Source organism: Lithobates pipiens, unplaced genomic scaffold (genome assembly GCF_037356315.1).
Source record: "Lithobates pipiens isolate NorthernLeopardFrog02 unplaced genomic scaffold, aLitPip1_a1.2 Scaffold_8, whole genome shotgun sequence".
Taxonomy (NCBI): Eukaryota; Metazoa; Chordata; class Amphibia; order Anura; family Ranidae; genus Lithobates; species Lithobates pipiens.
This window is the reverse complement of record NW_027507903.1, coordinates 602,920,372-602,992,460: the sequence shown is the minus strand read 5'-3', so window position 1 is coordinate 602,992,460 and position 72,089 is coordinate 602,920,372. Positions and strand designations below refer to the sequence as shown.

The 72,089-nt window shown below is 44.3% G+C and overlaps 2 protein-coding genes across 3 annotated transcripts; both read right to left on the bottom strand.

The window, feature by feature from the left end:
- Positions 1–7,376: 7,376 nt before the first annotated feature.
- Positions 7,377–21,004, bottom strand: LOC143961306 (transmembrane 4 L6 family member 4-like). Its single transcript, XM_077470563.1, has 5 exons — positions 20,757–21,004; positions 19,690–19,755; positions 12,568–12,737; positions 10,598–10,808; positions 7,377–7,713 (listed from the first exon to the last, which is right to left on the bottom strand). Exons 1-4 carry the CDS (start codon positions 20,937–20,939, stop codon positions 10,610–10,612), a joined length of 618 nt encoding a protein of 205 aa, XP_077326689.1. The 5' UTR covers positions 20,940–21,004; the 3' UTR covers positions 7,377–7,713; positions 10,598–10,609.
- Positions 21,005–45,907: 24,903 nt separating this feature from the next.
- LOC143961305 (transmembrane 4 L6 family member 4-like) lies at positions 45,908–57,535 on the bottom strand. 2 transcript variants are annotated; one of them, XM_077470561.1, is made up of 5 exons: positions 57,275–57,535; positions 53,829–53,897; positions 52,907–53,085; positions 50,478–50,691; positions 45,908–46,238 (listed from the first exon to the last, which is right to left on the bottom strand). In XM_077470561.1, exons 1-4 carry the CDS (start codon positions 57,455–57,457, stop codon positions 50,502–50,504), a joined length of 621 nt encoding a protein of 206 aa, XP_077326687.1. In that variant the 5' UTR covers positions 57,458–57,535; the 3' UTR covers positions 45,908–46,238; positions 50,478–50,501. The 2 variants fall into 2 exon arrangements, with proteins under 2 accessions (XP_077326687.1, XP_077326688.1); XM_077470562.1 differs by having other exon boundaries at positions 45,908–46,235.
- Between the last annotated feature and the right edge of the window lie 14,554 nt (positions 57,536–72,089).

Here is a 72,089-nt window from a genome sequence, read left to right as displayed (position 1 = left end):
CCACACTGATGTGTCATGGTGTGGACAGCAGCCAGAGCAGCAGATCAGTTGGGCTTTAAGTGTCAGAAGTAAAAAACAAAATTGTCCAGGCCCCCCAAATTCCAGGGTGCCCAGCTAAGCAAATTTCAATCAATTTTCAGTTGGAGAGCCTGTCTCTGCCCCTCACATCATCTGCATTTTGATATTGACCATTGGTAATGGGTCAGTATTGACGTGCAAGATGTAGAAGGTTCAAATGTGCATACTCAGGGCTCAAGTCCTGCGGGAACGCATGGGAACGGAGTTCCTGTACTTTTTCCACAACAGGAACTCAGTTCCTGTTAGCAGCCGTGTCCTGCAAGACTGCAAGACTTTGAAGTATGCGAGCTGTGTGGCAGGTACTATACCAGCTGCTGTCGACACAGCTCGCAATAGTAAGTGCCGCACACCTGACCATTCAGGCATTTCCAGCAGGGGGACCATGACAGCTTCTGCTTCGATCTACCTGTCAATCACAGCTAGCTGATGGGTAGATCAGGTCCCCGCTGCTAAGAGATGCACTCCTCCCCGCCGGCCCTTCCTGATTTTCTGTCTCCTCATCTCCCCCCCCCCCCCCAGTCTCCTGCATACTTGCTCTGTATGCCCCGCTGAATCCCCTCCTCCTCTATCTTCAGTGCCATATGATGAGAACCCAGAGGAGGAGCACAGCTATTCTGCTCACAGTACATGCAGGGAGAGAGGTAAGCTGAGGAACATCAGTTTGGGGTGGTAAGCTGAGCACAATACCTGGCAAAGTTTAATGCCAGGAGGGAAGTTTATGTGGAAATATGTGACGGGTTGGAATAGCAGCGAGTGTGTGTTGGAGCCCTGCAGAGTTTGCAGCCCCACAAGCTAACATACATCTCCTGAGCAGGAAAACATCCCTATCTCCCCAAGCATTCTGTCCAGATAATGTGCAGTTAATTTATGACCTTTCCATTTAACCCTGTGTTATCCAAACTCTGTTCAATGAAAAGTGTAAACTCACCACATACACACTCTATATACAAAATAAAATTCCCCAATAAAGATCAGAACATTATGTTCACATTTGCATGGAAGCACAATTGAATGATTTGAATGAATGCTGATTATTCAGAGAATTACATAATTTATGTTTATTGAGGATTGTTATTTTTTATGTACTAACCGTTGTGCTTCATACACACAATACGAAAATTGGATGAAAAATACCACTTTTTTTTTGGTGGGGGAGTGGATCTTGGGTGGGAGTTCCCACACTTTTTTCCCCAGGACTTGACCCCTGTGCATACTAAAGCATGATTTAAAGAACCTAGGGTGCTTTTTGTTAAATATTTTAAAAGTATCTTGACACAATGTTTTTGGGTTTTTTTTGTAGCTGTTGTCAACACATTTACATTGCAAGAACAACTTAAACATATGTCAAAGTACTGACAGGCACCTATGGCATTAGATTTGTCCTCTGATAGCAATCATGTTGACACCTTGAAGTCAATATGCTTGTTGCTGTTAGTTTATTTTTCTATAAATAAGAGGTAAAAGTCCTATGGTTACGTATAACTTTAAAGAGGAGGTCCGTTTAAAAAAAAAAAAAAAAGTCAGCAGCTGCAAACACTGCAGCTGCTGACTTAATAAACACACTCACCTGTCCAGGGTGCCCGCGATGTCGGCCGCCCGAGGCCGACCCGTCCCTCGGCTCTCGGGTCCCGGCGCCGCCATTCCCTCTAAGGGAAACAGGCAGTGGAGCCTTATGGCTTCACTGCCCGTTTCCTACTGCGCATGCGCGAGTCCCGCAGCTACTGCGCATGCGCGAGTCCCGCAGCGCTTTCTGAATGGGACGCGCTGTGTTCTGGAACACACAGTTCCCAGAACACAGCGCGACCCATTACCCAGAAGATGCCGCGACGAAGAGAGAAGACAGAAGATCTCCGCGGAGGAGGAAGAGGAAGATTAGGAGAAAGTGCCTAGCAACAGGCATTTCTGGTAAGTAAAAAAAAATTTTTTTTTCATTTTTTTTTAATATTTTTTTTGTAATTTTTAATATTTTTTTTTTTCAGGGTGGCCCTCCACTTTAAGCTGCATATAGCTCTAGACAGGTAAAAAATTAGTTTAGACATGTGTGGTGACTGTGGAAACGTTATCTTTGTTATCTCCATTCAGAATTTATAAAAGATCAGTGGCCACGCTTGAGCTAGCCATAGCATAGCATAGACATATATCTCACCAAAACAATAGTCAGTGAGATATATGTCCATCCACCATTCCATTGTTGGGACTAGGGATGAGCCCAATGATCGAGTCGAATGTAAGTTCGACTCGAACATTGGGTGTTCAATGAACAGCGAATATTATGCGGTGTTCGAGGCAAATTGGAAAGCCTAACATGAAAAATCAAAAGTGCGAATATTAACCACTTGCTTACTGGGCACTTAAACCCCCCTCAGTCCCAGACCAATTTTCAGCTTTCAGCGCTGATGCACTTTGAGTGACAATTGCGCGGGCATACAACACTGTACCCAAATGAAATTTTTATCATTTTTTTCCCACAAATAGAGCTTTCTTTTGGTGGTATTTAGTTACAGCTCGGAGTTTTATTTTTTGCTAAACAAACAAAAAAAGATGCAAAAAAAAAAAAAAAATAAATCATGTTTTAATAGTTTGTTATAAAATTTTGCAAACGGGTCATTTTTCTCCTTCATTGAAGTGCGCTGATTAGGCGGCACTGATAGGCTGCATTGGTGGGCACTGATGGGCTGCATTGGTGGGCACTGATGGGCTGCATTGGTGGGCACTGATGGGCTGCACTGGTGGGCACTGATAGGCATAGTTAAGGCGGCACTAATAGGCACAGATAAGGCGGCACCGATGGGCACAGATAAGGCGGCACTGATGGGCAAAGATGGGCACAGATAAGATGGCACGGATGGGTGGCACGGATAAGTGGCACGGATGGGTGGCACGGATGGGCACTGATAGGTACCACAGATAGATGGGACTGATGGGCACTGATAGGTGGCACTGATAGGTGGCTCTGATAGGTGGCACTGCTGGGCACTGATGGGCGGCACTGCTGGGCACTGATGGGCGGCACTGCTGGGCACTGATGGGCGGCACTGGGGTGCAGCACCTTTGAGGCAGATTGGGTGGCACTGTGGGTGGCACTGTGGGGTGGCACTGTGGGTGGCACTGTGGGTGGCACTGTGGGTGGCACTGTGGGTGGCACTGTGGGCACTATGGGCACTGACAGGGGGCACTGACGGGGGGCACTTACTTTTTCTTTTATTTTACTTCAGGATGGCACTGCGGGAGGCAGGTGGGCACAGGCAGGTGGCAGGTGGGCACATGTATTGATGGCCGTGATCGGGACTGATGTCCCGATCACGGCCGCCGGTGATCGGCTTTTTTTTTCTCTCCTCGCGCTGTCAGCGCGAGGAGGAATAATAGCCGATTACCGGCTCCGTTCTATCACATGATCAGCTGTCATTGGCTGACAGCTGATCACGTGATAAGGGGTCGGGATCGACCCCTTACACGGATCGGTGATCAGGCGAGTCTCACGGACTCGCCGATCACAGAGCGCGCCACGCGCGCCCCTCAGGGGGCGCGCAGGCCGCTCGTAACCAGGACGACGTCAATAGACGTAGTCCTGAAAATGTAGGTCCGCGCTAATGCCGTCATTTGGCAATAGCGCGGATCTGAAGTGGTTAAAGGCTCATATGTAAGGTATTGTCACAAAAAGTGTTTGGGGACCCGGGTCCTGCCCCAGGGGACATGTATCTATGCAAAAAAAAGTTTTAAAAACTGAAGTTTTTTCAGGAGCAGTGATTTTATTAATGTTTAAAGTGAAACAAAAAAATTAAATATTCATTATATCGTGCCTGGGGGGTGTCAATAGTATGCCTGTAAAGTGGAACAGTTGTCCCGTGTTTAGAATGACATTTCTAAAGGAAAAAAAGTAATTTAAAACTAATCATGGCTGTAATGAATTGTCGGGTCTCGGCAATATAGATAAAACTCATTGAAAAAAATGGAATCCCCCCCCCCAGTCCATTACCAAGCCCTTTGGGTCTGGTATGGATATTTAGGGGAACCCTGAACCAAAATTGAAAAAAAAATCCACCTACAGAAAGCGCACACATAAATAACGCCCCTCCATGTTCCCAGAGTATCCCCTTAGTGTGCGATCTCTGGGAACACAGAGGGGCATTATTTCTATCGGTGGCACTGTGTTGGACAACTGTGTTGTCACTTGCCACAAGTTGCAGATTGTCACTTGTCATGTCATCTGCCACAAGTTGCAGATTGTCACTTGCCACATCACCTGCCACACTATTCAGACTGTCTCTTGCCAAGTCACCAGCCACAAGTTTTTGCTTACTCACCCACAACTAATTTCTCGGGGGGGGGGAGCTGTCCCGTTCCCCCCCCCCCCCCGATCTGCCCCTGCACACACGTAGGACACTAAACATTGGAGGAAATTTATTCTTTCAAAGCAAATACACTTTGTACACTGGTACTGACTGGTATTACAGCTTTTTTTCTTCCTCATTTTCTCTCCCCCATGCAGCTAACGTGAGCTCAGTATTGACAAGGTGGGGCAGGGGGGTCTAACAAGGATGCTTTGGTGCCTGATGTCCTTGGCCATGTCAGTGTTTAGGACGCTGGGGGCTGGCCTGCACAGTGCCCAAGGTTTTAATGTTGCACAACAAAAGCCTGAAGCTTTGTGTAACAAAACAGAAGGTTTGATCCACCTGCTGACTTGAACACAATTTTTGGGCAATTTTGAGCAATTTTTAAGCATTTTGCCAAGGCACTCTGAGAAACCATGAAGATGCCCCAGTGTGCCTAGGCAGGCACCCTGGTTGAAAAAGGCTGGTATAGATAACCATTGTTTTAGTGAATTTATTATTTACGTGTTTCCATTCTTCCTAATTTATCATTCTTTCCTTTAACCCTTCTTTTGGGACTATTCCTATTTCTCTTTTCATTTTAAATACTGACTATATCACAGCTGAATAAAAAGAATACTCATTAGTCATTATATAACCAATGAATTCAACAGATCTATGTAATCATTAAATGGCAGACTACGCATTCATGTCTATATCTTACTGTATTTTGGATATAATTCTCAGTATCTGTATGTATGTTCTTTATTATTGTTTGGATTCTTATTTTTTATGTAGGGACTCTGCACAGTACCACTTCTCTTGTCTTGTATGTTGGGTGTAATTCTCAGTATCAGTTCTTATTCTGTATGTATGGACTCTGCATAGTACCACTTCTCTTATCATGTATGTTGGGTGTAATTCTCAGTATCTGGTCTTATTCTGCATGTATAGGCTCTGCACAGTACCACTTCTCTTGTCCTGTATGTCGGGTGTAATTCTCAGTATCTGTTCTTTTTCTGTATGTATGGACTCTGCACATTGCTACTTCTCTTGTCCTGTATGTTGGGTGTAATCCTCAGTATCTGTTCTTATTCTGTATGTATGGACTCTGCACAGCACTACTTCTGTTGTTCAGCTCTTTCAGTTGCCTTCATTTCTTCCACGCTCAGTGGTACGGGTTCATGTGTGAGGTGTGTAAAATCTCATATACTCTTTAACATGATAATTGTATTTCTCAATTAACCTTCAATCATTTTAAATCTGCAACAGTCAATAAAATAGTACTTGCTGATTGTACCATAAAGGTCCTTTGTAGACATTTCCTGTTGCAGGGTGACTAATGTGTCCCTTTCTACCAACTGTGCTCCTGCGGTTTCACCCTATGGAGACAAGAGGCAATGCAGACACACATTACCCAGATTTTGTCTACCGTTGTCACTATCAGAAAATCTGAACTGTGAAAGCAGTGCCGCTATAATACTACAAAAGAGCATATTGACCTCTTGTAGTTAGTAAGGTCTGTCTAAGCAGGTGAGAGGACCCCCAAAGGTGGGGTGAAGGGCACTGTGGTGGTAAAAGTCAAGATTCCTATGGTGTATGGCAGTGGTCATCAACCTTGTCATCAGGGACCACCAATAGGCCAGGTTTGCAAGATAACTGAAATCCATCACTGGTGATATCATTTGCTGCTCAGTGATTGCAGTATTCTAGTCTGCATCTCCCCAAGGTAATGCATAAAACCTGGCCTGTTAGTGGGTCCTGAGGACAGGAGTTGGCATGGGCGTCCGCAGAACCTTTTTCGGGGGGGAGGGGGGGCATTATCACATTATCATGGTCAGAGGCTGCAGTACAATCCCTAGGATAAGTAATGGATAATGGCCAACAGACCCTCTTACCCGACCCAGCGAAACAGCAGTGATCCCTCCGGCTTTACGATCGCTCACTATGGGTTCCCCAGGGGCAACTCTGGTCAGTAGTGTAGCATGTCTGTACCCTGGCAGTGGCTCAGTTTTTCTCTCTCTGGTGGTACTGGGCAGTGTTGCTGTCTCTCTGGTGGTACGGGGCAGTGTAGCTCTCTCTCTGGTGGGGCTGGGCAGCATGGTTCTCTCTCTGGCTTCTGCCCAGCACACTCCTCGTTCTTTTTCCTGTAGCACTCTCTCCCTCAGCTTTTTTCCAGGCAGCAGTCAATCTCTCTCTTGATCGAGCTATAGCTTCCTCCCTGTGGAAAATGGGGCCACCAATCTTTGGGACTACATGTCCCATGATGCTCTCCTCTCCTAGTCTCCTTTGATTGGCCCTCAGTTATAACCAATAGGGAAGGAACGGAGCGAGCAGGAAGCTGGTGCGGGGAACCTGGTGAGGGCCGTCGTCTCTTCTCCCTGACAGGAGAAAGGGGGGGTGACCGGGGGAAACCTGTGATAGCCAGCAGCTCGCCTTTCTCCTGTCACAGTGCCACCGAGTTCTCTGCTAGACTGAGCAGGTAAAAGAGCCCAAAGTCACACTACACTGATAGGGGGGCTTGACAGAACCTTGATGGTGTCACCCCACTGGTGGGTTGCACAGGGGTGTGGGCTGCCCGCACCTCTAAAGCGATGGAACTGTGTTGAATTTAAGATCTGATCCCTGATTCCAGGGGGAATACTTGACCCCCCTTGCCCCTACCTGCAGACGTCCATGGAAGTAGATGACCACTGTTGTATGAGACTGCACTATTCACAGAAATTGGACATTCCTTATTTTATGGATTATTTTTTTTAGGAAAGATAGACTTATTTTGATTGATTACCTATATGATTTATGCATTTTATGTATTGAAGGATAGCGCCACACCCTTGTGAGATATTATGAAGAATGTAGCAGGATGAGAAAATCTCAAGCTAGCTGGAGAGCTATAGAGCCAGGAACTCCGGTGGAGGACACTTGCCTTAGTTCAGTCTGGAGTGGATTAACTCTTTAAAATGGCATTAGGAATAATTTTAAACCATATTTTCATACATTTCAACATCTCAGTTTATTCACAACATAACATCAATATAAATTATAAAAACAAGAAAAGAAAACCTATATACACATGTGGAAAATGTCCCAGAATCTTCTCTGCAAGAGAATCCAGTCCAGTGGACAGTGTCCCTTCATGGTCAATAGATCACCTTCTCATTCCCTCTTCATTGCACACAAGAGATTAAGAGGTGCTCCGTAAGAATGACAGCAGGTGACCCGGTCCAAAGGATCAAAGGAGCCAGCCTTGGTGGTGGGCGGAGTTATGAAAGATGGGAGGAGGGGCTTCTGATGGGTCAGTCAGCAAATGAAAATAATTATCAATCTGCACGAGAAAAGAAGAAATTACACATTTTCACGTTAGTTTATGGTTCAACTAGGGGGAGATTTACTAAAACTGGAGCACTCAGAATCTGGTGCAGCTGTGCATGGTAGCCAATCAGCTTCTAACTTTAGCTTGTTCTGTTTTACTTTGATGATAAAACCTGGAAGCTAATTGGTTTCTATTAAGAGATGCACCAGATTTTGAAAGCTCCAGTTTCGTTGGACAAATGGACTGTGCACTTTTCAAAGTGCAGTTGCACCCTGCAAGTCTTAGTAAATGAGGTAAAGCTTCAATATGCAATAAATAACCAATCACGTGCAAAGAAAAAAAAAACAGCATTTTTGCTTGCACATGATTGGATGATAGAAGTCAGCAGAACCTATGCTCATTTACTTAGCTCTGGAGCAACTGCACTTCCAGAGTGCAACAGCACTTTGCAAAGTGCACCATAAATTTGCCTTTATTAAATCAACCCCATTGCTTCATGTTACTTTATGTTGTGCTCTATTACTTCCTATTCTATATTTTATTGTATTCAGTTGAGTTATGTTATGTTTTATGTTCAGTTACATTACTTTATGACGTGTTAAGTTCAGCTAGGTTACTTTATGTTTTGTAAGCTTATGTTTACGTTGCGTTTAATTCTGTTCTGTTCAGTTGTGTTGTGTTACATTATGTTATATTCAGTTACATTACAGTATTTTTTTATTTCCTGTTCTGTTGCATTCAGTTACAATACGCTATGTTTAGTTATGTTAAGGTTAGTTTAATTACTACATGTTTTGTTATTCTCAGTTACATTATGTTATATTAATTTATGTTATTTTATGTTCTTTTGTGTTATGTTATGTTACTTTACTTTATGTCCACTCATGTTGTATTTTGTCATGTTATGTTATAGTGTGCCATAATATGTTATGCTACCTTCTGTTGTATGTTACTCAATGTTTTATGCTATGTTATATTCAGTTATATTGTGCTAAGTTATGTTTTTTTAAGTTATGTTATGTTTTATTATAGTTTACTATGTTAGATTAGGGCTCATTCACACTAGCAGTTAAGGGTAGGTAAAAACCTGCGGTTGAGCCAAGATCTGCACCCCTCCCAACCTCTTCCCTAGTACCCCTGCAGAGGCCGGGGGTGTACACAGACAGGAATTATACTTCCTGTCACTTTCAGAGGGCACAGTGCCTGCCATGTGTAACCCATCCCAGTGAATGGGACTGTTCAGCAAGTGCCCTGCAACCACATGCAATGCACAGGGCTAGAGGCGATTCAGTTCGCATTGTGCGCTATACAAGTATTTCATTCATTCATTCAGGGCTGCAGCACACTAATGCCGGGTTTCAAGGGGTTAAAGCAAGAAGCTAGGGGGTGATACAATGCCTCCTCAATGCTATAAAATGCTCTCTAGATAGCAATTTGAATGCAGATTGCTCTTAAAAGAGCGAAGCATGTGTGAATGAGCCCTTATTATTTGCATTTCTTTTTCAGTTGTTTTACATTACGTTATGTTGAGTTTACATTATGCTATATATTTATATTCTATTATGTTTGTGTTCGACTATGTTTGCGTGGCGGATGATATTTTGGACAAAATGTCATACGCATGTAAATTTTTGCCTCAGAACAGTAGGGGTTCTGAGGGTTAATTACATAGGTTGGCCTTAACATCAGTCTGGTCAGGTTGTGTTTGGAAGTTCTGCCTAGTCATGTGTACGGTGAGGTGCACATGACAGGCTAGAATCAGGCCTGGTTGGATGTTTGAGTGTCAGCCTTCTCGGAGCCAATCAGTGGGAGTGCCGGGCCCGCTGAGAAGTCTGGGAAGGGGTACTTAAGGGGTGTGGGTCACGTGTTCAGGGAGAGGAGTTTGTGAGACCCGTGTGGTCTGTTCTGGTTCCAGGTCCTGGGAAGCTCCGTGAGGGGTCCTGGTCACAGGGTGTTCGACACCCCGCAACATGTTCCTGTTGAAGGCCCCAATAGACCCGTCTGGTCTGGGGTAGGGATCCGTCTGTTCCCGAGTCTCGAACCCGGCTGGTCCGAGGCGCAGTAACTGAGGGAGGATTCAAGGTGTCCGGGGGTGCTCTTGGCTTGGAGAGGCACCACAACTCGTGGAAGTGACCGGGGGAGGACTCTTCAGAGGAGGGCCGGCAAATGGCATCCTGGGAAGTGCCTGATTACTGAGTTGGGAAGGACATCGACTAAATCAGGCTTTTCCAGTACCATTGAGGAGACGAGAAACGTTCCAGATACTGAGGAAAAGATTCCTGTTCACCTTTAGTTACAAGTTAACGTGCTGACTGCCATGATCCCTGGCTAGTGATCTGTTCAGCCTTGAAGTACCCAGCTGCGAGTGGCTACTCTCTGGGTGGAATTAGAGACTTTGCTAGACCTGCAGTTCAAGATGCCTGAGTTATTCACCCGTGCCCTCTGTTCCCACAGTGTCAGTGTTCAAGTCGTCAGTGTTCAAGTCGTTGGGTATCAACCCTGGAAACCCCAAGAGCAGGCCGAGAGAAGGTAACTGGTAAGCCCAACAAGTCAAGGCTGCCTAGCAAGGGTTGTGGCCGCTACATTTGGTTTTGCCAAGTACCATTGTTACGTAGCAGGTTAAGTAGGCTTCATCAGATGGCAGATCAATCAGCCACAGCTCAATGAACCCCTAGCAACTTCTGAAGGAACCCTAGGGTTTCATATAACCCTGGTTGAGAATAGATGGCTTAGTGGATCTCTGAACCGGAGTATGTATAGTTACATTTTTATGACACTTTTGTACAGCAGGCTTGTTCCTGAAAGTACTGAAGCCAGTAGTTTAGATGGATGACTTGTCAGCTTGCATTTTTTGACTATTTGTCAGAGTTCCTTAACTTGCGAGTAGGAGCCATACCTGTGCTAGAGGTTATTCCAAGTCACTTTTATCCCGGCAGGTTCCGCAGAGGCAGCCAAAGAGCCCATTCAACACCTGGATGGTACAGAGGATGAGGGAGATGCCAGAGGCAAACAGCACCAGGGAGAACAGGGAGACATTGAAAACCACCACTCCTTCGGGGTAGACGCAGGTGCTCCAGAAGTTTGTGTTGAACAGGTAATTGTCCTCGCTGCAGGAGAGAAGGAAAACAACAAATGTTACCCCCAAGAAGAGGCTTGGCTAAGTTTGGTCAGCACTGAAAGAGCTCCTTTACTCCCTTAGTGTAATTCCTAAAAACTTTCAGCGTCCAGGGGACACATTTGGCTGGAGCTGATATGGTGTATGTCTGCCTCCTATTTATAAGTAACCATGGTTAAAGGTTCATGGTTAAAGTGAAATCCAAGCCTTGAAATGCAAGGAGGTTATCTACCTGCCTAGCAGAGGTATTATTGGACATGGACAACCAGGACACATGCTTTGCAATAACTGTTTGTTGGCAACAAAGATCACAGCTTTGGATGGCAGGATATTATACAACCACCCAACACACCATATTTCTGATTGCCAGTAACACAATGTTTTGTCCCTGCCTGCCACCAAGAATTACATTTCTAATGCAACTAATGCCTACTCTTCAACTCAACAAAAGATCAAGTTGACCTGGCCTAATATAAAAGGTTGCATGACAGCCTTCAAATAAAGCCACAAGCCTAGATTCTGCTCCTCATGAGACTAATGCCACGTACACACGATCGGACTATCCGGCGGACTTAGTTCGGCCGACAAACCGCCGGACTTTGCAGCGGAGGTCTGCCGGACTTTCCGAACGAGCGGACCTGCCCACACATGACCAGACTTTTCCGGCCGACAAATCGCCGGACTATGGCGGGAGTCCTCCGGACTTTTGAAATGAATGGACTTGCCCACACACAGAGAAAAGTCCGTTAATTTTGAAAGCGGCTCCAGGTAGATGGGACTAGCGAAGGAGGTCAATGTCGTCGCTTCCATGGGCGAGATTGACACCTCACTGGTCCTGTCACCTGGTATGGACTTAAAGGGGAAGCCCTACGCCGAAAAAACGGCATGGGGGTCCTCCTCCAAAGTCCATATCAGACCCTTATCCGAGCACGCAGACCAGCCGGTCAGAGAAGGGGGTGGGGACGAGCGAGCGCCCCCCCCCCCCCTCCTGAGCCGTACCAGGCCGCGTGCCCTCAATATGGGGGGTGCTTTGGGGAAGGGGGGCCCTGGTTGGAGGCATCGACATTGACCTCCTTCACTAGTCCCGTCTACCTGGAGCCGCGTTCAAAATTAACGTACTTTTCTCCGTGTGTGGGCAAGTCTGTTCATTTCAAAAGTCTGGCGGATTAGCGCACAGACGGGCGGATTGTCCGCTGGACTACCAAGTCCGGCAGACAATTTTGAGTCAAAACTTCTTTCTAGGTTCGCCGGAGCCCACACACCGGCGGATTGTCTGGCGGACTCTGGTCCGCCGGATAGTCTGATCATGTGCATGCGGCATAAGGGTCACCACAAAGAGCTGCATTGTTGTTACTGCTGTTACCTTAAAAGTGTTTCAGACAAGTCACCTGGTCTTAAGTAAAAGGTAATAAGAGTGCTGAAAGGTTTCATATTTTTCTGCCAGCAAGAACCCATGAAAGTCTTCAGATCAATCCCGGTGCTTATGTGGAGACTTAACTTCTGCTTACAAGAGACAAAGCCTTCACTCGCAACAATCTTTGCCCCCCGGCCAAATGTTCAAATGTTAATTGCCAGAACTACAGTGGGCACTAGAGGCCATGGAATATTGGCCACCACAAAGAGCTGCATTTATGTTACTGCTGCTACCCTAAAAGTATTTCAGACAAGTAAGGTATTTAGAGGGAAGGAAGGCCTTTCCATGAAAGGTGCTTGTTGTTTTAGGCTTAAATGAGATGATTAGCGGGTCCTACCTGAAATCTTCTAAATCAGAGTCAAAGGGTCGGCCCCATTTGAGCTGCGTAAGGTTTAGAATAGGCCGGTATTGGCATACTGGTCCTTTCACCATGCCCACAATGGATATGACAAAACCGTACAGCGATCCAGCCACGCCAATAGCAGCAAAGATGATTGACAGGAACATCTACAAGAGAAAAAAGGGGTATATATGTCATGCAACAATCAAAATCTTTATTGTTACAACTTTAAACTTTAATGCCAGACAAAACATTTCATGGAAACTTTGGAGAGAGAAAAGGAAGAGTGTGGTCCTGCGTGGTCTCTGCAACAGGAAGTGGGACAAAATCTCCCCAACTCAGACACAAATGGCAATATAAACCTTTACTTTTCTCTTTTTATCAATATTGTTACAAAAATCCCATATATTGTAAAATAATATAATAAAATATCAAATAATTTAATGTCAACTGCATAGTAGTATAGCATAAAAACGATATTATCGAAAGGTGCTGCATAGTGTAGTAGAGTGATTTAGTAATATACAATAATACAGTAAAGCATTACACTTCTGTATAAAATATCAATATGAAATGACACTATTGAATATTAAAGTGTAACATAATATATTTACACAGTCTGGCATTTGCGTTATACAACAGTATACCATAAACCCAGATAAGGCACAATATGATATAGTATAGCATATTAATACACAATTATTTAATACTTATTTGTATTATTTTTTTTACTTTTTTTTGTGTGTTGAACAGCACCTCCTTTCTCTTCTAGGCAAGAATATTGTGCGCTCAATTTCACATATGCGCAGCTGTGCCAAAGAGCTCTTGCCAGCCTTTGAGACCTGGCAGAAACTTTCAGTACATCTGCAGATGTGTGGGTTTTCCCCTCGTTCATGCACATAGGTGGCACAAGTAAGGAGGTCCCGGATCTTTGTTTTTACATGCAAGGCTAGAAGAACCATACAACTGCATTGTACAGCTAATGGCTTGAGATAATCTCACTGGAGTTCCCAGATCTACTGAACCTCTCAGACAAAGTAGTCACCCCCCCCCCCTTGCTGTACACACTTTTATCCAGTAGGGGGAGCCCATGCAGATGTGATGAGAGCCTTTTTGACCCATGCAGGTGAGATGACTTCATCGGCTCTATCCATTATTGCACACAAGATAAGATAATTATATTGGTCAAGTGACTTTTTTATATCACTAGAATAATGTATTATCTGTTGTCAGGCAAGCAGAACTTTGGTCAGGTGCTTCAAATTTCCGTTTTTTTTTTTTTTTAACCGAAAGCAACATCTGTCTTGGGAGAAAGAGAGGCCATTTTTGACCTGTTGCTGAAAATGCAACTTTTCTGAATGCCGTGTGACTCTCAGGACTGGGGAAACAGAAATACAAATCCTTTGGCAGGTAAAACTGCTCCCTTATATGTACTTTATCTGTATGTTTATCTGTTTGCCTGCACCTCAGCAGGGCTGCTGTTAGAAATCTTGGGGCCCAGTACAGCCTACCAGGCAGGGCCCCCCATAGATCCAAAAATATATTCACTAAAAATACACTAAAATCGTTATTAGTGGACACAAACATAACAGAGGCCGTGTGTAAATGAGCCCTTTTATAATAGAACAGGGAAGGGGGATCAGTGCAGGGGAAGCAATTACAGGAGCAATGCCTTGTGTCTATGTCTCTCCCTGTAGGAGCTGAAAGCTGATAGGAGGGAGAGAAACAGGCTTTCAGCTGCTGCAGAGAGCCACACAGGGCATCTTTCTGTAATTGCCCCTCGATCCGACCACACTAATTCTGCCTGCTGTTCGGGCCCCTCTGTGTGCTGGGCCCCCTACAGGAGGATCGCTTAAAGGGTAACTCCACTTTCGTGGGGAAAAGAAATAGAAAATAAAGAAAAAATATTATCGCACATATAATTGTGACACTTTTTGAGACACCTAACCGTTTGAACTGGCTGGTGCAAACCACCGCTCTGTTTATTATGTGCATTGATTTTTGCTGATGTTTGGTTGCCTTGATTTCAAGGTGTTGGAGCCTGATGGGGGTCATTGTCCAGTGTTTGATACTGTTGCTATCTGGAATTTGGTTCGTTTTTACAGCCCAGTCTTTTGGAGCATAGTGGAATTATTATCCAATGCTTGAAACTATCATTATCTGGTAAGAAGTGAATCTATGTAGAGGGATCTTTACTGTAAGAGCGGCAAGGATGTGGCATTCCCTTCCACAGGCCGTGGTCTCAGCAACTTTGTAACTATGTAAATATGTGGTGATGGGATATTAAAGTCTTTATTTTTAAGTGCACTGAAGCTTCCTTATATTTTTCGTTTACTTAATTTCCTTGAAGAGCAACGAAGATTTCACATACTTGGTTCACTCAGTTCCCTTTTGTATAAGGGTTTGCCAGTTGGACATTTTTTTATGTACATTTTTTCATGAACTGAATCATATATTTTCACTTTATGAGTCATTTCATAATTTTTTTAAATTTATTTTTATACACTTGTTTTCGTAGGGGAGGACTTTATTCCCTTAAATTTTGTCATGTGTATTTTTTGCACTGTGAAGATTTTTATAGATTAGTGCACCTGTTTCTTTAAAAGAAATTAATCATATTGTAATTGAATGTTATTAAAAATTATCTTTCCTTTTCAATCTGCAGCCACTATATTGTATTGTTATGAAAGAAAAGGGGAAAAAAATTTTTTTGAAGAGAGGGGACTGGAGGGTAACCAACCCCCGGGACTTTATCAACGGCACTAAATATGATCAATCAGTATTTAAAATCAATTGTAAATTTTTATTCAATGTACAAAAAACATTATTAAAAACAGGTAACCTTCGTTTGTTTTGCATATATAGTACGAAATACAGATATACAGAAATAGGTATATGAGCCTGAAAGACTACATGAATTACCACATTAGTGTATAATCAAAACTGCATTGTTTCTACATGTTTCGCTCAAAATAGAGCTTCCTCAGGACAATTGCAGCGTATAATATTCTACAAAAAAACAAAATTATATAAACAGATTAAATTGGTTTGAAAAAGAGATACATGATAAATAATCAATATGCATAAATAAGTCTTGTACATAGCAAACTCACAAAGGGTACAAAAGACATTTAATAATATGGGTCAACATGTTCTGATCAAATAATTCCAGTGGTGGAGCTCCCCTCTGGACATCTTTGATGGTCCCAGGGGAGCAAAGCCACCACCATACATAAAACATAAGGGCATAGATTTACGAATCAATATAAAATACCATATAGGTTATTTAAACTGGGGGACACATTAACCCTTTATTTGGGTGGCGTCCCGCATATCCATAATGATAATGTGTAGGCAAATGTTATTCTCATCTAGAGAGAATGATGACAGAATTAAACTGTGAGAAAAAAAAAAAAAAAGGGGGGAGAAGGGGGGGGGAAAGAAAGAAAGGGAATGACATTCTAAGCATACAGATATTATGCATGAAAAAAATTATAAAAAAAATAATCCAAGAAAAGTTCTTTTATATATGTTAGTGTATAATAAGAAAGCAAGGTAAAACATAGCCTCTTACCCCATCAATCAAATAGACTGAAGTACTTGGGAATCGTGAAGATTTGTCTGATTATTGAAATACAGACAGATTGTCTTGTTTTATTCTGTCATTCGATAAGCGGATCACGGTGAGGGCATCATAAGGGATCTCCCAGTCGATCCCCCTAGGGATCTGCAGAAGCACAAGAAATAGATATATAATGGGCCAGCTTGAATAGAGTATCAAACTGGCCCAATAAATGCTCCAAATGTACCTGATGCAACTATAATGGGAACACATGTGTTCTCTTTTTCTACGTTTTTTAGAGATCAGCACTAAGAAATCTTCTGTGCCTGAACTACACTCTACTTAATCCAAGTCTGACAACACAGGGTGATTGTTGATAAAGGGCTTGTTGAACCGGTTCTATTCTATAACCACCATCGAGTTTCCATCAGGTACATTTGGAGCATTTATTGGGCCAGTTTGATACTCTATTCAAGCTGGCCCATTATATATCTATTTCTTGTGCTTCTGCAGATCCCTAGGGGGATCGACTGGGAGATCCCTTATGATGCCCTCACCGTGATCCGCTTATCGAATGACAGAATAAAACAAGACAATCTGTCTGTATTTCAATAATCAGACAAATCTTCATGATTCCCAAGTACTTCAGTCTATTTGATTGATGGGGTAAGAGGCTATGTTTTACCTTGCTTTCCTATTATACACTAACATATATAAAAGAACTTTTCTTGGATTCTTTTTTTTATAATTTTTTTCATGCATAATATCTGTATGCTTAGAATGTCATTCCCTTTCTTTCTTTCCCCCCCCTTCTCCCCCCTTTTTTTTTTTTTTTTTTTTTTTTCTCACAGTTTAATTCTGTCATCATTCTCTCTAGATGAGAATAACATTTGCCTACACATTATCATTATGGATATGCGGGACGCCACCCAAATAAAGGGTTAATGTGTCCCCCGGTTTAAATAACCTATATGGTATTTTATATTGATTCGTAAATCTATGCCCTTATGTTTTATGTATGGTGGTGGCTTTGCTCCCCTGGGACCATCAAAGATGTCCAGAGGGGAGCTCCACCACTGGAATTATTTGATCAGAACATGTTGACCCATATTATTAAATGTCTTTTGTACCCTTTGTGAGTTTGCTATGTACAAGACTTATTTATGCATATTGATTATTTATCATGTATCTCTTTTTCAAACCAATTTAATCTGTTTATATAATTTTGTTTTTTTGTAGAATATTATACGCTGCAATTGTCCTGAGGAAGCTCTATTTTGAGCGAAACATGTAGAAACAATGCAGTTTTGATTATACACTAATGTGGTAATTCATGTAGTCTTTCAGGCTCATATACCTATTTCTGTATATCTGTATTTCGTACTATATATGCAAAACAAACGAAGGTTACCTGTTTTTAATAATGTTTTTTGTACATTGAATAAAAATTTACAATTGATTTTAAATACTGATTGATCATATTTAGTGCCGTTGATAAAGTCCCGGGGGTTGGTTACCCTCCAGTCCCCTCTCTTCAAAAAAATTTTTTTCCCCTTTTCTTTCATAATAATTCTTAACAGGGATGTGGCACTCTTATTACTATTCAGATTAATGTGAACCTATAGCCTTGTCCTATATATATATTCTCCTGTCACTATATTGTATTGCAATATGGCTACCAGAGGTTGTTCTGTACACAGAGTTTGTACTGACCACGCCCCAGAAACTTAATTTCCTGCTTGTGTGATTGGCTCACCAATTTTTCCTGAAGTCTACCTAAGATACAAGTCAGATTTCAGGCATCCCCTGCAACAAATATGTCATTTTTGGAGAGATACTTTCAATAGGAACACGTCTAAAGGGATGCAGGCCCAGCAGATTTCATCATTAGTGCCCTGCAGCTGCACACCTGACAGTTAATTATGAAACCACTCCCATTAAACCCACTCAGTACAGAGACACAGACAAACACACATGGATTATTTCAGAATAACAAAAGGTAAGAATCTGCAGCAAAGGTTGTTTTTTTCAGAACAAAAGTGGAGTTACGCTTTAAAGACATCTGACTCCAAAATCTACGTGCAGACTTCTAGGAAAATCAGTGAACAAATCACACAAGCATGAAATGACATTTCTGGGGGGTGTTCTGTATACATTTTGTGTACAGAACACCTCCAAGTTTCCATATTGCTGTAGCGGCGGCTCCTGAAGAGCACGCGCTATGCGTTTTTCAAAGTTAAACTTTACCTAAACTGCAGTTTAGTTTGGGTATTATTTGTCTAAATTGGACCTCTGCATCAGTCTGACTGGACTGTGAGATGTTCAGCCTGGCCACAGGGGGGCACTGTCTCTTGTGGTAGGCATGGAATTATGGTCTGGTTAGGTGCTTAAGTTACTCTCTTTCGGAGCCATGTCAGTGGGTGGGGCCCTCTCGCTGTGCCCTCTGGGAGAGGGTATTTAAGATGCGGACGTCACGTGGTTTGGGGTTCGGGTCCAGTATGAAGTGCTGATTACATGGTCCTGGTCCTCCTGACCAACCCCCAGGAAGGCTATGGCCTGGGGTGCAGATCCACCCGACTTTAATGTCTCGGGGTTGGCTAGCCGGAGGCAAGGAAACTAAAGGAGGATTCTTAAGTGGTTGGGTGCCGTCTCCGGTTCGGGAGAGACCCAGAGTACTTCGAGCATTCCAGGGGAGGACTCTTTAGAAGAACATCACGTACGGGTTGGCTTTCTTAACAAGAGTCTGGAAGGGCTGAAGTAACCGAGAGAATCCGGTCTTGTGGATATTGCCAAGTGGGCTGAAAGATCCAGGTATCCTACAAGTGTTCTAAAGCTTAATTTCCCTACATGTTCTGCAACAACGTCTGTGACAAAGACTCTGTTCCTGAGTAAGCACCTTGTTGGCTGCTAGGCCTTGTGAGAGAGGGACTGTCCAACCTGAATGTTCATCCAGCTGCGAATGGCTATTCTCTGGATGCAGTCAAAGTAAGCAAGTTCTTTAACGTTTTTGGACTTTGACATAAGAGTACCTGAACTTCCTTTCCAACTCTCTGATCCCCAGTTGAAAGACTGTTCAATTGTCTGAGTTTGCAAATAAAATCCATTCAAGTGGATCTATTGTCAGTCTCAAGTTACTGGGCCATCTACCACGGGACATCCCCTAGACGTGCAACAAGGAGAACAGAAGGTAACGGTAAGCCAAAAAAATAACCAGAAGCTCCTTCGGGGGTTAGTGCTACATTGCATTTTACAGAAAATAATAGTTCTGCAGTTTGAAAAGGAAAGGTCATTTTAATTAAAATCCAATTACATTATGACTATTATATATATATATATATATATATATATATATATTCTATTTTTTCTCCCCTAAAGTATAGTTACCCTTTCAGCTACACTTCAGGCAGTCTTCATTTTTCTTGCTTTTACCGCTCTGGCTGATAATCAGTATACATATAATTAAGCCTCAAATTTTCTTCATAAAAGCAATACAATTAGCCTGGGATTGAACATCATATGCCCTGCTATGTGTAAGCAAAATCCAATCAGGAACATACCCCACAGCGGTTGTTGCAGCATCCCTGCCGTCCTGTCGCTTGGATGTGAATGGCTGGAATCAGGACCTAAGGAAAAGTAAAATAATAATAATAATAATGAAAATGAGTAAATTCAAGGAATAAACACATGTAAATCTTGCAAATATATATACGGTATATCGATATATTGAAGGGTAGTCACTCTAAATATTAATTTAATTTTTATTTTTAACTTTTGCACAGTAATATATATTTTTATATATATATATATATATATATATATATATATATAAATAGATAGATAGATAGATAGATAGATAGATAGATAGATAGATAGATAGATAGATAGATAGATAGATAGATAGATATGTATAATCAAAATGAAATTAATATTTAGAGTGACTACCTTTGCCTTCAAATCAGCATCAATTCTTACACTTGCATTCAGGGATTTTGTAGGATTACAGCCAGGTGTATGATTAATCAATTATACCAAGCAGATGCTAATGATCATCAATTTCATATGTAGGTTGAAACACAGTCATTAACTGAAGCAGAGTGAGGTGCCTTAACACTGGGTGAGGAACAGACAAACTCTGCTACTGAGATAAGATTGTGGAAGTAAATTTCATGTCACAGGTCATACACCCTGGCAAGACTGAGTACAGCAACAAGACACAAGGTAGTTATACTGCATCAGCAAGGTCTCCCCCAGGGAAAGATTTCAAAGCAGGCTGGGATTGCAAGATGTGATCTTCAAGCTCTTCCTAACTTCTCATTTACTTTATGTTGTGTGTTAACCAGTTTTACGTTGCATTTTAACGTGTGTTGTGTCAAGGCAGCTTACTGAAAATGAATTGGCTACCAACATGGTAAAAGCTGTACATTACTCTTTTTTGCTATGCAATGCACTAATGTGTGTGTTGCTGTGCATCACAGCATGATACAATGCAGGTGCAATGCAATGAATGACATTCCAATGCAATAACACAGGTAATGGTAAATCAATTGCCAATGGACCCACCCTTTAAATATTGTTTGATTTGGTATATACACTTCCAAATAATAAATGACAATAAAATTAGTACCAGTAATCCACCTCCGATGACTCCCCCCAGGTACAGAACTTCTGGAGTCATCTGATCGCCTGGGTTTTGTATGGGTTCGGTCGTCCATCCAGGGAAAAACAGGATTATGTTGCAGACTATGGCAATGGCAGCCATAGGGTAGAGGGAGATCCCAATAAACTTGGAGCATTTTCCCGTACACATGGCGAGCAGTGGGCGATCCAAGCGTAGAGAACGGAAAAGGTCGAAGGAGAGGAGATTGTGAAGAATACATTGATCTCGGTCCTTTATATGCCCATGCCAGACCCAGCCCTCTTATAAAAATGACTCACACTATAGTGACATTTGGAATGGAAAAATAACTTATTCCAGTGTCATATGCACAATTTTCCATACAACAGAATGACATAATGATAAACATGACAAGACATGATATGCTGACCCAGAGATTTAGGCTAAAGGCTAAAAAAGTAGGTGCAGCTGTAGTAAACTTGAATTAGCGATCTTAGATCACTTTACCTTCTGTATCTATATACCCCTTACACGTGACATGCTTAATATGTGTGTGGGTACCCCAATATAATGTTTATTTTCATAAAGTAAAAAATTGGTTTTCTGTTGCATTTCTCAACAAACATACATGAGGAGTGAAAATTCTGCTATGTTATAGCTCAGGCATCTCCAAACTTTTCAGTGATCCTTACATCAGGTTGCCCATCAGCATGCTCCTTACATCACGGTCCCCAACAGAGTACTCCTTACATCAGGGTCCCCATTAGAGTGCTTCTTACACCAGGGTCCCCATTAGGGTGCTCCTACTCCAGGGTCCCCATCAGAGTACTCCTTACATCAGGGTCCCAATAAAATGCTTCTTACACATGGTCCCCATTAGAGTGCTCCTACACCAGGGTACCCATTAGGGTACTTCTTACACCATGGTCTCCATCAGACTGCTCCTTAAATCAGGGTCCCCATCAAAATGCTCCTCACACCGGGGTCCCCTTCAGGGTGCTCCTTACATCAGGGTCCCTATCAGAGTGCTCGTTACATCAGGGTCCCTATCAGAGTGCTCCTTACAGAGTCCCTGGTTCCAGAATATTTGACTACACACTTGCACTAATGTACAGTGCCTTGAAAAAGTATTCATATCCTCATATCCTTTAAAATTTTCAACATTTTGTCATGTTACACCTAAAAACGTAAATACAGTTATGTTTTTCCTGTCTGAATTTAACTCCCTTGATATCAGAATTGGTCCTGATGGCTATAGCCAGTGATTCAATCGCAATTGCAAAGATCAAGGTGGTAGAGGGCAACCCTGCCTTGTCCCTCTGCTGATATTAAAAGACTTGGAATAATGCCCTATTAAACGCACTTGGGCATTCGGGTTAGACTAAAGGGTGTGTATAAGTCTAAGCCCTTGTACACACGGTCGGACATTCCGACGGAAAATGTCCGATCGGACCGTGTTGTCGGATAATCCGACCGTGTGTGGGCTCCATCTGACTTTTTCCGTCGGAATAATGTCCGACCGTGTGTACAAGGGCTAAGAAATTTGACTCCAACCCCCCAACGTTCAAGGATGTCAAAGACCAGGACACCAAATCAAAGACTTAACAGGAAGCCTTCCTGATGTGGCCCCTCGTCCCATTGGGATTGTAGGAGGGAGATCAGATCAATTGCACTATGAAATTTGTCCGGTCCCTGTCTCCCCAGGATGAAGGCCACCTGATCTTTGTGAATGTATCCAGCAATAACGCTGGAAAGTCTTCTCGCTAGGATTTTTGTCATGATCTTAAGGTCGTTATTTTATCAGCCAAATGGAACGATAATTACCGACCTCGCTCATGTCTTTCCCAGGTTTGAGTATGACTGATATAAAAGCAGTATTCAGGTCGCTAGATAGAGAGGCTCATCCCAGAGAGTTAAAGAAACGTGCCATGTACGGTGCTAGGCAGGTACAAAATTTTTTATAGTAGCAGACCAAGTAACCACCCGGCCGTGGGGTGGAGGCTAATTTCAAAGATTTTATAACTTCCAATATTTCGTCTGAGGAAAAAGTTTTGTCTAGTAGTTCCTGGTGGGTTTTGCTTTAGGTGGGGTAGGTTGAGGTCTTGGAAAAACGCTTCTCTTGTCTTGGGCTGCGTATGAGGTTGGTCTTTGTATAGGTTTGAGTAGAAGTCAAGGAAAGAGTCCATGATTCCCACTGGATTCAGGGTTAAAGTTCTCGTCTTGGTGCGAATTTTGGGGAAGGCCAGGGTACACGACTTTGGACTTAATTTAGCTGCCACTTTAGAGCATATCCTGTCTTTTTGGTAGTAAAAGCGAGCCCCCGTCCATCGTAAGTGTTTTTAGGCTGAGGTGGTTAGGGAGAGGTTTAATCTGACTCAGGCCGAATCAAGCCTAGCCAGGCTGTCTAGGGTGGGGTAGCTTTTGTGGCGTTTACTGAGCAAGGCAAAGTCTTCCGTCAACTGCTGTATTTCATCCCTTCTTTCATGTTTAATTTGGAGGCAAGCTGGATGAATCTACCTCTCATCACTGCTTTATGTGCAGCCCACAGAGTGCCTGGCGAGACCAATTCCGTGTCATTTTCCAAGTAATCTGTTAATACTGTTTGCAGGACTGTGCAATGTTGCTCAGTGGAGCTTCATTGATACACCATTTAAAGGGGTCCCTCTCCCCGGATTCACCCCTAAGGGTAAGGCCGCGTACACACGGGCGGACTGTTCGCCCAACCTTGTCCGCTGAACAGTGTTTGGGCGGACAGTCCGCTCGTGTGTGGGCTTTCAGCGGACAGTTTCAGCGGACAGTTGGACGGACAAAGTCTTTCGGAAATTCCGAAAAACTGTCCGCTGAAACTGTGTTTGAGCGAACAGTCCGCCCGTGTGTGGGCCTGTCCGCTGTACTTTCGAAATGAGCGGACTGTTCCCGCTCGGAAAGTCCGCCCATTTCGAGCGCGTGTACAGGTAGGCGGGGCCCGCGAAGGAGACGTCGCGGGCTCCGCCGCCTGGAATGGGCTTAAAGGGGAACCCCAACGCCGAAAAAAATCGGCGTGGGGGTTCCCCCAAAGTCCACACCAGACCCTTGTCCGAGCACGCTACCCGGCCGGCCAGGAAAGGGGGGCGAGCGAGCGCGCCCCCCCTCCTGAGCCGTACCAGGCCGCATGCCCTCAACATGGGGGGGTGCCTTGGGGAAGGGGGGGCCGCGCGGCCCCCCCACCCCAAAGCACCTTGTCCCCATGTTGATGAGGACAAGGGCCTCTTCCCGACAACCCTGGCCGTTGGTTGTCGGGGTCTGCGGGCGGGGGGCTTATCGGAATCCGGGAGCCCTCTTTAAGAAGGGGGCCCCCGGATACCGGCCCCCCACCCTATGTGAATGAGTATGGGGTACAATGTACCCCTACCCATTCACCTGTGAAATAAAGTACAAAAAAAAACACAACACAGGGAAAAAATATTTTATTGCACAGCTCCGGGGGTCTTCCGTCTTCGGGGGTCTTCTCGCCGGACTCCTCCGCTATCTGTGTGTAGCTCTTTTACTAGCGGAGGAGTCCGGCTTTCTTCCTCCCCGCCGCCGGCCTCTTCTCCCGACTTCGGGGATCTTGTCCCCCTCTTCGGTTCTTCTGCCGGGCCACCGCGCCTTCTTGTAGCTCTTTTACAGGCGGTGGCCCGGTCTTCTGTCGCCGCTGTCGTCGCCGCCGCCGCCGCCGCCGCCTTCCGTTCTTGTTCTTCTTCTTGTTCTTCTTCTTCTTCTCCTGGAGATGTTGACTCGACGAGCTCTCCGGCCGGAATGCCAGGGCCGCGCTGTGCGGTCACTTATATAGTGACAATGGGGCGGTGTCACATGGTATATGTCACATGGGTTGGTCACATGGGTTGATGTCACATGGGGACTATGACATCGTAAGGGGGCGGGGTCACCATGTGACCAACCCATGTGACATATACCATGTGACACCGCCCCATTGTCACTATATAAGTGACCGCACAGCGCGGCCCTGGCATTCCGGCCGGAGAGCTCGTCGAGTCAACATCTCCAGGAGAAGAAGAAGAAGAAGAACAAGAAGAAGAACAAGAACGGAAGGCGGCGGCGGCGGCGACGACAGCGGCGACAGAAGACCGGGCCACCGCCTGTAAAAGAGCTACAAGAAGGCGCGGTGGCCCGGCAGAAGAACCGAAGGCGGCGACAGAAGAACGGAAGGCAGCGGCGACAGAAGACCGGGCCACCGCCTGTAAAAGAGCTACAAGAAGGCGCGGTGGCCCGGCAGAAGAACCGAAGAGGGGGACAAGACCCCCGAAGTCGGGAGAAGAGGCCGGCGGCGGGGAGGAAGAAAGCCGGACTCCTCCGCTAGTAAAAGAGCTACACACAGATAGCGGAGGAGTCCGGCGAGAAGACCCCCGAAGACGGAAGACCCCCGGAGCTGTGCAATAAAATATTTTTTCCCTGTGTTGTGTTTTTTTTTGTACTTTATTTCACAGGTGAATGGGTAGGGGTACATTGTACCCCATACTCATTCACATAGGGTGGGGGGCCGGTATCCGGGGGCCCCCTTCTTAAAGGGGGCTCCCGGATTCCGATAAGCCCCCCGCCCGCAGACCCCGACAACCAACGGCCAGGGTTGTCGGGAAGAGGCCCTTGTCCTCATCAACATGGGGACAAGGTGCTTTGGGGTGGGGGGGCCGCGCGGCCCCCCCTTCCCCAAGGCACCCCCCCATGTTGAGGGCACGCGGCCTGGTACGGCTCAGGAGGGGGGGCGCGCTCGCTCGCCCCCCTTTCCTGGCCGGCCGGGTAGCGTGCTCGGACAAGGGTCTGGTGTGGACTTTGGGGGAACCCCCACGCCGATTTTTTTCGGCGTTGGGGTTCCCCTTTAAGCCCATTCCAGGCGGCGGAGCCCGCGACGTCTCCTTCGCGGGCCCCGCCTACCTGTACACGCGCTCGAAATGGGCGGATTTGCCTCCTCCTTACGTGGGCGAGTCCGTTCATTTCAAAAGTTGAGCGAACTGTTTGGCAAACAGTTTGCTGAAACAGTCCGCTCGTGTGTGGGCAAGTCCGCTCATGCAAATTTTGAGCGGACTGTTTGCCGAAACTGTTTGACGAACAAGGTTGGGCAAACAGTCCGCGCGTGTGTACGCGGCCTAAAAGTCATTATGGAGTGATCAGATAAAGAGGCGTTGTATATTTTGGAGGCCACCACCTTTGGGATTTCATGCGAAGGAATAAAGATGTGGTCTATCCTAGAGTGAGTTTTGTGCAGGATGGAGTAGTGTGCGTAATCATTGGTTCAGGGGTTCATTTCGCTCCAGATGTCAACAAGGCCGTGTGTCTGTATGGTCTGTGCTACCCGCAGACTTCTTCGGGGGGGGGGGGGGGGGGGGGCTCTTGATTTTTAGGGTCTGAGGGTTGGACTTGTCCAAATTGAGAGATGCCGCCCAGGAAGTGAGGCTTCTGGGTACATTGCGTCTCCATAACCACTTTCAGACTGGACCAATTTGCTGGTCAAAGACCAGACCACTTTTTGCAATTCGGCACTGCGTCACTTTGACTGACAATTGCACGGTCGTGCGACGTGGCTCTCAAACAAAATTGACATCCTTTTTTTCCAACAAATAGAGCTTTCTTTTGGTGGTATTTGATCACCCCTGCGGTTTTTATTTTTTGCTCTATAAACAAAAATAGAGCGACAATTTTGAAAAAAACTCATTATTTTTTACTTTTTGTTATAATAAATATCCCCCAAAAATATATAAAAAAACATTTTTTTCCCTCAGTTTAGGCCGATACATATTCTTCTACATATTTTTGGTAAAAAAAATCGCAATAAGCGATTATTGATTGTTTTGGGCAAAAGTTATAGCGTTTACAAAATAGGGATAGTTTTATAGCATTTTTATTAATAATTTTTTATTATTTTTTTTTTTACTAGTAATGGCGGCGATCAGCGATTTTTATTGTGACTGCAACATTGTGGGGGACCCATCGGACATTTTTGACACATTTTTGGGACCATTGTCATTTATACAATAATCACTGCTATATAAATGCAGTGATTCCTGTGTAAATGACACTGGCAGTGAAGGGGTTAACCAGTGGGTGGCAGTGTAGGGGTTAAGTGTTCCTAGGGGTGTGTTACTAACTGTGGGGGGGTTGGGCTTTCATTTAGTGTACACTGATCTCTGCTCCAATCACATGGAGCAGAGATCAGCATCACTAGTTGCTAGGCAGAATGGAGAAATGTTGTTTACAACGGCATTTCTTCATTCGGCCGCTCCGTGAGACGATCGCGGGGATGCCCGCGGCGATCAAGTCCGCGGGTCCCGCGACCGGACTCACGGAGGTCCCGACCAGCGCGGGAGCGCGCCGCCGGCGGCGCGCTCCCGATGGCAGGGCGGCAAATTTAAAGGGACGTACATGTACGCCCATTTGCCTTCCCGTGCCATTCTGTCGACGTACATCGTCGTGCGCTGGTCGGCAAGTGGTTAAGGTACCCATATAGCACCATCAGTTTACACATACATCGCACACTCACATTGGTCCCTACCATCAAGGAGCCCACAATCCAAAGTCACCATCCCACATTCATATACACAGGGCTAATTTTGGACAGAAGCCAACTAAGCTCCCAGCATGTCTTTGGATGTGTGCGAGGAAACTGGAGTACCCCGGAGGAAATCCACATAGGCACAGGGAGAACAGGCAAGCTCCAGGCAGGTAGTGTCATGGTTGGGATACAAACCAGCAAACCTTTTTACTGCTAGGTGAGAATGCTAACCTCTATACCACTGTGCCACCCAAGAGACACATGTCTGTAGAATGGCTTGGAAGATTTTATCTTGGCGTGTGTAAAGCCCCGTACACACGAGAGGACTTATGTCCGACAGACTTCCGAAGGAGTTCCGTCGGAGTTCTGCTGGAATTCCGACGGAGTTCTGACAGACTTTTCGGCTGAGCGGACTTGGCCACACACGATCACACTAAACTCCGATGGATTCGAACGTGATGACGTACGACTGGATTCGAATAAGGAAGTTCATAGCCAGTAGCCAATAGCTGCCCTAGCGTCGGTTTTAGTCCGTCGGAGTAGCATACACACGAGCGGATTTTTCGAAGGGACCGGGTCCGGCGGAGTTCCTTCGGAAAAATTTGAAGCATGTTCCATATTCTAAAGTCCTTCGGACTTTGGCGAGTCAAAAGTCCGTTGCAGCCCACACACGATCGGATAGTCTGACGGACTCAGTCCTTCGGACTTTGGATGTTGAAAAGTCCGCTCGTGTGTACGCGGCATTAGGAGTGTAGTAAGATACAAATGTATGTCCCCTCGTTAAATGTGCCAGCTACTAGAATGTATCAGCCTTTGGGGTCCTTAATTGTTTTAGTAGGTGAGAAGTGAACCCTGTTAGAAAAACGTACTGCTACTTCTCTAGTCTTATAGACTGCATTCACTAGGTGGTATTGAGTAAAATTTTTGTGAAGGAATGAGAGGTTGTAGGTAGCAGGGAAATGTGTCTCTTGAAGTAGCACTGCACCTGCTTTTAGTGTGTGGTGCTGTTGCAGTATTTTGCATCTTTTTACTGGGGAGTTGAGTCCCTGCACATTGTGGGAAAATATCCAAAGTTTAACATATTTAGTATATTTAGTATAACATATTTAGATATTTAGTATACTAAAAATGTTTGTCTAATCTGCTTGCACTGTTGATGTGCAAAATTAAAAAATTTTTTCTTGTGTGACTCCACAGTTTCCTTCAACGCCACAGGAATGGCAGACTGTGGCTTCCCACTTTGCCAGACGTTGGGACTCCCAATTGTGGAGGTGCAATTGATGGGAAACACGTCCGCATCGTCCCACCCCCCAACTCGGGGTCCTACTATTATAATTACAAGGGGTATAATAGTATCGTAATGTTGGCGGTGGTGTCAGCGACATATGACTTCCTGTATATGGACGTGGGGAAAAATGGACGTATGTCGGATGGTGGAGTGTTCACCCGGACAGAGTTCTACTGGCATCTCCAGAGTGGCAGTCTGGGCTTCGTTGCGGATGAGGCGTTTGCTCTGGCAAACCATCTGATGCGGCCTTTCCCAATGAGGACCCTCACCCCGGATCAGAGGATCTTTACTTTGCGGCTGACCAGAGCCAGAAGAGTATTGGAGAACACTTTCGGGATAATGGCCAGCCAGTTCCACCTATTTTTGACTCCAATCCACATGGTGGAATATAAACTCAATCATAATGTGCTTTCATGCTGCATTCTGCACAATTTTTTGAAAAAACACTCACCAAACTATGTGGCCTCAGTTGGGCCTGATGCAGACTTGAAATGTCAACCTGACAGCCCTTGAAGCTGGTTGTCCTGGCTTGCCCCCCCAAAGTGCCCGTGAGGTCAGATCAAGATATGTGGAGTACTTTGTGGGTAGGGGGGGCATTGATATGCCAGACAATGTCTGAGAGGCATTTTTTAAATACATTTTTCTTTGAAACTCCAATAATCTTTGTTTTCATTTACTGCTTGGCTTTGTTTTAGCTGTCTCCTAGGTTTTATTTGTTTTTTTTTGGACCTTTTTCTACAACAGTGCAAACCCAATTTCAGAGAGAGATGAGGTGACAGTCTCTTCTTCAGATAATCTTATTATGTTGTGGGTCTGCTACACACACACCTTGTTTGTGTTGTTAACCACTTCAATACAGGGCACTTAAACACCTTCCTGCCCAGACCAATTTTCAGCTTTCAGCGCTGTCGCATTTTGAATGACAATTGCGCGGTCATGCTACACTGTACCCAAATGAAATTTTTATCATTTTTTTCCCACAAATAGAGCTTTCTTTTGGTGGTATTTGATCACCTCTACGGTTTTTATTTTTTGCGCTACAAATAAAAAAATACCGAAAACGTTGAAAAAAAAAATGTTTTTTTTTGTTTCAGTTTCAAAACTTTGTAAATAAGTAAGTTTTCTCCTTCACTGATGGGCACTGATGGGGCTACACTGATGGGCACTGATAAGGCGTCACTGATGGGCAACAATGAAGTGGCACTGATGAGGTGGCATTGATGGACACTGATAGGCGGCACTGATAGGCGACATGGATGGGCGACACGGATAGACACTGATAGGTGGCACAAATTGGCACTGATAGCTGGCACGGATTGGCATGGATGTGCGGCACAGATGGGCATGGATAGGCGGCACAGATGGGCATGGATAGGTGGCACAGATGGGCATGGGTGGGCACTGATAGGCGGCACAGGTGGGCACTGATAGGCGGCACAGGTGGGCACTGATAGGCGGCACAGGTGGGCACTCATAGGCGGCATTGGTTTTATACTGTACTAATGGATGCCAATCAGTGCCAAACAATAATGCATGCCAATCAGTGATGCCCATTGTGGGCACTGATTGGCATCCATTATGGGCACTGATTGGCATCCATTGTGCTGACTGGCATCCCTGGTGGTCTAGGGAGGATTACCTTTTCCCTGGTGGTCTGGTGGCGTCCCTGGTGGTCCAGTGTGGGCATCCTCGGGGGGCTGTGCTGATAATCGATCAGCACAGACCCCCCCCTGTCAGAGGAGCAGCCGATCGGCTCTCCTCTACTCGCGTCTGACAGACGCGAGTGAGGAAAAGCCGATCACCGGCTCTTCCCATTTACACTGTGATCAGCCGTGATTGGACACGGCTGATCACGTGGTAAAGAGTCTCCGTCGGAGACTCTTTACCGAGATCGTAGTTGCAGGGTGTCAGACTGACACCCCGTAACAACGATTGCCGCGATGCGCACCCCCGGGGGCGCGCAGCGGCTCATAATCCTGAGGACGTCATATGACGTCCGGTCAGGATTATGAAACCACTTTGCCACCGTCAATTTGTAATAGGGCGGGCGGCAAGTGGTTAATGTATGTAGTGCATTACTGACAAAAATATTGCTCATTTTCAGCACCATGGCATAAATATGTGGGGTCATGAAAATGGCATGATTGGGGAAATTTAAACATCACCGTGGGTGTTATTTACTAAAGGCAAATCCACTATGCACTACAACTGCACTGCAAAAGTACACCTGAAACTGCACTTGGAGTGCAAAGTGGGTTTGCCTTTAGTAAATACCACCCATTTCCACAGAAAACAACAACTTTACTACAAATACTGTGTTTGCGCATTGAAAAAGGAAGCCACACTTTGTTGATAATTTAAGTTTTTACTCAAAGCACATTCACATATGCGTTTAGAAAAGGGTTTTACAACAAACTAACATATTTGGTGTATATAAAACATTTTTGGCAAAATTTTTCTAACTTGCCGTTTTTGTGTAATCAGTACAAACTGTGCTGATATTACCTTCATCAGATGGGGTGTCACCCCTGGAAAAGCCACATTTGGAAGATGCACACAAATTGAGAATCAAAAAGTGGCCAGTTTCCTCCTGTTCCCATGCCTAATGTAAACATGTGCTATCTCCCATCATGGGGTATCAATGTATGTGTTTGGGGGTGCAACCCCTTCATCTCAGCCACTTTAGTAGCAAGGAAGGGGTTGCACCCACAAAATACATACATTGATCCCCCATAAAAATATAAAAGTGTTTTTGAAAAATTAAAATGGATGCTAGCTAGTTTTGGGTGTTTCAGACTCTCTCTAAAACATCAGTGATGATCTTCATTTTTTGCTGAACATCATTGATGTTTTTCTGGATATTCTCTAAATCGCGATTGCACCCCATTATCTCTCCAATGAGGATCTGGGGACTTTCACTGGTAAAATATGATTCTTTATTCCACAACATCCACATCACCTAAAAAGAAACAAAAAAAAACACACCATGTATTATAAATATGCAGGCATACATTGATTATCTTACCTGAAGCTGTGGTCTCCGACACTCACATGTTGTGGTGTCAATTTCGCCAATTTCGACAATCTCTCCTTCCTCCTCCTCCTCTGCTTCTGGTGTTGGTATTTCCCCTTCTTTGGGAGGTGTGGGGTCCCTGGTGTCCGCAGACATCCAGAGTCTTCTTTCCCCTATGAGAATGTAAAAAGGAATACTTAGCACACAGATATTTGAGGGCAGAAATAGGAATATGAAACATTGCTTGGAAGTCTCGTACAATTGTGTGTTTTGGCAGAGTTCAAAGGTGAAAACATTATTTTTGACACTTTCTAAAGCTGGAATACTTACCTGTTGTGTGAACAAATGTAGTCAAGTGCAACTTGGCAAAACATTGTTTTTGGAGTGGGCTAACGAATGATGTTTATTACGAACGATTGAACCCATGAACATGAAAGTGCCCATTTTAAACTGTACAACATTAAATCAAAGCACTTGGACCAGTATGCAAGCAATAATAATAATATGAACACACGACAACTACTTACTTTTTTGAAGAACTTGCTTGATCCTTCTGTACTGATCGTGCTCCCTCAGTTTCAGGTCTGACCAGCGTTTCCTTAGTTGATCCTTGGATCGTCGTACCCCAAAATTCTTCTGAAGACATTTGGGTTTGGGTAAGGTCCATACTTCCCATCATAGTCGTTCCTCTTCAATATGTCCACCATCTCCAACATCTCTCCAAAAGACATATTTGAGGCCTTAAATCTTCTCTTCCGGGATCAGGACGTTTCAGGCTCTGGGCTTTCCTCGTCCTCTTCCTCATTAGTAGAATTCTGATCATGCCCCTGCTGTGTCTCCACCATGTGCTCTCCCCACTGCGCCGAAAGAGAAGGGTTGGGGAATAGACTAGAAAGAACGTCAGTGGTGGACGGAGTTTCACGCATGCGCACTGTATATAAAACGCAACGTGTGTCTTACGTACGATCTGTGAGCAAAGGGAGAAGCTGCCGCGCCGATCGTTCAAACAAAGGTACAATTTTAACTTGGTAAATCACTAGCCTATACTGCTTCTAGATTGAGGCCTGTATTGGGACGAGATTAGGAGAGTTTAGCCTGACATTAGGCTTTCTCTTGTGTTATGTCTTGCAGATAATATGGGTTTAACGACCACAGCTTTCTCCCCCTGTTCATCGACAAGTACAGGGAGCTGCCCTGTCTGTGGCAAGCTACACATCCCCGCTACGGCAACAAATTAAAGAGGCAGGAAGCGATTGAGAAACTGCTGGAGTTGGTGAAGCCGGTGGTCCCCAGGGCAGACATCACCTATTTAAGAACAAAAATTGGTGGCCTGAGGAGTACATAACTGAGGGAGTGCAAGAAGGTGCTGGAGTCCATGAAAACTGGAGCAGCAACCGATGAAGTTTATGTCCCCAGGGTGTAGTACTATGAGAGGATGCATTTTCTGTCAGACCAGGCTGAGGTCAGGGAATCCCTCTCTACTCTTCCTTCCACGCTTCATTCCACCCCTGCTGAGTCTTCTGATGCCCAACCTGGGCCTTCCAGACAGGAAGAACTGGAGGAGCCCAGCTTGAGGCAGGTATAGTATTGTTCTACATATTTTTGGAGTAAAAATGAATGATGTTAACTTGATTTTTGCTCATTAATTGCTGATTTTAGAAAGTGTTTCGCATATCAATAGACAGTAGTGGCCAAAACATTTGGGCCAAGAATGAAAAATGCTGGGCTCAGAATGATAGTCTTTTCTATTTGTTAACAATTTGCAACAGTCAAAAGCTGAAAATTGTGTGTGTTTGATGAACCAAAAACTAAAACTAGGTCCCTTTTTCATACACAAGAAGGCAGGAGGAGGTTGTGGAATGCAGCAGCCAGGAGGTGGCTGTGGAACGTGGCAGCCAGGAGGAGGAAGGGGTAAGTGGCAGCCAAGAGGTGGGCAGGCCTAGGAGCCTGACTCAATCACAGGTCCCTCCCCTCCACCTTCCACCCAAAAGGGCCATAAAGGGAGGGGAATGTGTAGGAGTCAGCTCTGAAGCTAATTGGGGAGGCTTCAGCGGCCCTCAAAGCCCCGACCCCCCACATATCACGAGGCCTTTGCCACGTTGGCTGCCTGCAAACTCCAGCAAATGGAGGAGGGGCAACACCTCATGTGTGAGGAGCTCATTATCCACACACTGAATAAAGGGTTATTGGGCCAAATCACACAAACACCACACTTGTGTGATTTAGACCATGCTCCTCCTCCTCCTTCTGCCACACCTCAAGCACCACAGCCACAGCCTGGAAGGAAGCGTGGAAGGAAGACCAGAGAGTGATAACCTGGGTTCAGTCTGGTCTGACAGAAGATGCAAAGCCTGGGGACACAGATGTCACCTGCTGCTGTTCCGGATTTCTTGGACTTCAGGACCATACTGTTCTCCCTCAAAATATGTACTCCTCAGGCCACCAATTTTTGCATTTAAATAGTTGATGTGTGCCCTGGGGGCCAAAGGCTTCGCTAATCTCCCCAGTTTCTCCAGCGCTGCCTCCCTCTTTATTTGTTTCTGACACCTAAATAAAGTTTTTTTTGGGTTCAAAAAATACTTGCCTATGTTTTTTACTTCAAAAAGGACAGTTTATTTGTGAGTAGGCAGGTACATTTCAAAAATACAAAGTCAAATTAATAACAAGGGGAACCAACACCAAACAACCTCCTAGAGATTAAAAAAGAGAACAATAAAATAAAAAGATAATAATGGTGTTGTGGTACGTTGACACAAAGAACACACCAAAAAAATTCCGAAGATGAGCAAACCATCAAAAAAGGAGATCTTGATTAAAAAAACCAACCACAAAATTTAAAACAAACAAAAAAAAATGATTGGGGAGATGTGACGAATTAAAATATTGTATTCATGAAATGAGGAAAAAGAATAAAGAAATAAGTTTGGGAGAAGTGTGTGTGAATAGGAGCAGCAAAACAACTTCATTCTTGTAGCATTGTAAAGAAAAAGAATTGCGCTGCATGAAAGAATTTTTAACATTGCAGCATGACGAATGTGCTATATCGATTACGAGCGGTAGTTTTACCTGACCGAGCGCTTCCGTCTCAGAATTTATTCTGAGCATGCATAGCACCTTGTCCGTCGGACTAGGCTACATACGATCAGAACTGACATGCATCGGATCATGTTGTCGGAAAATGTTATAGCCAGCTCTCAAACTTTGTCGGTCGGATATTCCGACGGAAACAGTCCAATGGAGCCCACACACTGTCGGATTATCCGACAACACGGTCCTATCGGACATTGTCCATCGGAATATCCGACCGTGTTTACAAGGGCTAAGACTAGCATTCCCACCAAAAATTCACTCTGGCAGTATAGTTCCAGGACTTGGCAGATTAAACTTTACTACTGCTCACTACAGCACTTGAGGTGGCCTTGATACTGTTTATACTGATCTGGGTGCCAAATTTAATCTAATGACTAGTCCTTACTGTTAATCACATTGTATACAAAATGGTGTTATTTCCATTGTTAAACCATTTTATGCTTGCTTAGTTACAAACCATACTGGGTCACAATATATTAAATTTGCCTTTGCTACTTGGTTTGGTGCCTGTTTTCTTTGAAATAGCACTACTATTGAGTACTAAGTATTACTTTCAGTGATTTCCTGTGATTTTCTATGTTTGTACAGTCAACCTGGTGTGTGTTAGGGCCTCAGGTTCTTGAGAAGATCTTGGCAAAAAAAATGGAGGACTCATCCTATCCAGCAGCTCCAAAAGTGTCGGTGATGTCACTGGTGTCTAGCGAATAGACAAGCTCTCACGCATATGAAGTATTGGTGAAGTCACTGGTCTTCAGCAAAAACATAGGCTGTGTGCTCATACAGTACAGTTTCCACAATTATTTGGTTTCTGGCTTCCATGTTGTTGCTGAGACCTTAATATCTTATCTTATTACACATTGACCTTTGCATGTTTGAGATCAAAGTAAAAATAATTCTGATTCAGCAAAAGCTTTAAAGATGCTGGTTGCTGGCCAACAGGTTTTACGTACTTAGCTTTAACTAGAAAGCGTAATCAACAGGATTTTGATACCCAGCAGACCCACAGTTACCTTTAGATAAGGCTTATAAACTGAGGAAGTGATTAATCACTACTTAGCCCTTGTACACACGGTCGGAGAATCTGTCGGAATGAGTCTTATCAGACCGTGTCGTCGGATAATCCGACTGTGTGTGGTATGCATCGGACTGATTCCGTCCGAATCTCCGTCCGACCCAATTTTCCAACATTTGGAAATATTTCCCGACCAACTGGGCCGGACGGACCTAATCCGATCATGTGTAGAGCATTTTCATCGGACCAAGTTCCACGCATGCTCAGATCAAATTCCTACATCAAAGCTATTGGCTACTAGCCTGAATGTAGTCCCATCGTAATGAAATTACGTCATCACGTTCTGAAAGATCGGATTTTTCGCCAACTTGGCCTGACCGTGTGTATGCAGCAGTTTCGGACACAATCCATCGGACTAAATCCGACGGGCAAAATCCGACGGATTTGGTTGGCAAAATCTCAGACCGTGTGTACGTGGGCTTACAGTGGTCATATATATAATATATATATAAATATATTTATATATACATGTATAAATGTTACCATATATTTTTGTTTCTTTTCCTTTTGTTTTTTGACATGGTTTCTCCATAGAAATTTTGTCTGTGTCCTGAGGAAGTGGGCACTGTTCCATGAAACGTGCCCAGTCTATTCAGTCTATTGCGCGCCCATTTGAATGTATTTGCCATATTGTGTACATACAACTAATTTACAACAACATTTGTGTATTTTGTGTATTTTATTATGACATATGTAATGTTTAATATGTCTGGTTTTAACTTTAATATGATATGCATTTTGTACTTTTTAATAAATCTGTTATTAACTTTTCAGATTTCTATATGTTTTAAGGGACTGAGTTCCGCCAATGTTTTAGTTCTTGTGGCTTTTATTTTCTTGTATGTTATAATTTTACACTAAATTCCTGTCCTCCATATATGTTTGTTATGCTGCAGGCGCATAGTTGAACCTGGACGGCCGGACGACAGGAGATCCACAGCCAGAGTACTCCAGCAAATTCAGATCTCCCTCTGGCGTCAGTTCCTGTCAACATAGAAATCAATAAATATGTTTTCTCTCCTACAGAGAAGCATCGATCACCCGAAGACACTAGCAAAAACTGGGGATCACATAGTGGAAGGGGTTTTATGGGGAATGACTAGAGCTATGAGTAGCTTTGCATCGTCCAATCATCTAAAGGTACAATATACAACCCATCTGTTATGATTGAAGACATGGGTCCTATATTGCAGTGGTCCTCAACCTCAGTCCTCAAGTACACCCAACGGGCCATGGGAACTTCCCTTGAGTAAAATAGCTCTTATCAATACTGTGTCATTGATATTGATTTAAAGCAGCTGTGTAAAGTAAAGGGAAACCTGAAAACATGGCCCATTGGGGGTACTTGAGGACTGAGGATGAGAACCACTGCTTTATTGTACTCCAAGAATAGGATTTTACAGGTACATAAAAAATCCAATTTTAAATTGCATGACAATAAGTCACATGTACTTCTTGTTGCCAGCAGGTGGAGCTGGATTCTTGCTCTAAGGCGGTGGTCAGCAGCCAGTAGATCGCAGACAGGTGACTGGTAGATTGCGGTCTGGGCACACTGACCCACCATTCCAGATCATCAAACAGAGTGCAGTGCAGAGGGACTACTTATAAAGATGAGTCTGTAGTAGGGAGCAAGAGCCACATAAGCCCATGCCTCCTCTGTAGTGCCAGCTCCGACCAACTGCACTCCGCCTCTTATCCCAGCTAGCGGAGTGGTGGCAGCAGCAGGGGTGGTAAAACCCCATGGTTAACCGCTTGTCGAGTGCCTCACGCTGATATACGTCGGCAGAAGGGCTTGTACAGGCAAACTAACATACCCGTACGTTGCCCTTGTGGCCTGTGTCACTAGCACGCCCGCGGCAAGCTCTATGAGTTGGGTCGTGGGTCCTGTGGACTCGATTGCCGCAGGGATACCCGTGATTGTCTCACAGGGAGGAAGAACGGGGAGATGCTAATGTAAACAAGCATCTCCCCGTTCTGCCTAGCGACAGTGACACTGATCTCTGCTCTGTCATACACAGCCACTCCCCCCCACAGTTATAAACACTCCCCAGGGCTCACTTAACCCCCTACACTGCCTCCTGTTGGTTAACCCCTTCACTGCCAGTGTCATTTATACAGGAATCAGTGCATTTGTATAGCACTGATTGCTGTATAAATGACAATGGTCCCAAAAATGTGTCAAAATTGCCCGATGTGTCCGCCATAATGTCGCAGTCACGATAAAAATCACTGATAGCTGCCATTACTAGTAAAAAAAATTATAAATAAAAATGCCATAAAACTATCCCCTGTTTTGTAAACGCTATAACTTTTGCGTAAACCAATCAATAAATGTTTATTGTGATTTTTTTTTACCAAAAATATGTAGAAGAATACGTATTGGCCTAAACTGAGGGAAAAAATTTTTTTTTATATATTTTTGGGTGATATTTATTGTAGCAAAATGTAAAAAATAATGCATTTTTCAAAATTGTCGCTCTTTTTTTGTTTATAGTACAAAAAATAAAAACCGCAGAGGTGATCAAATACCACCAAAAAAAAGCTCTATTTGTGGGATAAAAAGGACGTTAATTTTGTTTGGGAGCCACGTCGCATGACCGCGAAATTGTCAGTTAAAGCGATGCAGTGCCGAATTGCAAAAAGTGCTCTGGTCAGGAAGGGGGTAAATTCTTCAGGGGCTGAAGTGGTTAAAATGTGTTTTTATCCCCCCTGCCCCAACCGCACCTCCTTTAGCTGCAGTGGCCAGGGGTGACTGTACACATGTTGCTGCCACAGCAGGAGTTATATGCCCTGTCATGTTTGGTGGATGTAGCACCTGCCAAGCATGACCCACTCTCCAAAAAAGGGGTTAAAGCAGGCACCACCTGCTTTACCTCCTTGGACCCTGAAGAAGCATGCAGTTGCAGGGCACTTGCAGAGTGGCCCAATTTACTTGAATGGGTTGCAATTAGCAGGTGGTAGCACCCACCAAGAGCAACATGGGGCTTAATTCCTGCTACAGCATGTGTACACCTTTTTTCCTGCTGCCTCCGCAACTAAAGGTAGTAGGGATTGGGGGTGGTAAAACTACAACTAAGCCGCAGGGTTCCCCCCCACCAAAATTTATGTATGAAAGAGGACTAAGACAGGAATTCAGAAGGACCTATTTTGGGAACCGGCATTCTGATTCGTGAGGAGTTTAAGGAAAAGGGGGCAGAGGGAGCAGCCGGGAGGCAAAGGGGTGCCAGACAGGAGCCAAATCCAATGTCGAGGTAGGGTTTCCCATAAGGCAGAATCATCTACCAAGTGGGGGAGGACCAGTATCTTTAGCCCTGGTCTACTAGACTCCTGAAGGGAGGACATCAAAGAGTGTTTAAATTGTGAGGTGCCTAGCTTCCACCCAGGCCGCCCATATTTTGTCAAACTTTTGGGGGCGTGGTGAGTTTATATAGGGGCAGTATCACATTCACCTGGGCCCGCCACGCCTTTATCATAGGGAGGTCTGTTAGTTTCCACCTGAACAAGATCTCTTTCCTGGCATAGTAAGCTGAGTAGAACACAAATAGTTTGGCGTTTTTTGTTAGTCACCAGGTTATCTGTTATGCCATGTAGGAATATTCTTGGATCTACCTCTAGGTGCAATCCCGCCACTCTATTTATATCCCGTACTACTGCACTCCAGTAAGTCTGGAGGATTGGGCATGACCACACTACATGAAAGAAAGTTCCCACTGACTGTCTGCATTTAGGACACGTATCTTCAACTCCCGGGTAAATAGTGGACAATCTGTAAGGGGTATAGTATGCTCTATGAAGAAACTTTAACTGGACAAACCTATCTCGTGTGGAGACCATAAGGGGAGTGCATTGCTGCAAACCCTCCGACCAGTCTTCCTCAGTTAACTCCAGGATGTCTAATTGCCATTTGTTAAATAATGGGAGCAATTTAGAGGCATCTTTACATGCGAGTCTGAGATAAATGGAGGATAGTGTACGGTCTATCTCGGAGGCCATAAATAGGGATTCAACTGAGTGTGTGGCAAGGTTTATCCCGTTAGGGAACTGCGCACGAGCCGCATGTCTAAGTTGTATATACCTGAAGAGCATCCAGGGGGGTAATTTGAGTTTGCTTTTAAGGTCTGCAAAGGAGAGGAGGCATCCCTCCTTATAGATGTGGCGCAATGTCCAGACGTCATACCTGGCCCAGACCTGAGGGTCTGGAACAGATTGGAAATGCGGCATTGTGGGATTACCCCACAGCGGGGTATATGGGGAGATGGTGTTCGGGTCGCTAAGGTAATTTGACACCTGCCGCCAAACCCCAACCGTCGTTTTCATAGGTGTGGTGACTTGAGGACCATACCTCGGGCCTCTATATACCAGGTTACTGAGCTCAGAATACGAACCTAGAATCGCAGCCTCTAGATTGATTGCTGGTGTTATCTTGGGTAAACCACCAGTGTGCAGAGACCATTACCGCCGCCCAGTAGTTTTTAAAGTTTGGTAGTGATAGGCCTTCCTCCATAAGCAACAGTTGTAGTGTCTGCTTGGCCACTCTGGGTTTCGCCCCTGCCCGGACAAATGAGGTGATGACTTGATTTAATTTGATAAAAAAGGAGTTTGGGATGGGGACAGGGGTGTCGCCTGCTCTTGCTTGGTGCTTCCACAAGGCTTCAATGAGGCTTTGGTGGGGCTTTGGTGGAGCTTCGGTGGGGCTTCAGTGGGGCTTCAAGCAAGCTTTGCCATAGACTTCTATGGAGGCTTTGAAGACACTTGGAAGCACCACTGAAGCTACCTGGGGAATAATTTTTGAAGCGAAGCCGAAGCAAAACAAAGCAAAAGCAAGGTGCAAACAGGACTGAAAGCTAACCATTTTATTTAGTGAAAGAAAGCTTTGACAAGTGTTCAGAGAGCTTTAACAAAGCCTGTCCAAAGCCTTTTTGAAACCTTGTTGAAGCTGAAGCAAGTGTAAATGAGCCCTAAATAAAATGGTTAGCTTACAGTCCTGTTTACACCTGCTTTACTTGGTGCTTTGAGGCTTCGTTGGGGCTTCGATAAGGCTTCAGTGGGGCTTTAGTGGGGCTTCAAGCGAGCTTTGCCATAGATTTGATTCTTACTCTGAATGGTCTAAGGTTATCAGTGGTGTACCCCAAGGTTCAGTGTTGGAACCCTTATTTTTTAATATCTTTATAAATGATGTTGGGTCTGGGATCAAAAGTAAAATTTCCGTCTTTGCAGATGACACCAAGCTATGCAGTGGAATAACGTCCTTACAGGATGTCTCCAATTTACAAGCCGACCTCAATGCTCTGTCAAATTGGGCGACTAAGTGGCAGATGAGGTTTAATGTTGAGAAATGTAAAGGTATGCACTTGTGGGCTAAGAATATGCATGCATCATACATACTAGGGAGAGTACAACTGGGGGAATCCATAGTGAAGAAGGATCTGGGGGTTTTGGTAGATCATAAGCTCAATAATAGCATGCACTGCCAAGCTGCTGTTTCCAAAGCAGGCAAAGTCCTTTCTTTTATTAAGAGAGGTATGGACACCAGAGAGAGAGATATCATTTTGCCTCTGTACAAATCATTAGTAAGACCTCATCTGGAAAATGCAGTTCAGTTTTGGGCACCAGTTCTTAAAAGGATATTGAAGAACTGGAGAAAGTGCAGAGATAAGTGAACTCAACACCAAGTTCACTATATGGACCCCTTATGTATTTGTACATGTTGTATCATATCCCCCCTTAATCTCCTCTTATCAAGTGCATTTTTATAGCACTGATGGCTGTATAAATGACAATGGTCCCAAAAAAGTGTCAAAAGTGTCCGATGTGTCCGCCATAATGTCGCAGTCACAATAAAAATTGCATATTGCCGCCATTACTAATATACATTTTTGGGGGATATTTATTATAACAAAAAGTTTTTCAAAATTGATGCTCTTTTTTTGTTTATAGCACAGAAAATAAAAACCGCATCAAATACCACCAAAAGAAAGCTCTATTTGTGGGGAAAAAAAGGACGTCAGTTTTGTTTGGGTGCAATGTCGCACGACAGTGCAATTGTCAGTTAAAGTGACGCAGTGCCGTAAAAAGTGCCTCTCAGGTGTGACTTTTGTTCCCTGCAGGAAGTAGAGTCGGGATGAGGCACAGACAGGCAGAGGTAGGAGATGTTGGTCTGGTCAGGAAGGGGGTAAATCCTTCCGGGCATAGATGTGTGCAGCCTATTGCATTAGGGTGTGCACCCCAAAGCTCATATGTGTGCATATACTGTATATATAGGGCAGTAGAGCAATGGACAGTGTCGGTAGAGCACTGGAAGGTGTCATTAAGGCAGAGGTTGGTGTCGGTAGAGTAGTGGATGGTGTCAGAAGGGCAAATATTGGTGTCAGAAGTTTATTTTTTATATATTTTTTTATTATGACTTTTTTTACATTTTATTATTTTTTACAAAAAAAAAATACAATATTTTTTATTACTTTTTTTAGGAGCCCCATTGGGGGGCTTTGGTGAAATGTCATGGGTCTAAAGAGACCCTGATGTCTCACTTTTGAAACAGAGAAAGGGACTAAGGACAGGCATTCCCTAGTCCCTTTCTCTGTAGCCAAGCAGCAGGGGAAATCTGCCCAGCACAGGGTGATTAGGGTGTGCCCAGGCACACCTGGCACACCATGTGCGCATGCCTATGCTTCCGGGGCAGAAGTGGTTAACAAGTATAAGCCATTTAACTGTTACAGAGAAATTACCACAGACCTATGATTGTATTAGGTATACTGTATTAGCTACTTAACACTTGCTTCAAAACAAGGCTTTGGAAAGGCTTTGTTAAAGCTCACTGAATGCCAGTCAAAACCCTTGTCACTAAATAAAATGGTTAAATAACAGTCCTGTTTACACCTTGCATTTGCTTTGCTTCAAAAATTATACCTCATGTCGCTAGTGTTGCTTCAAAGCCTCTTCAAATCTTCCAAAGAACTCTATGAAAAGCTGGCTTGAAGCACCTGCGGCTTTTGAGAGGCTTTAATTCAGCTTTAGCTTTGCTTTGTTTGGGAGAAATTGCAGGTAGGACATATCCACACACACACACAGTGCATCTGTTAAGCTTCGAAAAAGCTTCCAAAGATTATCACCGAAGCATCATCGAAGCACCACTGAAGCATCAAAAACACATCATAAAAGCATGTTGAAGTGGTAGGCGCTTTAATGTGTGTTGAAGACAAAGCAAGTGTAAATGAACCCTTAGTGTCAAGGTCAACATAGTTACAATAGTACATAGTAAGCCAATCAGTCTTATCTTTAACATCAGATTACGAACGCACCCAACGGAATACATCAAAGCATGAGTCTATTACAGTTACAGAATTCTATCCAGAATTAAGTCAACCGGCGATAACCCTGGGGTGTCAATCCAAGGTGACCATACTGCCTGATATTTATTTGGACATTCTCTATGTCTGTCATGGTTATGCAGTGATCTTCCTGTGTTTGCTTACCTCCCCTCATGTGTTAAGACTAGGAGGCCAGCCACTTCCACCTGGTGGTTTTTATAACCTCTCCTCTAAGCATGTCTCCACCCCAGGCCCTATCAGGGAACCCTATATTAACCTGTGCACTGCAAGCCATCAGTGCTGATCAACCATTGTGTATTCATTGTGTGTTTGGCTTCCTGGTTCCTGCTTGCCGTGTGCTCTTTGTTTGTCTGTTACCGACCTTGGTGTGTTCTCAACGATTCCTGTCTGCTTGTGACCTTGACCTTTTGGCATGTCCCTGACCATCCCTGTCTGCCTGTGACCCTGAACCTTTGGCGTGTACTCTGTTGTTCCTGTCTGCTAGTTGCCCTGACCTCTGCCTTATCCCCTTACTATCCCTGTCGTTCCAGCCTGCTGCTTCCTTCTCCTGTAGTCTACTGTGAGTGTGAGCTGTGAGACCCTAGGGGCTGCGACCTGGAGCCAGACTGCAGCCAAGTCCATCTTCACCACTGGAGGCTCTGGTGAACACCTGCTGGCTCTTAGACTCCGCGCCCTGGGGAATCTATGCTCTAGCTCCTACTGAGATCTGTGTTAGTGATCCAGTAGACCTGTGTCCTGAATCTCCCTGGGTACAATCCGCAGCAGTCAGTCCTAAGGTCCACTACCTAGCGGTGCACTTCCGACTCCTACAGAGTGCATCTGTCACCTGGTCTCAGGTGACCTGACAATGTTGGAAGATATACTTTTCTAAACGCAGCGTATCTCCGATTGCTGCGACCCATTCTTTCCAAGAGGGAGGTTCAGCAAATTTCCAGTGTTTGAGGATTATCTTTCTAGCTTGGAATAAGGCCCGAGCTATGGCCTGTTTGGTGATCTCTTCCACCTGTAGATCGTCTAAGATACCCAAAAGGCAAGATTTAGGATCCTGTCTAACAGTAACCTGAAATACCCTATTTAGGGTGTCCAGGACATCCCCCCAGTAAAGATGTAGCTTGGGGCATCTCCACAGTAGGTGGACTAGATCACCATGTTCTGTAGAACATCTAGGGTCCTCTCTCTTCTCCATTTAAAAAGCCTTGCTGACATAAGATGGGCCATAGGATGTAAAATCGTGGCAGTCTATGTGCAACATTAAGGGAACACAGCTGTACAGCCTGTAAAGCTTCCCCCCATTGTTCCTCCTCAAACACTCCCATAGCCTGTTCCTAGAGAGCCTCAGCCCTCGAGGGGAAGTCTTTCAGAAAGATAATCAACAGTATGTAAGTTCTAGATAGGAACCTTTATATACTTCCACTTCAAACATAAAGTTAAAGATAGTTGTTGGGGGGGACTATACCCAGGTCTTAGACCTGGTTTGTGCCCTAACCGCATGTTGAAGTTGCATATAATAACATTGCATAGTGCGTGGAAGCTGAAATCTGGTTTGCAGGGTATGGAAGGAACACAGTTTACCATTCTCAAAAATATGAGACAGTAATGTAATACCATATTGTTGCCATTTGGCCCCATATTGCATTACTTTCAACTCGTTGTAATTGTTATTGCCCCATATAGGGCTATATTTAGTAAACCCTGTCACATCCTGTATCTGCTGTACTTTGTTCCAGACCTTCTGCATGAGGGCATAAGTGGGGAAGAGTTTATTAAACTAAAAAGAAAATGGTGTCCCCAGAGTGGGGCTTTTTACCAGCAAAGTTTAACCTGTATAATATAAATAACATTGACATGTAGAAGGTAGACTAATATTGTAAATGTTTAGTAATAAATTATAATTGGTGTTACCGTTCTTTCTGTCGAGTTTATTAAACTAGCTATATTTGAGGGCTTCCAGACTATGGCTGCCACCTCATCCCCTTAGGCCGGGTTCACACCGGTACGACAAACGCTCCGACATTGGGAGCTCATGTCGCATTACGTGTGAAAAATCAATGTTTCCCTATGGGACCCATCTTAACTGGTCTGACACAAGTCGGTCTGACTTTGAAAATGCTCCCTGTACTACTTTGGTCCGACTTTGATCCTACTTCAGCCCATTGACTATCATTGAAGTAGGATCAAAGTCAGATCCTTGTCCTAACCATCCGACTTTGGCATCCGACATTGTGTTATTTTCTGCCCCCTGCTGTAGCCCCACCCATTGTATGTTAGTTTTGATTGGTCAAAGAACAAGTTGTACTATTTGAAAAGTCAGATAAAAGTAGTATCCTGTTCAGGAAAGTCGGATGGATGTAGGACCAATGTAGGACTGATGTCGCAGAGCAAAGTAGGATGAAAGTTGTACTACAGTCATGTAGTATAGTGTGAACCCGGCCTCAAACCCGAACACATATTAATTACACAGGTTCTGTGGCTGGCCGTAATTAAACTCACTTGGTGCCTTATCTACATTTAATTAGCCTCAGACCCTGAGTAATTCAAAGGTGATCGGGTTTAAAGGGATGAGGTGGCAACTCTATTCCAGACCCATAGAAACATTATTTCCCCCATCACATAGTGTAATATATGATCAGTGGACTCTAGTTTCGTATTGTTCTGAGGTAGAGCTCTAGTAATGTTTTGCAGCTGGGCTGCCAGGTAGCATAACCATGGGTTGAGTAGTGCCAGCCCGCCACTCTCTTTTGGCCTTTGAAGTTGTTCCAGTTTTATTCTCAGGGGTGGCTTCAACAGTTTTTAATGGATTCTGAATTTCATGCACATTTTTCAATAAAAAAAAGACAAAAACCTGAATGTTAAAATCTGTTTATTTCACATACTGTCATTATAATAAATGAATAAATAAAAAAATAAATCTATTATTTACACCTATTGGAACATCTCATGGAATCCATGCTGACATAAGCCAGTCAGGGTTGGCAACAACCCTTCATCTTGTCTCACTTTGGTCCAATCATTTCTCTTTTTTGTCTTCAGTGCACTTAAAGTATTAAAGGAGGTGAGAGGGATGAACCAACTGGGATAACCAAAGGAACCAGCCTTTGCAGTGGTAGGGGTCCTGCGGATGGCGGGAATTGGTGCATTGCTTTGTACAAGAAAATTTTCTGATGAGTCAACCTGCTGGGAAAAATATTTATTTTTAGAAAGCTGAAATAAAATTTTACAAGTCAAAGTAAATTAATTAAATTAAAAATATATGCAGGAATCTAGGGAGAATTCTGTCTCTTCCTGCCCAATGACTGTGGTCACAAGCAAGGAAGTATATGGAAGTTTTCCCAAAGAGGACTAAAGTTTTGATTTATTCAGCTGCAGGAGTGCTTAAGGCACCTTAAAATGGCATGATAAAGTGACATCTCATGCAATGTTACTGTAGGATATTTTAGCATCCTTTAAGACCCCATAATGTTGTCCCCCCTCCGCCCCGCCATTACCGATGCCACCATCTTTGAAAGTCCAGCTCGTGCACAGATGTGCCAAAGGGCTCTGCATGTGCATACAACCAAAGATCTGGGACATATATGACTGTGCCATCTTTGTGCATGTGCATGAAAAACTCTGTGCTCAGATGTGCCAAAGGGTTCCTGAAGGCCAGACATTTGCCCATGTGTAGAATTGAGTGCAAAAAAATTTAATAAAAAAATTATATATATATATTGTGGGAGAGGGAGGGGGCTGGAGCCAAGGGCAAACTTTTATTTATTCCGATGTGAAGGTCTCCTGTACCTCCATTAACCAGCAATGGGGGGGACATGTTCTACCAAATACAAATGTAAGGGGGTCACTTCTACTCTACCATTTTTTTTTTTTTTGCATTTATTTTCATCATACTATTATTTGTTTTATTGCATGGCTTTTACTGAAAATTATTTATTTACATTCAGCATGTTCTTAAAACCTTATTTAAAACTTTCTATAACTCACTGCTCATGCAAACATATCATGATCTCTGTGTATATATACACATTATTTTTAGCGGGTCTCCCCATGACCTAAAAATTATTAAAAGAGTTCCTTCAATGCAAAAAAAATTTAATAAAAAAATGTTGCGAAAGACTGTACCAAACCTTCCCAAAAATTAAAAAAAAGAGAATTTTTTTTTGACTGGATTAATACTTTAACTACTTAAACCACTTAATACATTTAACCACATAATTGGCTGCTCAATGACCAGGCCATTTTTTTCTGATACGGGACTGCGTCGGTTTAACTGGCCTTTGCCCAAACAAATTTGACACTCTTTTTTCCCCACAAATAGAGCTTTCTTTTGGTGGTATTTGATCACCTCTGCGGTTTTAATTTTTTGCAAAAGAGGGGCAATTTTGAAAAAAAACAAAAACACAATAGGGATTATTTACTAAAGGCAAATCCACTTTGTACTACAAGTGCAAAGTACAAGTGCAAAATTCACTTGAAATTGCACTAAAAGTGCACTTGGAAGTCCAGTCGCTGTAGATCCGAGGGGGGGGATAATGCAAGGAAAATAAAAAACAGCATTTTAGCTTGCACATGATTGGATAATAAAATCAGCAGAGCTTCCCCTCATTTCAGATCTACCGTGACTGCACTTCCAAGTGCACTTTGCACTTGTAGTTTGCACTTATAGTGCAAAGTGGATTTTCCTTTCGTATATAACCCCCAATATCTTTTACTTTTTGCTATAATAAATATCCCAAATTAAAAAAAAAAAAAAACTATTTTTTTCCTCAGTTTAGGCCGATATTTATCCTTCTACATATTTTTGGTAAAAATAACGCAATAAGCGTATATTGATTGGTTTTCGCAAAAGTTATAGCGCCTACAAAATAGGGAATAGATTTATGGCATTTTTATATTTATAGTTTTTTTACTAGTAATGGCAGCGATCTGCGATTTTTATCGGCACTGCGATATTGCGGTGGACAAATTGAACACTTTTGACACATTTTTGGGACCATTGACAATTATACAGCGATCAGTGCTATAAAAATTCACTGATTACTGTATAAATGTCACTGGCAGGGGAGGGGTTAACACTAGGGGGCGATCAAGGGGTTAACTGTTTTCCCTAGGTGTGTTCTAATTGTGGGGATGGGACCGATTAGGGGAAGAGAGAGAAATTGGTGTTAATACTTGGTATGAACACACGAGCTGTCTCCTCTCCCCTGAGAGAACAGGGGTCTGTAAACACACAGATCCCGGTTCTTGCTCTGACACAAGTGATCATGGGTGCCCAGCGGTCATCGCGCCTGCCATGCACTCGCATCAGCTCCGGCATGGCACCGCGGGTGCACACGCGCACCGCCTAGTGGTCAAAAGGTGTACCGACGCAGAGTTATGTTGTTTCGCCCAGGGGAGCCAACCTGCCACAGTACAACTACAGCGGCCGGTCAGGAAGGGGTTAAGCTATGACACCTTTAATGTCAGCCCAACCCAGTTCAACAGTACAAGTATCTGAAAAGCTCAATATACTGTAGGCTTAATACATGCGTGAGCTCTGCTTCCTGTCTTCAAGCCATGCACAGTGATAGTGCTTTCGGGTTATTTCACACGGGCGTTCTGTCTGCCCGTTTTTCTTTTATCCGTTGACAGATGAGAAACAGACAGCAGTGTATTCCTATGGGCAAATGGATGTAAACGGATGATCATCCATTGCCCATTTTTTTTATCTGTCAATGGTTGGATGAAAAACAGACAGCCGGAACGCCTGTGTGAAAGAATTCTTATGCCGCGTACACATGACCGGACTTTCCGGCAGAAAAGGTCTGACGAAATAATTTCATCAGATATTCCAATCGTGTGTGGGCTTCAGTTGACTTTTTTTTCCAAAAAGTCTGACGGACCTAGAAATAGAACATGTTTTAAATCTTTCCGACGGAATCAATTCCTATCAGGAAAACCGTTTGTCTGTGTGCTAGTCCGATGGACCAAATACGACGCAAGGGCAGCTATTGGCTACTGGCTATTGAACTTCCTTTTCTAGTCCCGTCATCACGTTCAAAACAAACGGACTTTGGTGTCATCATGTGTAGGCAAGTCCGTTCGGTCGGAACTCCGTCGGAAAGACCGTCAGGGTTTATTCTGACGGAAAGTTCGGTCGCATGTACTCAGCATTAGGGATAGTTCTCACTACTGCGTGTTTACGTGCATTCCCATGCAGGGCAGCTCATGAATTCTCATAGGCTGCCCTAGGTGCAAAAAACACAGAAAATAAGTACCTACATTTTTTCCAAAATGTGCCCAACATAACTATGTGCTTGCTAAAGTGCAGCGCGTTTTTCTGTATGTCGTGAAAGTGTGTTCCCAGACACACATACACTATATTACCAAATGTATTGGGACCCCTTTGCAGCTATAACAGCTTCAACTCTTCTGGGAAGACTGTCCACAAGGTTTAGGAGATGTGTCTATGGGAATGTTGGACCATTATTTCAGAAGCACATTTGTAAGGTCAGGCACTGATGTTGGACAAGAAGACCTGGCTAGCAGTCTCCACTCTAATTGATCCCAAAGGTGTTCTATCGGGTTGAGGTCAAGTTCCTCCACCCCAAAGTCAGACATCCATGTCTTTATGGACCTTGATTTGTGCACTGGTCCAAATCATCTGGTGGAGGGGGGATTATGGTGTGGGGTTGTTTTTCAGGGGTTGGGTTTGGCCCCTTAGTTCCAGTGAAGGTGTCAGCATACCGAGATATTTTGGACAATTTCATGCTCCCAACTTTGTGAGAACAGTTTGCGGATGGCTCCTTCCTGTTCCAACTTGACTGCGCACCAGTGCACAAAGCAAGGTCCATAAAGACATGGATAAGCGAGTTTGGGGTGGAGGAACTTGACTGGCCTGCACAGAGTCCTAACCCCAACCCGATAGAACACCTTTGGGATGAATTAGAGTGGGGACTGCAAGCCAGGCCTTCTCGTACAACATCAGTACCTGATCTCTCTGGAAGATTGGTCAAACATTCCCATAGACACACTCCTAAACCTTGTGGACGGCCTTCCCAGAGGAATTTACGCTTTTATAGCTGCAAAGGGTGGGCCAACTCAATATTGAACCCTACGGACTAACCCTGGGATGCCATTAAAGTTCATGTGTGTGTAAAGGCAGGCGTCCCAATACTTTTGGTAATACAGTGTAGATGCAAGCCTTACTGCTCCTCATATCTCACTGTAAAACCAATAGGAGAGCTAGCCCCTGAAACCAGAACACTCTCACATCTTATTCTATAATCTATTTTAAAAGAGCAGACATTCAGCAAGAATGTTGATTTCCCTGTCTTACAAAATGGGGATTGCAGTACTTTTTATATATGAAATACTGTATATCCATTACAATTGGCACAGCAAGCAAACTTTGTAGAATATTAACCCAAAGTAAATACTAACCGAAAATACCCAGAAGTCCCTCAATTAATTCTTGTCCCGGCAGGTTCCGCAGCAACAGCCGAACAGACCATTCAACATCTGGATCGCACAGAGGACGAGGGAAATCGCAGAGGTGGACAACACGATGGAGAATAGGACAACATTGAACATAGCCACATCCTGGGGATACTCGCAGGTTTTCCACACGTTTTGGTTGAACAGGTAACTTTCATTACTGTAAAAGAGGAGGGGAAAAAATGTGTATGTAATAATACGTGCCAATTCTGTCCTAGTGTAAACTACAAACTACAGTGTGCAATGATTGCAGTAAGGCTTGACTGGCAAGGCTTCCCCTTGTGGCCAGATGTCTTACCTTAGTTATTATTTAGGAGACCCGAAACAAGACTGGGCTACAGTCTAAGACCGGGGTCTCCAAAGTTTTCAGTACAAGGGTCATATCATATATTTTATGTATGTGGGCTGAAAAATCAGTTTTTTAAATGAACAAATCAAATTTAAATGAATGGATATGTTTTAGCCCTTGTACACACGGTTGGAGATTCCGACGGAATGTGTCCGATCGGAGCGTTTTGTCGGATATTCCGACTGTGTGTGGTATGCATCAGATTGTTTCCGTCAGAATTTCCGTCGGACCAAATTTTCCAACTTGCGGGAAATATTTTTTCGACAAAATGCTCCGATCGGACATACTCCGATCATGTGTAGAGAATTCCGATCGGACCAAGTGCCATCCTACATCAAAGCTATTGGCTACTCTCCTGAACATAGCCCCATCGTAACGAAATTACGTCATCACGTTCTGAAAGATCGGATTTTCCGACAACTTTGTCCGACCGTGTGTATGCAACAGTTTCGGACAAAATCCGATGGATTTGGTTGTCGGAATCTCCGACCGTGTGTACAAGGGCTAACTTGGAATGTGTTCTGTAAATAGCATGATATGATATTAGCATGATATGATATTAGCATGATATGGTTTAGAACAGTGGTCTCCAAACTGTGGCCCGTGGGGTCAGATACGGCCCTTTGCTTGCTTTTATCTGCCCCTTAAGGCACTATTTTCATCCACTGATACCAACAATGGGGAATAATTCTCCCAATTGACACCAATGAAGGGGCAGAATTTGTCTCAATGACACCAAGGATGGAGCAGAAGTGCTCACAATGACACAAAGATGGGGCACTATTCTTCCCAATGACACCAACAAAGGGGCCCAATAATACCAATGAAGGAGCACAATTCCTCCCAATGATCCCAACGATGGGGGTGCTATCCCTCTCACTGACACCAAAGATTGCTTCTTCCCACTGACTTCGGGACCTTTTCTACTCCCAATGACCACAGTCTGGCCCCCCTTAAGTCTGAAGGACAGTAAACTGGCCCTTTGTTTAGAAAGTTTGGAGACCCCTAGTTTAGAACAAAAAAACAAAAAGCAAAGAAATTTTAAATAAACCTGAGCTCATCAGATTTACCCCTAAATTAGAGTCACCATAAAAGCCCCCATTAAAGTCCCCCATACATTGGAGTCCCCATGACATCATAGTACTGGTTTACATAAAAGTACCCATCAGAGCCCCCCATACATCACGGTCCCTATCAAAGTTCCCCTTATATCGGAGTCCTGCCTCCAAAATAACAAATTGAATAGTTAAAGGGTTAGATTTTAAAAAAAGGTTTAGTACAGGGCAGCACAGTGGTGTAGTGGTTAGCACTCTCACCTAGCAGCAATAGGGTCGCTGGTTCAAATCCCAACCACAACACTACCTGCCTGGAGTTTGCATGTTCTCCCTGTGCCTGCGTGGGTTTCCTCCGGGTACTCCGGTTTCCTCCCACAATCCAAAGACATGCAGGTAGGTTAATTGGCTTCTGTCCAAAATTGGCCCCTAGTATATGAATGGGGACCTTGCATTGTAGGCTCTTTGAGGGTAGGGACCGATGTGAGTAGCAATGTACAGGGACAATTGTAGACACTCACTCAGGTTGAGCTGGATGGACTGGTGTCTTTATTCAACCTTACTAACTATGAAACTATGAAACTACAGTAAAAAAAACTTTTGATAGTTAAATAAATAAAAACAATACAAATATTTTATTTAAACAATTGAATAAATAGGCCAAAAAAGAGGGACAACTGAGGAAGAAAGAGCGATTTGGTTCCAAAACAGGAACAGTTCCTCTAAACCTGGGACAGTTGGAAGGCATGCTATAAGGACTACTAAACAAAAGGGCACATGAATGCATGCTGCCCGATCTACTAAGAGTCTGGCGACTCTTTGGATACTCATTGTGCTGGATTTCCTCTCAAATGTCCAGAAGTGGTCATATTGGAACAATCTGTAGAATGGGCATTGACCTTCCCAATCATATTCTATAGGACAAAGACAAGACAAGGAGGAAAGTAGCAAATAGGACGACCCACAAGTCTTACCTAAATTGTGCAAGTTCTGTAGAAAAGGGACGCCCCCACGTTGGAATGCCATCGGGGTAGGTTTCATTCTTCAATGAAAACAAACAAACAGGTCCTTTCACCATGCCCACAACCGACGTGGCAAAACCATATACAGAGCCAGCAACTCCTATAGCGGCAAATATGATTGATAGGAACATCTGTGGGAGGAAAACAAAAAGTTATTAATATGTAGAATCTGAATAATGGACCAGTAAAGCCCATACTACAGAGTTATCTTTTTACATTTTTTTTGTGTATGCCATAATTTTCATTATAAATGTAAAGAATCAGAGGTTTATTATGGATAGTCAGCCGAGACATGCAAATCATTATTGTGCGCCCCAGTGGTCAACTAACTGTGCATATATACATTTCCAAAAGTATATGGACATCCCTCCAAATGAGTACATTTAGGTGTTTCCAGTGGAGGTACTGTTAATACTACCACATAGGAAGACATTTTAAACAATTGTGTTTTTCCAACCTTGTAGCAACAGTTTGTTGAAGGCCTTTTTCTGTTCCACCATGACTGTGCCCCTGTGTACAGAGCCAGCTCCATAAAGACATGATTGGATGAATTTGATCTGAAGGAACTTCAGTGGCCTTCACACAGCCCTAACCTTAACCCCACTGAACAACTTTAGAAATTGCAACATGGTTTGTGAGTCAGGTCTGCTCATCCAACATTTTTGGATTAATGGTGAAAAATCCACACAGAGACACTTTAAAATCTTGTGGAAAGTCTTTCTAGAAGAGTGGAGGCTGTTACTGCCACAAAATGGGGGCAACTGATGTTTTTGGAATGGGACATCCAACAAGCTTATATAGGTATGATGGTTGGGCATCCACAAAATGTTGGCCATATAGTTTATATCTATATAACATACAATCAAGATCTTACCCCACATCGGTTATTGCAACATCCCTTTTCTCGTCCTGTCGCCTGTATGTGGATGGCTGGAATCAATACCTATGAGACAAAAAGTAAAAGCATTTCAGGATGGCTCTACGTAAAATGGATATTTCAGTTTTGGGTACATGCCAGACAGTTCAATCACTTGGATCTCTCAGGAAGTCCATTAGTGAGAGCTTTACACCAGAATCCCGAGCCCTATCCACCTGTGGAAGACATTATCACGGGTTTCATCCTCTCTTACTTGTGGGCTACACAAGCAAGTTTGAGTAGCTCAGTCGCACTGCTAAAACCTCTTTCTTTGTACCACATTGTTTTTAATGTGAGCTACGACATAGGAAATTGACAGTAGCATTAGTAAGCGATCAATCTCTCAAGATGGCAAAACACCACAATGAATCTCCCACGACTACACAATGCCGCACTGGATTTCCCACAGTTGCACAATACCTCCAGTTAATCGTGAAGCAGAAGCTATTATCAATTAGTCTCCAGTCTCCTCATTCACAGACTTCAACGGGAGCAGGAGGTTAATTGCTCAACCATTGCTTGTTTAGGAAATTCTTCGGCAATTTTATCCATTAGCCCTTGTACACACGGTCGGACATTCTGACAACCAAATCCGTTGGATTTTGTTTGAGACTGTTGCATACACACGGTCGGACAAAGTTGTCGGAAAATCCGATCGTTCAGAACGTGATGACATAATTTTGTTACGATGGGACTACGTTCAGGCTAGTAGCCAATAGCTTTGGTCTAGGAATTTGATCTGAGCATGCGTGACACTTTGTCCGATCGGAGTTCTCTACACACAAGTCCGATCGGATCATTATAGCCCAGCTGGAAAACTTGGTCCGTCGGATACTCCGACGGAAACAGTCCGATGGAGCCCACACGCGGTCGGACATTGTCCATCGGAATAGCCAACCGTGTGTACAAGGGTTTAGAGTATAAAATGTGAGATTAATCTCTGGGGACGAATCTCCTATTAATTGACCAATGAACTCTTGTAGTAGAAAACATTATTATCCAGTCTCTGAGACTAACCACTCAGTATGTTCTCATCGCAATGACCCATGCCATGAGAGTTTATGAAAGTTGCAGTGGAAAACCATGTAAATCTGTATGTATTCCTAGTTCTTAGACCCCAAATTGGTCAAAGAGTTACTAAGGTTATTAAATTTAAAACCAGTTGGAAGCCCAGCTTATCAGCAGCCACCGACAACTGAAGAATCAGCTTCTGGTGGTCTAAACCTTTGAATATTTGTATGAGCACTTCTGGTGTCATCTGTTGCAATGGGTTGCTGATTGAGTCATTCTCCTATCAGCTAACCCCAACCCTTCTGGTAGTTTAATCCTTAAAAATGTGTTAGTTAGCACATATTATAATTTAGAATAATACTATTACCAGTATCTTACTTCCAATGATCCCGCCCACGTAAAGAAACTCTGGTGTCATCTGTTCTGATGGATTGCTAATTAGGTAATTCTCCCATCCCCTGACCCTAACCCCTTTGGTGGTTTAACCCTTTAAATATTTATTTATGAGAACATATTATAAACAAGAATAATATAATTAACATTTTTCCACTTCCAATGATCTCGCCCATGTATAGAACTTCTGGTGTCATCTGTTCTGATAGCTTGCTAATGGGATCATTCTACCATCCCCAAACCACAACATTTCGGGTGGTCTAAGCCTTTAAAAATGTGCTAGTTATCAGCATAGATTATACTGTAAAATAGTACTATTACCAGTATTCCACTTCTAATGACACCGCCCAGGGAGAAGACTTCTGGTGTCATCTGTTGCGATGGGTTGTTGATTGGGTCATTCTCCTATCTCCTAACCCCAACCCCTCTGGTGTTCTAACCCTTTAAAAATTGATAGATATCAGCTCGGATTATAATATAGAATGATACTATTGCCAGTATTTCACTTCCAGTGATTCCACCCATGTATAGAACTTCTGGTGTCATCTGTTCTGATGGGTTGCTAATGGGATCATTCTCCCATCTCTGAACCCCAATGCTTCTGGTGGTCTAAGCCCTTGTACACACGGTCGCAGATTCCGACAACCAAATCCGTCGGATTTTGTCCGACAAATTTTGTCCAAAACTGCTGCATACACACGGTCGGACAAAGTTGTCGGAAAATCCGACATGATTGCGTTATTTTGTTACGTCGGGACTACGTTCAGGCTAATAGCCAATAGCTTTGGTGTAGGAATTTGATCTGAGCATGCGTAGCACTTTGTCCGATCGGAATTCTCTACACATGATCGGAGTATGTCCGATCGGAGCATTTTGTCGGAAAATTTTACCAACAAGTTGGAAAACTTGGTCCGTCGTATACTCCAACGGAAACAGTCCGATGTAGACCACACACAGTCGGAATATCCGACAAAACGCTCCTATCGGACACATTCCGTCGGAATCTCCAACCGTGTGTACAAGGGCTGAGCCTTTAAAAATGTGCTAGTTATCAGCATAGATTATACTGTAGAATAGTACTATTACCAGCATTCCACTTCTAATGACACCGCCCAGGGAGAAGACTTCTGGTGTCATCTGTTGTGATGGGTTGTTGATTGGGTCATTCTCCCATCTCCGAACCCCAACCCCTCTAGTATTCTAACCCTTAAAATATTTGTTAGATATCAGCGCAGATTATAATGTAGAATAATACAATTATCAATATTCCACTTCCAGTGATTAGAACCTCTGGTGTCATCTGTTCTGATGAATTGCTAATTAGGTCATTGTCCCATCCCCTGAGTCTAACCTCTCTGGTAGTCTAACCCAGTGTTTCTCAACTCCAGTCCTCAAGGCGACCCAACATGTCATGTTTTCAGGATTTCCCTCAGATGAAACAGCTGTGGTAATTACTAAGGCAGTGAAACTGATCAAATCACCTGTGCAAAATAATGGAGAGCCTGAAAACATGACCTGTTGGTGCGCCTTGAGGGCTGGAGTTGAGAAACACTGGTCTAACCCTTTAAATATTTGTTATTTATGAGCAAATATTATAAATTAGAATACTATTATTACCAGTTTTCCACTTCCAATGATTCCACCCATGTATAGAACTTCTGGCGTCATCTGTTCTGATGGGTTGCTAATGGAATGACTCTCCCATCCCTGAACCCCAAAGCTTCTGGTGGTCTAAGCCTAAAATGTGCTAGTTATCAGCATAGATTATTCTGTAGAATAGTACTATTACCAGTATTACACTTTTACCAGTACTATTACCAGTATTACACTTCTACGGACACCCACGACAACCCAGGTATAGGACCTCTGGTGTCATCTGTTGCAATGGGTTGCTGATTGGGTCATTCTCCCATCCCCTAACTCCAACCCCTCTGATGGTCTAACCCTTAAAATATTTTTTAGTTATTAGCATAGATTATAATGTAGAATAATAATATTACCAGTATTCCACTTCCAATGATTCCGCCCATGAATAGAACCTCTGGTGTCATCTGTTCTGCTGGGTTGCTAATGGGTTGAGTCTCCCATCCGGGGAAGAATTGGATTATGTTGGCAATGAGGGAGATGACAACTAAGGGGTAGAGGGCGTACCCAATGAACTTGGCACATTTTCCGGTACACATGGTGAGCGATGGACGATGAGAGCAGATGAAGCAGGAAGATGTAGTGCAGGAGCTTGCTGGTACTGTGAGGAGTAGAGGGATCCTGGTCTTTTATATCCCCAGACCCAACCCATCAGATAACACTGACACACCACACTGGAATTTGGACTTGATGAGAAAGACAGACAGTGACGCACTGTGACAGTGATATGCAGAGGCTTGTACAGCGTCACACAATATAATGACATAATGCAAAATATTGACCTGTAAGATGACCAAACTCTGCACAAACCCAAAGTCATAGTATATACTGCGTCATCTGCCTGGGATAGGATAGAGAAAATACAAAAAAATATAGTGAGAAGAGATGCCATTATCATACTTTCCAACACTTTTCCAACAGTTTTCCAACACTTAGGGGTCTATGTATACATTTATATACACAAGATCACTCAAGGATTAATACGTCTTTCCAGTTATATCTAATTAGAAAAAATTGTCAACCATGGGTGAAAGGTATGAGAAATGTGGGCAAAAACATACATAAATAGACCCTTTGAAGTATATCTAAAGTCAAGTCTTGTTTAAGGGGGTTGTAAACCCCCCGGATTTTTTTCACCTTAATACATTCTATGAATTAAAGCGGAGGGCCGTTTAAAAAAAATAAAAAATAAAAAGTCAGCAGCTGCAAACACTGCAGCTGCTGACTTAATAAGCCCACTTACCTGTCCAGGGCGCCCGCGATGTCGGCCGCCCGAGGCCGACCCGTCCCTCGGCTCTCGGGTCCCGGCGCCGCCATTCCTTGTAAGGGAAACAGGCAGTGGAGCCTTACGGCTTCACTGCCCGTTTCCTACTGCGCATTTGCGCGAGTCGCGCAGCGCTTTGTGAATGGGACGCGCTGTGTTCTGGAACACACAGTTCCCAGAACACAGCGCGACCCATTACCCAGAAGATAACGCGACGAGGAGAGAAGACCAGAAGATCTCCGCGGAGGAGGAAGAGGAAGATTAGTATTATGTGCCTAGCAACAGGCATTTCTGGTAAGTAAATTCTTTTTTTTTTTTTGATTTTTTGGTAATTTTTTATATTTTTTTTTTTCAGGGTGGCCCTCCACTTTAAGGTGAAAAATCTCCTGTGATGCAGCAGCCCCCTAGAGCCCCCCTTTTACTTACCTGAACCTGGTCTTTCCAGCGACGGGGACGAGCACACCAGCTCCAGCCTGTGTCTTGGGTTCTGATTGGATAGATTGATAGTAGTGCAGCCATTGGCTTCCATGGCTGTCAATCAAATCCAATGACGTTGGAGCCGGGGGAGGCACGTCCTGCTCCAATGGATGCAGCAGCAGGACACGGGAGTGTGCCCACATGAGTCCCCCGAGGCAGAGCGGCACTCGAAAAGAGGAGGAGCCAGTTGCACCCCAGAGGGACCCCAGGAGAGGAGGATCAGGGTCCCTCTGTGCAAAGCCAACTGCACAGAGGAGGTAAGTATGACATGTTTGTTTTTTTTTGTTTTTTTTATACAAACCTTCACATATCCTTAATATGTAAAGGTTTGTATAAAAAACAAAACAAATAATAATAATAATAATAAATAATAATAAATTAATAATAATAATAATTGTTCTGGACAGAGAAGAAAAGGGTTACGGCTCCGGTTGTCTTTTGTTGCAATCTGTTTTAACCGTCTGCTGACTGATCACAGTAAATACATTGCGAGCTGGAGGCAGGTACAGGCACAGTCACATACATGCATGTAGGTGACCGGCTTCCTTTAGGGTTTGGGGCACACATGTGCACACCCCCTGCCCACCCATGTTGTGATTGGACCCAGCATGAGTTTGGTAGCAGATTACAGCCAATTATTTCAGCTGAAACCAGCTAAAAGGCTGTGTCTAATCACATACAGAGGTCTGTGTGTACAGGGAACAGAGATCTGGCTGTTTCCTCTCCCTGAAAAGTAGGGAGAAAAAACAGCCCGCTCAGAACGTAAAAGCAGCACACATTACACAATATTAGGCACACATTTAACCCCTTGATTGCCCATAGATGTTTAATCACTTGACCACTGGGCACTTAAACACCCTTAATAACCAGATACATTTTCAGCTTTTGGTGCTCTCACATTTTGAATGACAATTACTCAGTCATGCAACACTGTACCCATATGAAATTTTTGTCCTTTTTTCACACAAATAGAGCTTTCTTTTGGTTGTATTTAATCACCGCTGGGTTTTTTTATTTTTTGTGCTATAAAATAAAAAATACAGAAAATTCAGTAAAAAAAAGAATTTTTCTTTGTTTCTGTTATAAAATTTAGAAGATTAGTAATTTTTCTTCATAAATTTTGGCCAAACTTTATACTACTACATATCTTTGGTAAAAATAAGTACAAATTGGTGGATATTAGGGATGGTCGAACGGTTCGTCCGGCAGTTGTTTGGCGTTGAATTTCGGCTGTTCACCGTCCGCCCGATCGGCGGACTATTGCCGCCGTTTGCCCGGCGGACTTCCGTGTTTACTGTGTAAAAGAACTTTGACCTATGATGACACATCCATCATGGGGTACAGGACAGCCAATTGAGACATTACAGCACATGGACACTTGGACATTCCCCCTAACTTATAAATAGACCCGATCCGGCGGCCATTTTACATTCTTTCTTCTGTCACTATAGGGAGAGGTTGTTGTGTGGAGCAGGGAGAGATTGCAGTGACCCAAATCGCTAGCTATTTGGTCCACAAAAGTTCTTTTCAGGACTGGTGCTGTGGGCTGTGTGCTGCAGGGACAGTCAGTTTAATCATTAGCTGTTACTATTATGTCCACAAAAGTGCTATTCAAGTTATTGTTCCAGCAGCCTCTGTTTTGTCAGTTCAAATAGTGACAGGCAGGAAGCTGTGTGTGAGGCAGTGAGGGACAGTCAGTTTAATCAGTAGCTGTTACTATTAGGTCCACAAAGGTTCTTCAGGACTGGTATGGTAATAGGCTTGTACACGTATAATATATAATATAGAAAGAATATTATACTTGACTGCTCCTCTTCTGCTGCAGTCTGCTAATCATTCACAACCTACTTGTTCTACAAAGGTCCTTATAAGGACTTGTAAGGTCTAGGGTGCTACAGTACATAGGGTTGGGTGAGGTACAGTCTGCTATTCCTTAAGGACTGGTATAGGTCCACAATACATAGGGTTGAGGTGCACTACTGCTGACTGCTGCCCTATCCTGCAGCAGTCCTTCATCAGTATAGGGACTGATGTACAGTCTGCTAATCTTTCACAACCTACTTGTTCCACAAAGGTCCTTATAAGGACTGGTAAGGTCTAGGGTGCTACAGTACATAGGGTTGAGTGAGGTACAGTCTGCTATTCCTTAAGGACTGGTATAGGTCCACAATACATAGGGTTGAGGTGCACTACTGCTGACTGCTGCCCTATACTGCAGCAGTCCTTCATCAGTATAGGGACTGACATACAGTCTGCTAATCATTCACAACCTACTTGTTCCACAAAGGTCCTTATAAGGACTGGTAAGGTCTAGGGTGCTACAGTACATAGGGTTGGGTGAGGTACAGTCTGCTATTTCTTAAGGACTGGTATAGGTCCATAATACATAAGGTTGAGGGGCACTACTGCTGACTGCTGCCCTATACTGCAGCAGTTCTTTATCAGTATAGGGACTGACGTACAGTCTGCTAATCATTCACAACCTACTTGTTCCACAAAGGTCCTTATAAGGACTGGTAAGGTCTAGGGTGCTACAGTACATAGGGTAGAGTGAGGTACAGTCTGCTATTCCTTAAGGACTGGTATAGGTCCACAATATATAGGGTTGAGGTGCACTACTGCTGACTGCTGCCCTATACTGCAGCAGTCCTTCATCAGTATGAGGACTGACGTACAGTCTGCTAATCATTCACAACCTACTTGTTTCACAAAGGTCCTTATAAGGACTGGTAAGGTCTAGGGTGCTACAGTACACAGGGTTGAGTGAGGTACAGTCTGCTATTCCTTAAGGACTGGTATAGGTCCACAATACATAGGGTTGGGGTGCACTACTGCTGACTGCTGCCCTATACTGCAGCAGTAGTCCTTTATCAGTATAGGGACTGAGAGTTTTGTCACAGGGTCATTTAAAAAATGACAGGCAGAGGAAGAGGCAGGCCCTTCCGCAGGGGTGGTAGGGGTAGGGCAGGAGCAACAGGCTTGAGCCAAAGTGGGAAGTTGCAGAAGGTGCGTTCAATTCATTTAAATGACGCACCAGACTTGGTTGAGTGGCTCACTCAGCCTTACGCTTCTGCACCCCCCTCATCCTCTCGATCTGCACCCTCTTCTTCACTCTCTGCTATGTGCATCCCCAAAGACACTACCACCAACAACATCACCACCACCACATACCTTCCGCTAACCCTCTTGCCCAACGGTTGACGGCTGGCTTGTCAGAACTCATAGCCCGCCAACTACTGCCATATAAACTGGTGGACTTGGAGGCCTTTCTCAAATTTGTGGCCATTGGAACACCACAATGGAAGGTCCCAGGAAGGAAGTATTTCTCAGAGAAGGGCATCCCAGAGCTATATGGCCATGTTCAGCAGCAAGTGAATGTATCTCTGGCACACAGTGTCGGTGCCAAGATACATCTGACCACAGACACGTGGTCTAGCAAACACGGGCAGGGAAGGTATATCACTTTTACTGCCCACTGGGTGAACCTTCTGACGGCCGTCAAGCATGTAACCCATGGCACCCGTGTAGATTTGGTTTTACCGCCACGGATTGCATGCAGGCCTGACTCTTCTTCTCCTCCTCCTCCTACTCCATCCTCCTCCCTCTCCTCCTTGGCTGACTCCTCCTTTTCCGCTGCTAGCGTCTCTTCCGCTGCACCGCCCAAGCTCCCCAGAACCTATTCCACATGCCAGGTGAGACGTTGCCATGCCGTGCTGCGTCTGTTGTGCCTGGAAGCCAAGAGCCCCACTGGCCCGGCACTCCTTTCAGCTTTGTGTTCACAGGCAGATCAGTGGCTAACACTGCTCAATTTGACAGTTGGTAAAGTGGTGTGTGACAACGGTGCCAATCTGCTTAGCGCATTGAAACAGGGCAAAATCACGCACGTGCCATGCATGACACACGTCTTAAAATTGGTCATGCAGCGATTCGTTGTCAAATACCCTGGGGTCCAGGTCATCTTGCGGCAGGCAAGGAAAATCTCGGCCCATTTCAGAAGATCTTACACAGCCACGGCTCGCCTTGCTGACATTCAGCGGCGACACAATCTGCCGGTCAGACGTCTTATTTGCGATTGCCCAACGTGATGGAACTCAACCTTCTATATGCTTGATAGGCTTCTCCAGCAGAAACGTGCAGTTAACGTCTACCTGTATGAACTCTGCGGCAGAACCGGTTCTGGGGAGCTGGGGTTTTTTTCACCGCGCCAGTGGCTGCTCATGCGCGACACATTCAGACTTCTGCGGCCATTTGAGGAGATCACCAAACTGGTCAGTCGCAGCCATGGCGCCATCAGTGACATGGTAACTTATGCCTTCTTTATGGAGCGTGCATTGCGTCGTGTCATTGATCAAGCTGTGGAGGAGCAGGAGTGGGAAGATGAGGAAGTCGCAATGCTGGATGAATTCCCAGGGGGGGCTACTCTATCTGAGACAAGTCAACAACAGGAGTCTGAAGAGGAGTCAGAGGAGGATGGTGCCGGGGCGGATGAGGAGGAGCAAGAAGAGCATGCTTTAAACCTTTCTGGGATCCCTGTTGTGCGTGGATGGGGAGAGGAGAATGAAGAGGACGACATTATCCTGGATGATGAGCAGGAGCCAGGCCACCACACCGCTTCCACTTTAGTGCAAATGGGGGCCTTCATGCTCCAGTGTTTTAATAGGGACCCCCGTATAAAAAGCATAAGGGTCAAGGACCAGTACTGGGTGGCAACGTACTTAGACCCCCGGTACAAACACAAAATGGCGGAAATGTTACCGCCGTCGCAGAGGGCTGTCAGAATGCAGCACTTCCAGGCCTTGCGTTGTGTTGGTGACTTCGGATATGAGGTCATTCTTTCAGCCGACCCATCGACAGGTGTCATCCGGATCCAGCATCAGGGAACGCCTAGACCGTCAGGTGTCCGACTACATCGGGTTAACGGCCGATGTGGACGCTCTGAGGAGTGATGAACCCCTGGACTACTGGGTGGGCAGGCTTGACCTCTGGCCAGAGCTTGCCCAATTTGCAATCGAACTGTTCAGTTCAGTGTCCTGTCCGAAAGGACGTTCAGCGCAGCAGGGGGGATCGTGACCGATAAGCGTACTCGCCTAGCTCACAACAGTGTTAACTACCTCACATTTCTAAAAATGAATGAGGCATGGATCTCGGAGGAATTCAACACATGTGACCAGTAGACCATGTATATGTCTATAAACAATTTTTTTAATCGAGCACACAGACCTTCTTTCTTCATTTGGCTCACTTCCTTGTCCAAAAAATGCACACCGTACTATATGCCCGTACCCTCCTGTTTGAAGAGGTTGAGCGGTGTCATATTTCTACTGGGGCTTCTTATTATGAGGGGCTCCCGCCATCCCTGTGCTGACTTCCTCCTGGGGCTGTACCTCTGCTGTGCATATTATGAGGGGCTCCCACCATCCCTGTGCTATGCTCATTATGAGGGGCTCCCACCATCCCTGTGCTATGCTCATTATGAGGGGCTCCCACCATCCCTGTGCTATGCTGACTTCCTCCTGGGGCTGTACCTCTGCTGTGCATATTATGAGGGGCTCCCACCATCCCTGTGCTATGCTCATTATGAGGGGCTCCCACCATCCCTGTGCTATGCTCATTATGAGGGGCTCCCACCATCCTTGTGCTATGCTGACTTCCTCCTGGGGCTGCTTACGGTGCAGGTGTCAGTGCTGTATATCACGGTGCTGGTGTCAGTGCTGTATATCATGGTGCTGGTGTGAGTGCTTTATGTCACGCTGCTGATGTCAGTGCTCTCTATCACGGTGCTGATGTCAGTGCTGTATATCACGGTGCTGATGTTAGTGCTTTATGTCACGCTGCTGATGTCAGTGCTCTCTATCACGGTGCTGTTGTCAGATCACTCTATCACGGTGCAGGTGGCATTGCTGTATGTCACGCTGCTGATGTCAGTACTCTCTATCACGGTGCTGCTGTCAGTGCTGTATATCACGGTGCTGGTGTTAGTGCTTTATGTCACGCTGCTGATGTCAGTGCTCTCTATCACAGTGCTGTTGTCAGATCACTCTATCACGGTGCAGGTGTCATTGCTGTATGTCACGCTGCTGATGTCAGTGCTCTCTATCACGGTGCTGGTATCAGATGATTCTATCACGGTGCAGGTGTCATTGCTATATGTCACGCTGCTGATGTCAGTGCTCTCTATCACGGTGCTGTTGTCAGATCACTCTATCACGGTGCAGGTGTCATTGCTGTATGTCATGCTGCTGGTGATCATCTCCTGCACCCTCTTCTTTGCCTACCCTGGCCTTCCCTCTCCTCCATTGCCTTCATTCGCTCCACAGTCCTGAATTGTCACAACAATCTCACATATAAAAAAAGAATGCTTGTAGTTGTCGATCCCAGATTCACCTCATACATGTGTTATGTCATTGGCCATGTGGTGGGACTATGTTTGCACAGCTATTAATTATTTTGTGGCTGCAAATTTGACCTGTAGGTTTGCAAAGTTCGCCTCCCATTGAAGTCAATGGGGCCAGCCGCGAACGTTACGGTTCGCGAACTATCGGCCTGCGTTCGCGAAACGTCACTAGTGGATATTATTTGGTCTGTGTGAAAGTTATAGAGTCCACAAGCTATGGTGCCAATATCTGAAAATTGATCACACCTGAAGAACGGACGGCTTATTTCATTTCTTGAGACCCTAACATGCCAAAAAAGTACAAATACCCCCCAAATGACCCCTTTTTGGAAGACATTCCAAGGTATTTAGTAAGAGGCCTGGTGAGTTTTTTGAAGTTGTAATTTTTTCCCACAATTCTTTGAAAAAATCAAGATTTTTTTTTTCATTTTTTTTCACAAAATTGTCATATTATCAGGTTATTTCTCACACACAGCATATGCATACCACAAATTACACCCCAAAACACATTCTGTTATTACTCCCGAGTACGGCAATACCACATGTGTGAGACTTTTACACAGCCTGGCCACATACAGAGGCCCAACATGCAGGGAGCGCCATCAGGCGTTCTGGAGCACCCAGGCCAATTCTGACATTTCTTTCCTACATGTAAAAATCATCATTTATTTCAGAAAATTACATAGAACCCCAAAACATTATATATATATATATTTTTTTTTAGCAAAGACCCTAGAGAATACAATGGTGGTCGTTGCAAATTTTTATCTCGCACGGTATTTGCGCAGCAATTTTTCGAATTTTTTTGGGGTAAAAAAAACTGCTTTATGATTTAAAAAAAACAAAACAGTAAAGTTCACCCAATGTTTTTGCATAATGTGAAAGATGAAGTTAAGCCGAGTAAATAGATACCTAACATGTCACCCTTCAAAATTGCACACGCTCGTGGAATGGCGACAAACGTCGCTACTTAAAAATCCCCATAGGCGACGCTTTACATTTTTTTACTGGTTAAATGTTTTGAGTTACAAAAGAGGATGCGATACCTCACATGTGTGGTTTGAACACCATTTTCATATGTGGGTGGGACTTATGTATGCGTTCGCTTCTGCATGCGAGCACATGGAGACATGCTCTATAGATGCTCTAATTGAATGCCGTAGACCACCTCCGTGGTGGGCTTGCATTCCACCCATCGGAAACAAACAACCAGGAAGCCGGATAGGACATAGGGTAACGTGACCAGGTACCGCTCCGATGTACATTTCGTAATAACGTCTTCAGGAAGCGGCCATTTGGAATGGCCGAATGGCCGCTTACATTGGCTGGTGCCTACCCGGCACTGGGGCTGCTGGCTCATCGGTGTTGATGCTGTAATTGAATGCCATAGACCACCGCCATGGTTGGCGTGCATTCCACCTGTTGAAAACAAACAACCAGGAATCTGGATATGAAGTAGGGTAACGTGACCAGATACCACTCTGATGTACATTTCATGATAACGTCTTCAGGAAGCCTGAAGATGTTATTAGGAAAAATAAGTCGGAGCAGTGCTATGGAGTGTTTTCAACCCTGGGTGAGCTAATATGAACTGTATGTTGGATGGATTTTAATTGGTTGGAAGAGGACACAGAGGGAAGGGATATGGACTGCTGTGCATCCTGGGAGTGACAAGCGCCCTGCTGGGAGGAACTGAGCCTTGCAAAAGATGTAGACCCCAGAAGGACTGGGCCTGTGTATCACTTGACCAAAAGAACTACACATACCAACCTGACTAGGGATCTGTGGAGAGGAAAAGGAAGATCTGTTCCTGGGGTCAAGGCAGATGTTTTGAGGACATTGTGGCATTCATACTGTGCTGCAGGCTGTTAGTAGAATGTTTGCCACTAGTGGACATCTGGTACATGAGAACACCACTGTCACTGACTGGTGTTGCCACCAGATCATTAAGGAGAACGCTACTGTTGCTGACTAGTGCTGCCACCTGATTGTTGAGGAGAATGCTATTAACACTGACTTCACTGAGCCAAGAGAACTGAGGGAGACCAACTGTCACCCACGGAGTCACTGAGAGGCCACTGGCCAAATCCCACTGCACCCTATTATAGAGGAACAGTACTGTTTGCCTGGGAAACAATGCCTATAGCCGGGTTTGGATAAACTCTATCTGAGCTCTCCAACACTGGATTTGGTCCCCAATGTACTGGCTAGTAGGGAAACAGTTTGACAGAGACTGCCGAACTATTATTGTAGCATTGCCCTTTAGGCAGGACCATCCGCAGTATGATGCTTAGGGGTCAGTCTCTGGATCAATTGCTTATTATCAATAATATATTCTATTTGCTACTGTACATATATTTGTTTACCAACTGTACAGTCTCATTTTCTACTGTTTTGCTTATCTGTTTGAAGGGTATTTTCTGTTTCCCTTATTTTGTTTATTATTATTATTATTATTATATTATATACATTGTCAGTGGTGCCACCCCCCCCATCCATCCCCCTGATCTACATACAGGGATGCCAGATGCATGGATTCAAATGGGGTGGGGGGTTTGAAAATGATTAGAGCCAGAGGCTCTAATAGGCTTCAAAAAAGGGTGGTCTCGGGGCGCAGAGCACTGCGCTCTGAGCTCACCCAGGTGTGTTACAATAGCGAATGAATATTCACTATTATAACACTGAATCTCCTCCTGAATCTCCTCCCAGCCAATCGGGAAGCGGGTCACACGACTGACTGAAAGGATATCTGGCAGAAGACGTGCAGAGCACGGAGAAGAGAAGGGAGAAGACGCACGCAGGGGAACCAAGCAGCAAACAAGCAACCCGCAGCCTGGGAAGAAGCCGCCACCCCTGCCCGCGAGATGGGGTAAATGCGGGACCCCAACTGACTCCCCCCTGGGGGGGATGCCAGCTGTGACCCCCGTGGTGACCAGGCATCTGTGATCAGACGAATCCGAGGGGGGGGGGTTGTTTGCTGACCCCTCCATAAAAAAACACCAGCCGCCACTGTACATTGTTGCAATAAATATCCCCCCTTTTCAGGAGCTCTGGGAACAGTGGACCCGAGAAAACAGTATCTCCTTTGGGGTAAGCAATAAATACTTGTAGGTTTATATTGGCTTGTCAAATATAACTATTGTTTTTATTGCTATTACAGTGCTGATGTTATAAAATGAAAATGTATGCTGTGACCATTGATTTCTTTTAAGATACAACAGGAAATGAGAGCAAATTTGTCCAAGGTAAGGGAAATTCTCTCTTTGGCCTCTTTCACATGGTGGCTGACTTTTTGCTTCTCATAGGTAGCTGAGAGATATTGCTGCCTCCTGAATACCTATTTTTTTCTGATCCCAATGAGGATTACATTGAAATACCATTGGCCCAACTGCATGCCAAGCCTTTGGTACACGGTTGTGGCTGTTCCTATAGACTCTAATAGGCACATTTGGCATGTCTACTAAACGCGGCATGCCAAATGAAATTCGTTACACCACAAAAAATTGCAGCCATGGCAATGTGAACATACTTGAGTGGCTGACATGTACACATGTACACGTATAGTAATGCAGTCAAGGGCAGTAAAAATGTAATTTGACCACCTGTTTTTACTGATTCTTGGCTGTGGTAGAGAAGCAGGCTTTCAGCGGCTGCAAGAGGAAGATGGAGGTCATTGGTTCCTCTATATGCTACCCCCCCCCCATCTTTCCTATCGAGTTGTACACCATGAAGCATGGGGCCAGGTTGCAATTGCGACGCCTATAGTTATGCCCTGTTAGCAAGGACATAAAAACTTGACACTAACCCAGCCATTTTCATCCAGAGTTCTGCAGAATGCTAGGGTTTCCTCCAGAGGTGGCTAGGGATTCCTTGAACTGAGGTTGATTGATGCATAGGTCCAGGGGCAACTCTGTTTGCCACAGCCAGAGGCATGACAGCAATGGTGGCATTCTGGCCACCACCATAGGGCTTTTTTTCTGACCACTAACGTAAGGGGCATTTTTTTCACTGTCCCCCAATGGATTGGTTTTGGTAGGGGTTCCCCAAAACCTAAAAATGTTGTAGAAGAGTTGTAGAAGAGGGCCAGACCACATTCAATCATTATAAAACCAAGTAAGGAAGTCACGTTTCTTTTATGTTCTTTACATGAAAAATTATTTGGAGAATTTAGAGGTGAAAGTGTGACCTTCGCCATATTGTCACAACTGTGGTCGAGGGAGGTGCTGGGAACACAAGTGCAGAAATTTTACCAGTAGTTGATGAGGACCTCTTGCCCCTTCTTCTTGTGAGAGACTAAGTGGCGTTTCTTGGGCCTAAACCTTAGACATTTGTTGGCCTGTCGATATCATTACAATGTTAACTGTATTCAAGTTTGAGACTATCTCTGATTAATCTGTCACCTGATATATGTCCTATCATGAATATCCAAATCATAATATTATCATAGATGCTTATCAAGGTTTTAGTTATTGTATATAAATATGGCCACTTGAAGATCACTATATCCTCTGAGGTCCCCCCCCCCCCCCCCCCCATGTGGGATGCTTGGTTGGGTTGTATTTTCCCTACTGACCAAGCACAATAAACAAAGTTACTTATTACCTCTTTCTCCTGAAGTAGCAGATTTAATATCTGGAAAACGTGTTGAGAAGGGGTTGCCTCCCCCTGCAAGTATTGACTGGAAAGCTAATGTTATCCTGGTATCTTAGAAGCAATATATAGATAATTTGCATAAGATGGCTTGGTTTTCGAAACAATTGGAGGTAATTATATTTTCAGATGCATATATAAGGAAACAATACGCAATGCATATGCAATCATATGTATTTTGATTTCCTTATCCTTTAAGTTTATGTGAACAGAAATAAATATCTGTAGAATTTGAATATGTTAAAAATAGCTTTTTTATTGGTTTATATATAAAGAATTATATTTGAAGTCTTTTGGTATAATGAAATGTCTAGACCAGTGGTCTTCAAACTGCGGCTGGGGGGGACGTGACCCTTTGCTCACTTTTATCCAACCTTTGGGGAAATATTTCATCCTTTGACACCAATAATGGGGCAAAATCCCCCCCCCCCCCATTGACACCAACGAAGGGGCACAGTTCCATTCAATGACACCAACGATGGGGCACAATTCTTCTCACTGACACCAAAGATGGGACATTGTGTACTCCCACTGATCAAGAAAGTTTGGATACCCCTGTTCTAGACCAACCTTTTTTAAGCCATGGTTTGGTGGAACCCTAGGGTTCATCAGAAGGTTGCTAGAGGTTCCTTGAGCAATCTCTGCCTCTCGGAAAAGTTCCCTCTGACACTAATGATCTTTTAAGCTAACTGTAATAGGTAGAATCATCCCAATGACCACAAATTTAAGGATCATTCTTGGCACTCACCATCACGCTTATGTACAGTGAGCTGTATATAAGGTAAATATTAGCAGGGTTTCCCTGGGACCATAACATTACTTCAAGGGATCCTCCATGTTAACAAGTCTGAAAAAGACTGGTCTAGATCACGGGTCTCCAAACTTTCTATACAAAGGGCCAGTTTACTGTCCTTCAGATTTTAGAGGCTAAACTGTGGCCATTGGGAGTAGAAAATGTCCCAGCATTAGTTGCAGTAAACAGTACCCCATGTTTGATGTCAGTGAGAGGAATTGTGTCCCATTGTTGATGTCATTGGGAGGAACTGTGCCCCATAATTGGTGTCATTAGTAGTGTAGCACCCTCTAATTAGTTAGGTGCTAGTGAGGTTTTTCTCTGGCAGTGTAGGTACATTTAGGCAGGACTTGCTGGTTGCTAGGCCAGTTTGTTTTCATTCTGGGCTGGTAGTGGCTCAGGAGAGCAGCTGATGACTCACAGGAAGTGTCACTTCTCGATTACCTCACTCTTCCTTCTAGCATTTTCTAGAAGGAGGGGAGGAGAGGGGAAGAGAGATGGAGCTGCCTGTGGTATCTTAAGGAGCCTTAACCAATCCCCAACTTAGATTGGCAGGGGGCAGGCCTCCTTAAATACTTGGAGTCAGCCCAGGTGGGGAGAAGTTTTTCGGGTGGAAGAGGTGGGGGAGAGAGGTATGGAGGCTATCAAGGCTCACGGGTAGCTCCCCAGTCTTGGGGGGGGGGGGTGACCCTGGGCTGGGCTCAGGTGCATTCAGGAGGAGTGCTGAGATCCTGGAAGGAGAGGCACATGAGAGAGCAAGTAGAGGAACAAAGCTTTAACCTGGGTATACACAGACCAAAAATTGGCAGGTTCAGCAGGAGCTGGGCAAATTTTTCCCTGTTTGTACCTCTTTCTTTCTGTGGTATGATGGCGCTCTACTGAAATCTCCTCTACCTGGTACCAGATCTCAAAGGTGAGCACAAATTGTCCTTTTCAGTGGTCATCAATGTGTGGCCAGCATGGACTGAGGAGTCCTCTAGTGGGTCAGTCTCTGGATCAATTGCTTATTATCAATAATATATTCTATTTGCTACTGTACATATATTTGTTTACCAACTGTACAGTCTCATTTTCTACTGTTTTGCTTATCTGTTTGAAGGGTATTTTCTGTTTCCCTTATTTTGTTTATTATTATTATTATTATTATATTATATACATTGTCAGTGGTGCCACCCCCCCCATCCATCCCCCTGATCTACATACAGGGATGCCAGATGCATGGATTCAAATGGGGTGGGGGGTTTGAAAATGATTAGAGCCAGAGGCTCTAATAGGCTTCAAAAAAGGGTGGTCTCGGGGCGCAGAGCACTGCGCTCTGAGCTCACCCAGGTGTGTTACATTAGCGAATGAATATTCACTATTATAACACTGAATCTCCTCCTGAATCTCCTCCCAGCCAATCGGGAAGCGGGTCACACGACTGACTGAAAGGATATCTGGCAGAAGACGTGCAGAGCACGGAGAAGAGAAGGGAGAAGACGCACGCAGGGGAACCAAGCAGCAAACAAGCAACCCGCAGCCTGGGAAGAAGCCGCCACCCCTGCCCGCGAGATGGGGTAAATGCGGGACCCCAACTGACTCCCCCCTGGGGGG

Coding starts and splice junctions, on each gene's coding strand:
- LOC143961306 (XM_077470563.1), bottom strand. CDS start 20,939: ATGTGTACGGGAAAATGCTCCAAGTTTATTGGGATCTCCCTCTACCCT. Junction 19,756..20,756: donor TCATCGGAGGTGGATTACTG/GTACTAATTTTA, acceptor ACTTTTCCTTAG/GTCCTGATTCCAGCCATTCA. Junction 10,809..12,567: donor TCTGATTTAGAAGATTTCAG/GTAGGACCCGCT, acceptor TCTCTCCTGCAG/CGAGGACAATTACCTGTTCA.
- LOC143961305 (XM_077470561.1), bottom strand. CDS start 57,457: ATGTGTACCGGAAAATGTGCCAAGTTCATTGGGTACGCCCTCTACCCC. Junction 53,898..57,274: donor TCATTGGAAGTGGAATACTG/GTAATATTATTA, acceptor TTTGTCTCATAG/GTATTGATTCCAGCCATCCA. Junction 50,692..52,906: donor ACAGAACTTGCACAATTTAG/GTAAGACTTGTG, acceptor CCTCTTTTACAG/TAATGAAAGTTACCTGTTCA.